Genomic DNA, 72,089 nt, shown 5'->3' on the forward strand with positions numbered 1-72,089 from the left:
AGATGCATGACAACGATAACAACACACGGAGACAAAGACCCGAACCCGAGAAAATAAAATAACTTAAAGCCGGAAACGGCAAGAGTTGGAGTACAAATTGGGTAAGTTACATCCGGGGTGTTACAACACTCCACCACTACGAAAGGATCTCATCCCGAGATCTAGGACTGAAAGAACGCCGGGTACTCAGAACGGAGGTGATCCTCGCGTTCCCAGGTAGCTTCACGGTCGGAATGGTGTGACCACTTGACTTTGAGGAATTTGATTGACTTGTTGCGAGTCTTGCGTTCAGTCTCTTCAAGAATAGCAACTGGGTGCTCACGATAGAGAGATCTTCTTGGAGCTCAATGTCCTCGAAGTTGACGGTGCGGTCAGGAGTCTTGAAGCACTTTCGAAGCTGAGAGACATGGAACACATCATGAACATTTGCAAAGTTTGAAGGAAGCTCGAGTTGATAGGCGAGATCGCCTCTCTTGCTGACAATCTTGAAAGGTCCCACGTATCTGGGGGCAAGCTTCCCTTTGATACCGAAGCGACGAGTACCTTTCATAGGAGAGACGCGGAGGTAAACATGATCTCCGATCTCGAAAGCCAAATCACGGTGCTTACTATCATAGTAGCTCTTCTGGCGGGATTGGGCTGCTTTGAGGTTATCTCGAATGACTTTGCACATTTCCTCTGCCTCTGTGATTAAGTCATTTCCCAAAAGCTGACGTTCACCGGTTTCAGACCAGTTGAGAGGGGTACGACACTTCCTGCCATACAGAATTTCAAATGGGGCCTTGCCCGAACTTGCTTGAAAACTGTTGTTGTAGGAGAATTCAGCATAAGGAAGACAATCCTCCCACTTCATGCCGAAGGAGATCACACAAGCCCTGAGCATATCTTCAAGAATCTGGTTGACACGCTCGACTTGACCGCTAGTTTGAGGATGGAAAGCTGTGCTGAAGCGGATGTTGGTGCCCATGGCCTTCTGAAAAGAATCCCAAAACTTGGAGGTAAAGATGCTGCCACGGTCTGAAGAGATCACTTGTGGAATACCGTGCAGAGAGACAATTCGAGAGGTATAGAGTTCCGCCAATTGAGCTGCAGTGATTGACTCTTTGATAGGCAGAAAGTGAGCCACTTTGGTGAGTTTGTCGATGACAACGAATATAGCATCATTGCCACGCTTGGACTTTGGAAACCCAGTCACGAAGTCCATCTCAATGTGGTCAAACTTCCATTCTGGAATGGCAAGAGGTTGGAGGAGACCAGCTGGCCTTTGGTGTTCTGCCTTCACTCTTCTGCAGACATCACATTCATTCACGAATTGAGCAATCTCGCGCTTCATTCGAGTCCACCAATAAGCCTGCTTGAGGTCCTGATACATCTTCGTGCTCCCAGGGTGGATGGAGAGGAGAGAATTGTGAGCCTCGTTCATGATCACTTTACGAAGGTCACCTTTGGGCACAACAATACGATCCTCGAAGAAGAGAGTGTCCTTGTCATCAAGGCGGTAGCACTTGTACTTGGGTTGACTCTTGGCAATCCCAATCTTCACCTTTTTCACCATAGCATCAAGAAGCTGGGCTTGGCGAATCTGGTCTTCCAAGGTAGGAGAGACTTGAAGGTTGGCGAGGAAACCTTGAGGAACAACTTGCAGATTAAGTTTGCGGAAAGCTTCACAAAGCTCGGGTTGATAAGGCTTGAGAATCAGACTGTTGCAATAAGCCTTCCTGCTCAATGCGTCAGCAATCACATTGGCCTTGCCTGGAGTATACTCGATACTCGGATTATACTCTTGAATCATTTCGACCCATCGAGTTTGCCTGAGGTTGAGATTAGGCTGAGTGAAGATGTACTTGAGACTCTTGTGATCAGTGAAAATGTCCACTTTTCTTCCCAATAAGAGATGTCTCCAAGTCAAAAGAGCATGCACAACTGCCGCCAACTCGAGATCATGAGTGGGGTAGTTCTTCTCATTGGGCTTCAACTGGCGAGAGGTATAAGCAACAACTTTCTTCTCTTGCATCAATACTGCGCCAAGACCTTGGAGAGAGGCATCACAAAAGACCTCGTACGGCTTGGATTCATCAGGCGGAGTCAGAACTGGAGCAGTGATCAATTTCTCTTTCAAAGTGTTGAAAGCAATGTCACACTCCGGAGACCAAACGTACTTGACGTGCTTCTGGAGAAGATTTGAGAGAGGCTTCGCGATCTTAGAAAAGTTTTCAACGAATCTTCGACAGTAGCTTGCGAGACCGAGGAAGCTACGGAGTTGCTTCACGTTCTGAGGAGGTTCCCAATTCACAATTGCAGACACCTTCTCAGGATTCACCGCAATGCCCTTGGCAGAGATGATATGACCAAGATAAAGAACCTGATCGAGCCAAAATTCACACTTGGAGAACTTGGCGTAGAACTGGTGTTCCCTGAGCTTATCGAGTACCAAACGCAAGTGCTTGGCATGATCTTCCTTGTTCTTCGAGAAAACCAGAATGTCGTCGAGATAGACCAAAACGAAGTCATTGGTGTAGGCGTTGAAGATGAAGTTCATCATGCGAGAGAAAGTCGGAGGAGCGTTGACGAGGCCAAAAGACATGACAGTGTATTCATATGAACCATAGCTTGTCCTGAAAGCCGTCTTGGGAATATCTTGCTCACGGATTCGAATCTGATGATAACCCATACGGAGATCAAGCTTGGAGAATACTTGGGCACCTTTGAGTTGTTCGAACAGCTCATTGATGTTGGGAAGTGGGTATTTGTTCTTGATGGTCTTCTTGTTCAATGGACGGTAATCAACACAAAGTCGGTCCGTTCCATCCTTCTTCTTCACAAAAAGAACACCACAACCCCACGGAGAAGAACTAGGCCGGATGAGACCCATTCTCTCTTGAATATCGAGTTGCTTCTTCAGCTCCTTCAATTCTTTAGGTCCGAGCTTGTAAGGACGCTTGCACACTGGTTCCGTGCCGGGCTCAAGATCAATAACGAATTCAACTGGCCGGTGCGGAGGCATTCCTGGAAGCTCTTCTGGAAAGACGTCTTGATATTCGCAAACGACTGGAATTTGTGAGATAGCATCCAGTTCACCCTTCTCATTGAGAGAAAACAGACGGATGGTATCATCACGAGCGGCAAAGACAATTACATCCTCAGACGAATGAGTCAATTGAATCTGCCTGGCTGCACAGTCAAGATGTGCCTTGTGCTTAGAAAGCCAATCCATTCCGAGAATAAGATCAATATCCGAATCACCCAGAACAATAGGAGAAGCTAGAAATTTGTAGTCGCCCAACGTGATAGTAATATCCGGGACGCAGAAATTAGCTGTCATTTGCTTGCCCGGTGACACGATTTGCAAAGAATTTTGCAGATACTGATAGTCGCACTCATACTTCGATGCAAAAGGTTTGGAAATGAAACAATGCGATGCACCAGTGTCAAAAAGAACTTTTGCAGGAATATCGTTAACTGGAAGGTTACCCATGATGACATCTGACGAGTCCTCTGCCTGAGCTGCATTCATCAAGTTGACCTTGGCGTGCTTGGGGTTATGCTTGACCACAGCTGTACTTGCCGATCTCACAGGAGGAGGAGGAGGAAGACGCCTCTGATTGAGACACTTGTTGGCATAGTGACCCTTCTGTTGGCACTTGTTGCACGTGACCTCTGAAAGCGGACGGTGATACGGAGCACTCGATCTTGGAGCTTGAGACGAAGTCTTGTTCTGAAAGCCAGGGTTGGGTGGGTGGGAAGATCCACTGCCACCTTTGCTCTTCTGCTGATACGGCTGACGGAACGGAGGAGGAGGAAGCCAATACTTCTGCTGCTTGGCCACTTGAGTAGAGGAAGAAGGAGTAACATCTCTGACTCGCTTCTTGGAAGCATCACACCTCAATTGAGCAGCCTCTTGCTTCAATGCCATGTTGTAGAACTCATCGTACCTCAAGGGCTCAAAGAGAACAAGAGCTAGCTGAATTTCTTCTCTGAGACCACCCCTGAACTGGTATATCATGCTCTTCTCATCAGGGACGTCCTGCTTAGCAAAGCGGGCGAGCTTCTGAAACAACTTGTTGTAGTCATAGACAGACAAAGAGCCTTGCTTCAGGTTGCGGAATTCCTCACGCTTGCTTTCAACCACGCTCTGAGGGATATGGTGAGCTCTGAAATCTTGACGGAATTCATCCCAAGTGATAACACGTCCACCTCTGGAATCCTTGTACTGCTGGAACCATTCTGCAGCTTGATCTTTGAGTTGGAAGGAAGCGAACTTGACAAAGTCCTCAGGCCTGACGTTACTGCACTCGAAATGCTTGCACAGCTCCACGAGCCAATCGTCATCATCGGTTGCCTCAACACAATTGCTGAAAGTCTTTGGCCCGTTAGCAAGGAACTGGTTGAGTGTAGCAGAGTGATTCTGATTGTTGCCTTGGTTCCCTTGGTTGCCTTGGTTGCGCTCTTGGAGAATTTGCATGATCAACTGTGTGTTTGCATTGGTTGCGGCCATCACAGCTTGCCATGCCTCCGGAGGAGGTGGAGGTGGTGGCGGATCAGGATTCGGAGTCGTGCGCGTTGGAGGAGCCATCCTGAAGAGGTTGACCACATAGACAGATAAAATGAAGCCGAATCCAACGGAATGAAAATTGCAACATATAGTCTTCACATCCGAACAAAATGAACGAATGCATTCCTCTTGAAATGGTCATATATCCATAAATTGAGAAGCCACTTAGAATTTAGGTAGAGAAATAAATCAACAAGGTACGGATCAAGAACGAATAATCGGTAAGAAATCCCAATCTCAAACCAACTATCCGTGGAAGAAGAACTAGAGCTACTAGAATTCCCACCTATGAAACTCCCGAACCTTTCCGGTTATGCAATCAGGTGTTGGGGATACAGGGGAAGCATAATATCTCACCCAATCTAGCAAATCCTACATCCAGCTGTATCCATCCTTCAACACATAACCGAGAAAAACTTCGGAAACCATCTACCTCAACCTTCGAAAAGCATCCGTTATACAAGTTATGGCGATACTCCCGAACTCCCGCCCCAGTACTGGGTGGCGTCGAGGTTATCTCACCAACGAACTGCATAAAAGAGATTTTCGATGTCGGCGTACTAAACTCAGGTATTCCAGAACTGCAACGATAAAATTATGACGACAACACCTCAGAGCTCAACTCCCCGGGACACTTCCACAAAACCCCTGACAGGAGGCACTAAGACAATGTTCTCGTCATAAAACCATCGGAACGATTCCAAGATACCCGCGTGATCCTAAAATTTTTTTAGTGAAATTTGAGAAGACAAGAGTCAAAACTCTACGTCAGGATGCCTTACCAGAGCGATGAGGAGACTGGGAAGTAAAAAGAATTCCTAAACTCTCCGATATATAATTCCTAAATGACTCAAAACATTTTTCTAGACACAACTCGGCTGCTAAAAACGATCAAGCAATGGGGCTCCTAAGGTCGGGGAAGGCTCTGATTACCAACTTGTAACACCCTCGATGCGACTATAGCTCCCACGTGTCGAGGCACGACTTAGAGACATAATCGCATTGAAGGCATATGTCGCCAGTTAGACAGTCTTCACAACATCCCATGTAATATATAGATAATAAAAGGGGAGATAACATAGTTGGCTTACACTCGCCACGTCAATCAAGTACATAAATAACATTACATCATCCAAACACTCATGGCCCGACTACGGCGCCAAAATAAAAGATAACCCAACATGCGACACGGTCCCGATCACCCCCAACTGGGCACCACTACTGATCATCAGGAAAGGAAACATAGTATCGTTGAGAGTCCTCGTCGAACTCCCACTTGAGCTCGAGCGCGTCACCTGGAGCGGAATCATCAGGCCCTGCATCTGGTGTAATAGTAATCTGTGAGCCACAGGGACTCAGCAATCTCGCACCCTCGCGATCAAGACTATTTAAGCTTATAGGTAAGGCAAGGTAAAATATATGTGGAGCTGCAGCAAGCGACTAGCAAATATGGTGGCTATCCTGTTCGCAAAAGAGAGCGAGAAGAGGAGGCAAAGCGCGAGCGAGAAACTAGAGAGCAACCTGCGCAAACATTACTCCAACACCGTGTCCACTTCCCGGACTCCGCCGAGAAGAGGCCATCACGGTAACTCACACGGTTGATTCATTTTAGTTAAGTTAAGGTTCAAGTTATCTACAACCGGACATTAACAAATTCCCATCTGCCCATAACCGCGGGCACGGCTTTCGAAAGTTCAAATCCCTGCAGGGGAGTCCCAACTTAGCCCATGACAAGCTCTCACGGTCAACGAAGGAATAGACCTCCTCCCGAGACGTTCCGATCAGACTCGGTACCTCGGTTCTTCAAGACACTTCGACAGGTTAAAACAAGACCAACAACACCGCCCGAATGTGCCGACAAATCCCGATAGGAGCTGCACATATCTCGTTCTCAGGGCACACTCAGATGAGCTCTCCATACAACTAAAACCAAACCTCGAATTTCCCCGAGGGGGCGCTGCACAGGACTCTAGTTTGGACCAACACTCAGAGGAGCACTGGCCCAGGGGGGGGGCTAAAATAAGATGACCCTCGGGCTCCGGAAACCCAAGGGAAAGAGGCTAGGTGGCAAATGGTAAAACCAAGGTTGGGCATTGCTGGAAAAGCTTTAATCAAGGCGAACTATCAAGGGGTTCCCATTATAACCCAACCGCGTAAGGAACGCAAAATCCGGGAACATAACACCGATATGACGGAAACTAGGGCGGCAAGAGTGGAACAAAACACTAGGCGAGAGGCCGAGCCTTCCACCCTTTACCAAGTATATAGATGCATTAAGATAACATGGCAATATAATGATATCCCAACAAGTAAATAAATGTTCCAACAAGGAACGGCCTCCAATCTTCACCTGCAACTAGCAACGCTATAAGAGGGGCTGAGCAAAGCGGTAACATAGCCAATCAACGGTTTGCTAGGACATGGTGGGTTAGAGGTTTGACATGGCTATTTGGGAGGCTTGAAAGCAAGTGGTAGGCATCGTAGCATTGGCATAGCAAAAGAGCGAGCATCTAGCAAAGCAAAGATAGTAGTGATTTCGAGGGTATGATCATCTTGCCTGCAAAGTTGTCAGAGTTGACTGGATCCTCGAAAGCAAACTCAACGGGCTCCTCGTTAGCGAACTCGTCTCCCGGCTCTACCCAAACAATCAAACGGAACACAATCAACCACGTGCAAAGCTCAAACAATATGATGCAAAGATGATATGCTATGCGGGATGCGATGCGGGATGCATATGCAAGATGTGACAAGGAATGCATGAACCTGGCCTCAACTTGGGAATCCAAGTGTGCCACTGGAAAGATGAGATGAAATCGCTTGAAAACGATATAAAGAACGCCGGAATCGGAGTTACGGTTTGGAAATGGCAAGCAAATAAAATATGACACCAGTCTGCGATTTACAGCAAGTAGCCATCTAAATGCAACAAGATGAGCATGCTACAACACCCAAACATGGCAACAAAATACATGGCAGGGATGTATTCAAGATGCTTAACAAAAGTCTAGCACTGAGCTACGGCCAATTCATCCATTAACAGGTTCAAACAAGCATGGCAAAAATGCATATGGCAAACAGATTTCAGACTTAGTGAAATTAACACTTGTCTGGAATTTCAGATCAGGTAGCACTCTTCGGAGCAACAAAACTACATGCTATAGGACCTGAACATGGCAAAGTGAAGAATGGCATGGAGCTACTCAAAGAGCTTAACAAAAGTCCCTTAGTGACCTTGAGCCAAAAGGGATCAGAAAATACAATTGCAAGCATGTGAACATGGCAAAAACATAATCAGTTCTCAGACTTAGTGAAAACTGGAGCATGCTGAAAACAGATATCAAGTAGGCATGTTTACGAGCTCGATGCACTCACTACGGAGCAAGTCATGACAATCTAAGCATACACCCATCAAGAATACACAAAATGCAAGCTAGACATGGCAAGAACAATAGCATAGCATGCACGGATCAACTACAACATCCTCGGCAAAATCGCTAACAAGTAGACAATCTGCCCAGATTCACGAAGTAGCAAAAGTAGAGCTCGATTGACTCAAGCTAGGGTGCTCCATAATTGCAAACAAAGACATGGATGGATAGAGCACTACAAGATTAACAAAACATCCTTACTGATCATCCTCAAAAGAGGCACGGATCACTAGGAAACAACATGAACATATGGCCATATGAGATAAACAGGTCAAGGACTTAGTGGAAATGCTAAGTCCCTGAAATCAGCATTACCAAGTGCCTCACTTTGCAAGCTTGTGCTAGTCACCACACACATCACAAAAATACATGGGTTGCACCTCTGGAAAGATGGCAAAACCCTTAACAAAACATATGTAGAGCTCATGGGCATATCATGCACACAATAATCATGGCAAAAATGACAAATATCTAAATGGAGTAGCAGATCTGACAATTATCTCAAGTAGCACTCTTCTAACAGCATTTCGGGCATCAAGATGAACTCAAATGAAAATGATGCAATGGAATGAAATGATTTACTCTCTGAGGCAAACATTTTGATATGCTATATGCCAAAAACGGAGTTACGGATGCAAAGTTACGATGCGATGAACATGAGCATATGAGCTAGGGTTTTGTGCAAAAAATCAACCGTCGGGATCCAGATCCAGATCCGGGGCACGCGGTTTGAGGTTCGTCGGCCGTAGTTAGCTCGAGCTCGCCGGAGCAGGGGCTTGCCGGAGAGGGGCCTTGAGAGGAGGAGGAGCCGGCCGGGGAGGCACCGGCGACGAGGTCGGCGGGGTCGGCGGTGGCCGGGCGCGCGGTGGCCGGCGAGGCGGGCGACGGGCGAGGCGGCGCGATGGCCGGCGAGGCGACCGACGGGCGAGGCGGCGCGACGGCCGATGTCGAGTGGCGGGGCGGCGCCGGCGGACTTGGGCGGCGCGCGGAGGAGAGGAGCGGCGCGGGCCGGGGTGGAGGCGCGGCCCGGGAGGCGGTGGAGGAGGGCCGGCCGCGGGGTTCCGCGGGCCGCGGCGGCGGCGGGCGCCGGGGTGCCACATGGCACGCTGTGGCTGGCTGGGCACGGCGGGTGGACGCGTCCAATCGCGGCGGGACGTGTCCGATGACGGCGGAGCTGAATTTTTAGGGTTAGGGGGGAGAGGAGATCCGGATTTCGGGGAAGGGGTCTATATATAGGCATAGAGGGAGCTAGGAGTGTCCAAATGAGGTGCGGTTTTCGGCCACGCGATCGTGATCGAACGCTCTAGATGATGGAGAGGGTTTAGGTGGGTTTTGGGCCAAAATGGAGGGGTGTTGGGCTGTAACACACACGAGGCCTTTTCGGTCCCTCGGTTAACCGTTGGAGCATCAAACGAAGTCCAAATGGTACGAAACTTGATAGGCGGTCTACCGGTAGTAAACCAAGGCAGCTTGGAAAGTCTCGGTCCAAATCCGGAAATGTTTAATCCCCACACACGAAAGAAAGCTAGAATGACCACCAGAGGAGAACGGAGCGCCGGAATGCAAAACGGACAACGGGGAAAATGCTCGAATGCATGAGATGAACAAGTATGCAAATGCAATGCACATGAAGACATGATATGAGATGCATGACAACGATAACCACACACGGAGACAAAGACCCGAACCCGAGAAAATAAAATAACTTAAAGCCGGAAACGACAAGAGTTGGAGTACAAATTGGGTAAGTTACATCCGGGGTGTTACAACACTCCACCACTACGAAAGGATCTCATCCCGAGATCTATGACTGAAAGAACGCCGGGTACTCGGAACGGAGGTGATCCTCGCGTTCCCAGGTAGCTTCATGGTCGGAATGGTGTGACCACTGGACTTTGAAGAATTTGATTGACTTGTTGTGAGTCTTACGTTCAGTCTCTTCAAGAATAGCAACGGGGTGCTCACGATAAGAGAGATCTTCTTGGAGCTCAATGTCCTTGAAGTTGACGGTGCGGTCAGGAGTCTTGAAGCACTTTCGAAGCTGAGAGACATGGAACACATCATGAACATTTGCAAAGTTTGAAGGAAGCTCGAGTTGATAGGCGAGATCGCCTCTCTTGCTGACAATCTTGAAAGGTCCCACGTATCTGGGGGCAAGCTTCCCTTTGATACCGAAGCGACGAGTACCTTTCATAGGAGAGACGCGGAGGTAAACATGATCTCCGATCTCGAAAGCCAAATCACGGTGCTTACTATCATAGTAGCTCTTCTGGCGGGATTGGGCTGCTTTGAGGTTATCTCGAATGACTTTGCACATTTCCTCTGCCTCTGTGATTAAGTCATTTCCGAGAAGCTGACGTTCACCGGTTTCAGACCAGTTGAGAGGGGTACGACACTTCCTGCCATACAGAATTTCAAATGGGGCCTTGCCCGAACTTGCTTGAAAACTGTTGTTGTAGGAGAATTCAGCATAAGGAAGACAATCCTCCCACTTCATGCCAAAGGAGATCACACAAGCCCTCAGCATATCTTCAAGAATCTGATTGACACGCTTGACTTGACCGCTAGTTTGAGGATGGAAAGCTGTGCTGAAGCGGATGTTGGTGCCCATGGCCTTCTGAAAAGAATCCCAAAACTTGGAGGTAAAGATGCTGCCACAGTTTGAAGAGATCACTTGTGGAATACCGTGCAGAGAGACAATTTGAGAGGTATAGAGCTCTGCCAATTGAGCTGCAGTGATTGACTCTTTGATAGGCAGAAAATGAGCCACTTTGGTGAGTTTGTCGATGACAACGAATATAGCATCATTGCCACGCTTGGACTTTGGAAACCCAGTCACGAAGTCCATCTCAATGTGGTCAAACTTCCATTCTGGAATGGCAAGAGGTTGGAGGAGACCAGCTGGCCTTTGGTGTTCTGCCTTCACTCTTCTGCAGACATCACATTCATTCACGAATTGAGCAATCTCTCACTTCATTCGAGTCCACCAATAAGCCTGCTTGAGGTCCTGATACATCTTCGTGCTCCCAGGGTGGATGGAGAGGAGAGAATTGTGAGCCTCGTTCATGATCACTTTACGAAGGTCACCTTTGGGCACAACAATACGATCCTCGAAGAAGAGAGTGTCCTTGTCGTCAAGGCGGTAGCACTTGTACTTGGGTTGACTCTTGGCAATCCCAATCTTCACCTTTTTCACCATAGCATCAAGAAGCTGGGCTTGGCGAATCTGGTCTTCCAAGGTAGGAGAGACTTGAAGGTTGGCGAGGAAACCTTGAGGAACAACTTGCAGATTAAGTTTGCGGAAAGCTTCACAAAGCTCGGGTTGATAAGGCTTGAGAATCAGACTGTTGCAATAAGCCTTCCTGCTCAATGCGTCAGCAATCACATTGGCCTTGCCTGGAGTATACTCGATACTCGGATTATACTCTTGAATCATTTCGACCCATCGAGTTTGCCTGAGGTTGAGATTAGGCTGAGTGAAGATGTACTTGAGACTCTTGTGGTCAGTGAAAATGTCCACTTTTCTTCCCAATAAGAGATGTCTCCAAGTCAAAAGAGCATGCACAACTGCCGCCAACTCGAGATCATGAGTGGGGTAGTTCTTCTCATTGGGCTTCAATTGGCGAGAGGTATAAGCAACAACTTTCTTCTCTTGCATCAATACTGCGCCAAGACCTTGGAGAGAGGCATCACAAAAGACCTCGTACGGCTTGGATTCATCAGGCGGAGTCAGAACTGGAGCAGTGATCAATTTCTCTTTCAAAGTGTTGAAAGCAATGTCACACTCTGGAGACCAAACGTACTTGACGTGCTTCTGGAGAAGGTTAGAGAGAGGCTTCGCGATCTTAGAAAAGTTTTCAATGAATCTTCGATAGTAGCTTGCGAGACCGAGGAAGCTACGGAGTTGCTTCACGTTCTGAGGAGGTTCCCAATTCACAATTGCAGACACCTTCTCAGGATTCACCGCAATGCCCTTGGCAGAGATGATATGACCAAGATAAAGAACCTCATCGAGCCAAAATTCACACTTGGAGAACTTGGCGTAGAACTGGTGTTCCCTGAGCTTATCAAGAACCAAACGCAAGTGCTTGGCATGATCTTCCTTGTTCTTCGAGAAAACCAGAATGTCGTCGAGATAGACCAAAACGAAGTCATTGGTGTAGGCGTTGAAGATGAAGTTCATCATGCGAGAGAAAGTCGGAGGAGCATTGACGAGGCCAAAAGACATGACAGTGTATTCGTATGAACCATAGCTTGTCCTGAAAGCCGTCTTGGGAATATCTTGCTCACGGATTCGAATCTGATGATAACCCATACGGAGATCAAGCTTGGAGAATACTTGGGCACCTTTGAGTTGTTCGAACAGCTCATTGATGTTGGGAAGTGGGTATTTGTTCTTGATGGTCTTCTTGTTCAATGGACGGTAATCAACACAAAGTCGGTCCGTTCCATCCTTCTTCTTCACAAAAAGAACACCACAACCCCACGGAGAAGAACTAGGCCGGATGAGACCCATTCTCTCTTGAATATCGAGTTGCTTCTTCAGCTCCTTCAACTCTTCTGGTCCGAGCTTGTAAGGATGCTTGCACACTGGTTCCGTGCCGGGCTCAAGATCAATAACGAATTCAACTGGCCGGTGCGGAGGCATTCCTGGAAGCTCTTCTGGAAAGACGTCTTGATATTCGCAAACGACTGGAATTTGCGAGATAGCATCCAGTTCACCCTTCTCATTGAGAGAAAACAGACGGATAGTATCATCACGAGCGGCAAAGACAATTACATCCTCAGACGAATGAGTCAATTGAATCTGCCTGGCTGCACAGTCAAGATGTGCCTTGTGCTTAGAAAGCCAATCCATTCCGAGAATAAGATCAATATCTGAATCACCCAAAACAATAGGAGAAGATAGAAATTTGTAGTCGCCCAACGTGATAGTATATCCGGGACGCAGAAATTAGCTGCCATTTGCTTGCCCGGTGACACGATTTGCAAAGAATTTTGTAGATACTGATAGTCGCACTCATACTTCGATGCAAAAGGTTTGGAAATGTAACAATGCGATGCACCAGTGTCAAAAAGAACTTTTGCAGGAATATCGTTAACTGGAAGGTTACCCATGATGACATCTGACGAGTCCTCTGCCTGAGATGCATTCATCAAGTTGACCTTGGCGTGCTTGGGGTTATGCTTGACCATCACTGTACTTGCCGACCTCACAGCAGGAGGAGGAGGAAGACGCCTCTGATTGAGACACTTGTTGGCATAGTGACCCTTCTGTTGGCACTTGTTGCACGTGACGTCTGAAAGCGGACGGTGATACGGAGCACTCGATCTTGGAGCTTGAGACGAAGTCTTGTTCTGAAAGCCAGGGTTGGGTGGGTGGGAAGATCCACTGCCACCTTTGCTCTTCTGCTGATATGGCTAATGGAATGGAGGAGGAGGAAGCCAATACTTCTGCTGCTTGGACACTTGAGTAGAGGAAGAAGGAGTAACATCTCTGACTTGCTTCTTGGAAGCATCACAACTCAATTGAGCAGCCTCTTGCTTCAATGCCATGTTGTAGAACTCATCGTACCTCAAGGGCTCAAAGAGAACAAGAGCTAGCTGAATTTCTTCTCTGAGACCACCCCTGAACTGGTATATCATGCTCTTCTCATCAGGGACGTCCTGCTTAGCAAAGCGGGCAAGCTTCTGAAACAACTTGTTGTAGTCATAGAGAGACAAAGAGCCTTGCTTCAGGTTGCGGAATTCCTCATGCTTGCTTTCAACCACGCTCTGAGGGATATGATGAGCTCTGAAATCTTGACGGAATTCATCCCAAGTGATAACACGTCCACCTCTGGAATCCTTGTACTGCTGGAACCATTCTGCAGCTTCATCTTTGAGTTGGAAGGAAGCGAACTTAACGAAGTCCTCAGGCCTGACGTTACTGCACTCGAAATGCTTGCACAGATCCACGAGCCAATCGTCAGCATCGGTTGCCTCAACACAATTGCTGAAAGTCTTTGGCCCGTTAGCAAGGAACTGGTTGAGTGTAGCAGAGTGATTCTGATTGTTGCCTTGGTTCCCTTGGTTGCCTTGATTGCGCTCTTGGAGAATTTGCATGATCAACTGTGTGATTGCATTGGTTGCGGCCATCACAGCTTGCCATGCCTCCGGAGGAGGTGGAGGTGGTGGTGGATCAGGATTTGGAGTCGTGCGCGTTGGAGGAGCCATCCTGAAGAGGTTGACCACCGTTAGCACATAGACAGATAAAATGAAGCTGAATCCAACGGAATGAAAATTGCAACATATAGTCTTCACATCCGAACAACATGAACGAATGCATTCCTCTTGAAATGGTCACATATCCATAAATTGAGAAGCCACTTAGAATTTAGGTAGAGAAATAAATCAACAAGGTACGGATCAAGAACGAATAATCGGTAAGAAATCCCAATCTCAAACCAACTATCCGTGGAAGAAGAACTAGAGCTACTAGAATTCCCACCTATGAAACTCCCAAACCTTTCCGGTTATGCAATCAGGTGTTGGGGATACAGGGGAAGCATAATATCTCACCCAATTCTAGCAAATCCTACATCCAGCTGTATCCATCCTTCAACACATAACCGAGAAAAACTTCGGAAACCATCTACCTCAACCTTCGAAAAGCATCCGTTATACAAGTTATGGCGATACTCCCGAACTCCCGCCCCAGTACTGGGTGGCGTAGAGGTTATCTCAGCAACGAACTGCATAAAAGAGATTTTCGATGTCGGCGTACTAAACTCAGGTATTCCAGAACTGCAACGATGAAATTATGATGACAACACCTCAGAGCTCAACTCCCCGGGACACTTCCACAAAACCCCTGACAGGAGGCACCAAGACAATGTTCTCGTCATAAAACCATCGGAACGATTCCAAGATACCCGCGTGATCCTAAATTTTTTTAGTGAAATTTGAGAAGAGAAGAGTCAAAACTCTACGTCAGGATGCCTTACCAGAGCGATGAGGAGACTGGGAAGTAAAAAGAATTCGTAAACTCTCCGATATATAATTCCTAAATGACTCAAAAACATTTTTCTAGACACAACTCGGCTGCTAAAAACGATCAAGCAATGGGGCTCCTAAGGTCGGGGAAGGCTCTGATTACCAACTTGTAACACCCTCGATGCGACTATAGCTCCCACGTGTCGAGGCACGACTTAGAGACATAATTGCATTGAAGGCATATGTCGCAAGTTAGGCAATCTTCACAACATCCCATGTAATATATAGATAATAAAAGGGGAGATAACATAGTTGGCTTACACTCGCCACGTCAATCAAGTACATAAATAACATTACATCATCCAAACACTCATGGCCCGACTACGGCGCCAAAATAAAAGATAACCCAACATGCGACACGGTCCCGATCACCCCCAACTGGGCACCACTACTGATCATCAGGAAAGGAAATGTAGTATCATTGAGAGTCCTTGTCGAACTCCCACTTGAGCTCGAGCGCGTCACCTGGAGCGGAATCATTAGGCCCTGCATCTGGTGTAATAGTAATCTGTGAGCCACAGGGACTCAGCAATCTCGCACCCTCGCGATCAAGACTATTTAAGCTTATAGGTAAGGCAAGGTAAAAATATATGTGGGTCTGCAGCAAGCGACTAGCAAATATGGTGGCTATCCTGTTCGCAAAAGAGAGCGAGAAGAGGAGGCAAAGCGCGAGCGAGAAACTAGAGAGCAACCTGCACAAACATTACTCCAACACCGTGTCCACTTCCCGGACTCCGCCGAGAAGAGGCCATCATGGTAACTCACACGGTTGATTCATTTTAGTTAAGTTAAGGTTCAAGTTATCTACAATTGGACATTAACAAATTCCCATCTGCCCATAACCACGGGCACGACTTTCGAAAGTTCAAAACCCTGCAGGGGAGTCTCAACTTAGCCCATGACAAGCTCTCACGGTCAACGAAGGAATAGACCTCCTCCCGAGACGTTCCGATCAGGCTCGGTACCTCGGTTTCTCAAGACACTTCGACAAATACCGGTAGGAGCTGCACATATCTCGTTCTCAGGGCACACTCAGATGAGCTCTCCATACAACTAAAACCAAACCTCGAGTTTCCCCGAGGGGACGCCGCACAGGACTCTAGTTTGGACCAACACTCAGAGGAGCACTGGCCCAGGGGGGGGGGCTAAAATAAGATGACCCTCGGGCTCCGAAAACCCAAGGGAAAAAGAGGCTAGGTGGCAAATGGTAAAACCAAGGTTGGGCATTGCTGGAAAAGCTTTAATCAAGGCAAACTATCAAGGGGTTCCCATTATAACCCAACCGCGTAAGGAACACAAAATCCGGGAACATAACACCGATATGACGGAAACTAGGGCAGCAAGAGTGGAACAAAACACTAGGCGAGAGGCCGAGCCTTCCACCCTTTACCAAGTATATAGATGCATTAAGATAACATGGCAATATAATGGTATCCCAACAAGTAAATAAATGTTCCAACAAGGAACGGCCTCCAATCATCACCTCCAACTAGCAACGCTATAAGAGGGGCTGAGCAAAGCGGTAACATAGCCAATCAACGGTTTGCTAGGACATGGTGGGTTAGAGGTTTGACATGGCTATTTGGGAGGATTGAAAGCAAGTGGTAGGCATCGTAGCATTGGCATAGCAAAAGAGCGAGCATCTAGCAAAGCAAAGATAGTAGTGATTTCGAGGGTATGATCATCTTGCCTGCAAAGTTGTCAGAGTTGACTGGATCCTCGAAAACAAACTCAACGGGCTCCTCGTTAGCGAAATCGTCTCCCGGCTCTACCCAAACAAGACAAACAATCAACCGGAACACAATCAACCACGTGCAAAGCTTAAACAATATGATGCAAAGATGATATGCTATGCGGGATGCGATGCGGGATGCATATGCAAGATGTGACAAGGAATGCATGAACCTGGCCTCAACTTGGGTGTCCAAGTGTGCCACTGGAAAGATGAGATGAAATCGCTTGAAAACAATATAAAGAACGCCGGAATCGGAGTTACGGTTTGGAAATGGCAAGCAAATCAAATATGACACCGGTCTGCGATTTACAGCAAGTAGCCATCTAAATGCAACAAGATGAACATGCTACAGCACCCAAACATGGCAACAAAATACATGGCAGGGATGCATTCAAGATGCTTAACAAAAGTCTAGCACTGAGCTACGGCCAAATTCATCCATTAACAGGTTCAAACAAGCATGGCAAAAATGCATATGGCAAACAGATTTCAGACTTAGTGAAATTAACACTTGTCTGGAATTTCAGATCAGGTAGCACTCTTCGGAGCAACAAAACTACATGCTATAGGACCTGAAAATGGCAAAGTAAAGCATGGCATGGAGCTACTCAAAGAGCTTAACAAAAGTCCCTTAGTAACCTTGAGCCAAAAGGGATCACAAAATACAATTGCAAGCATGTGAACATGGCAAAAACATAATCAGTTCTCAGACTTAGTGAAAAATGGAGCATGCTGAAAACAGATATCAAGTAGGCGTGTTTACGAGCTCGATGCACTCACTACGGAGCAAGTCATGACAATCTAAGCATACACCCGTCAAGAATACACAAAATGCAAGCTAGACATGGCAAAAACAATAGCATAGCATGCACAGATCAACTACAACATCCTCGGCAAAATCGCTAACAAGTAGACAATCTGTCCAGATTCACGAAGTAGCAAAAGTAGAGCTCGATTGACTCAAGCTAGGGTGCTCCATATTTGCAACCAAAGACATGAATGGATAGAGCACTACAAGATTAACAAAACATCCTTACTGATCATCCTCAAAAGAGGCACGGATCACTAGGAAACAACATGAACATATGGCCATATAAAATAAACAGGTCAAGGACTTAGTGGAAATGCCAAGTCCCTGAAATCAGCATTACCAAGTGCCTCACTTTGCAAGCTTGTGCTAGTCACCACACACATCACAAAAATACACGGGTTGCACCTATGGAAAGATGGCAAAACCCTTAACAAAACATATGTAGAGCTCATGGGCATATCATGCACACAATAATCATGGCAAAAAATGACAAATATCTAAATGGAGTAGCAGATCTGATAATTATCTCAAGTAACACTCTTCTAACAGCATTTCAGGCATCAAGATGAACTCAAATGAAAATGATGCAATGGAATGAAATGATGTACTCTCTAAGACGAACATTTTGATATGCTATATGCCAAAAACAGAGTTACGGATGCAGTGTTACGATGCGATGAACAAGAGCATATGAGCTAGGGTTTCAGGCAAAAATCAACCGTCGGGATCCAGATCCAGATCCGGGGCACGCGGTTCGAGGTTCATCGGCCGGAGTTCGCTCGAGCTCGCCGGAGCAGGGGCTTGCCGGAGAGGGGCCTTGAGAGGAGGAGGGGCCGGCCGGGGAGGCGCCGGCGATGAGGTCGGCGGGGTCGGTGGCGGCCGGGCGCGCGGTGGCCGGCGAGGCGGCCGACGGGCGAGGCGGCGCGGCGGCCGGCGTCGAGTGGCGGAGCGGCGCCGGCGGACTCGGGCGGCGCGCGGAGGAGAGGAGCGGCGCGGGGCGCGGTGGAGGCGCGGCCCGGGAGGCGGTGGAGGAGGGCCGGCCGCGGGGTTCCGCGGGCCGCGGCGGCGGCGGGCGCCGGGCTGCCACGTGGCACGCTGTGGCTGGCTGGGCGCGGCGGGTGGACGCGTCCGGTCGCGGCCGGACGTGTCCGATGACGGCAGAGCTGAATTTTTAGGGTTAGAGGGGAGAGGAGATCCGGATTTCGGGGAAGGGGTCTATATATAGGCATAGAGGGATCTAGGAGTGTCCAAATGAGGTGCGGTTTTTGGCCACGCGATCGTGATCGAACGCTCTAGATGATGGAGAGGGTTTAGGTGGGTTTTAGGACAAAATGGAGGGGTGTTGGGCTGCAACACACACGAGGCCTTTTTGGTCCCTCGGTTAACCGTTGGAGCATCAAACGAAGTCCAAATGGTACAAAACTTGACAGGCGGTCTACCGGTAGTAAACCAAGGCCGCTTGGCAAGTCTCGGTCCAATCCGGAAATGTTTAATCCCCACACACGAAAGAAAGCTAGAAATGACCACCGGAGGAGAACGGAGCGCCGAATGCAAAACGGACAACGGGGAAAATGCTCGAATGCATGAGATGAACACGTATGCAAATGCAATGCACATGAAGACATGATATGAGATGCATGACAACGATAACAACACACGGAGACAAAGACCCAAACCCGAGAAAATAAAATAACTTAAAGCCGGAAATGGAAAGAGTTGGAGTACAAATTGGGTAAGTTACATCCGGGGTGTTACATGTCATCATGTGCATCTCATTTGCATTCGTGTTCGTCTCATGCATCCGGTCATTTTCCCTGTTGTCCATTTCGGAATCCGACACTGACATGCACCCATTGCACCCCTCAGATCTCGTTTCGTGAGCGGGAGAAAAACGTTCTCGGACTGTGCCGAGATTTGTCGAGTGGCCTTCGTACATCACTGGTAGGCCGCCTATCAAATTTTGTTCCATTTGGAGGTCGTTTGATGCCCCAACGGTTAACCGGTTAACCGTAAAGGCCCCTCTCTCATTGCAGCCCGAAACCCCTCCAAAACAGCCCACTAGCCCATCTAAAACCCCTCCATGCTCTCTGTCGTTGCATCACGATCGTGTGGGCGAAAACCGCACCTTATTTGGACTCTCCTAGCTCCCCATACCTATATATATGTCTCCCCCCATGAAATTTGCGAGAAAATCCTAGCCTCCTTCCACCTCGCGCCGCCGGATAAATCCTCCCACTGCCGGACGTGTCTGTGCCGCCGTCCCGATGAATCAGGGCACGACACGTCACCACTCTGCCGCCCACCACCGCACGGCCTGCGGGGCACAGATCCGGCCCATGCCCCTGCCGCCGTCTGCCGCCTGCACCCGCGCATCGCGCCGCCCGCCTCCGCCGCAACCCACCATCGCCGGCTGCCGGCCGCCATCGCCGGCCCGTGCCGGAGCCCAACGCCTCAACTCCGCCGCCTTCCGCCATCCCGTCGCCCGACCCCGTCGTCGTCGGTCGCCGCTCCACCGCGCCGCAGCGCCACCCCACCTCATCGGATCCGCTCGCGCTGGCCACCACCTGCCTCGCCAGACCCATCTCCGACCTCCTCGCGTCCTTCTCCAGCAAGATATGCCGCCACATCGAAGTCCGCGCCATGTCAAACCCTAGATCCAGGGTAAAATCCTTCTAAGTCCCGAAATATTTCTATATCATGTGCTCATGTTTAACATGTCATATCTCCATGCATATAACTCCGATTTGCGCATATGATATATCGAAATGTTCGTCTCGAGATGCTATACATTTTAGTGTCATTTGCATGTATGTTATTGTCCATAATGATGCCTTAATATTCGTTGCAAAAGTGCTATATGATGTTATCTGCTGGATTTCATCATAACTTGCTAATTTGTCATTTTCATTGCATTTTATGTGTGCATCCTTTGAGCATCATGTCTACATGTTTTAGGAGAATTTTCATGCCATATTTACAGTGGTGCAATCCTTGTATTTTTATGAGCCTCGTGGTTACTAGCACAAGCATGCAAAGTAGGCCACATGATGTTACTGATTTCAGACACTTAGTATTTTTGCTAAGTCCTTTCCTGTTACATTTTGTTGCTATGTTGACTTGTTGACACAAGTAGATCCATGCCTATTTTGATCATATTCAGTAAGAGTGTTTTTAAGATATTGTAATTCTGTATCCATACATGCCTCTGGTTGTACTTATGGAGTAGTGTCGCTTGTCATTACAATGCTATACTTTTGCTAAATATTGTTGCCAGCAGATTGTTAACATGAAGTGCATTTTTGCCATGTGTTTTGCTAGTGATCCATGCACCCTATGAACTTGCTCTTGAAATGTTTAGCTTCATAAATGTCTCTTCTTACTGTTGGTTACCTTGTGATGCCATGAAATGCTTTGTGGTGAGTGGCATGAGCTTGCAAAGTTGCTATCATGAATCTGTTTATGCCAAGCTATGTTTTTCTACTGTCTGAAACTGTCCATATCACTTGCCATGTTTGCATTGATGCTACCATCTTTTCTGTGCATCTTTGGCTAAAGTTCAGTAAGGGAGTTTTTTTCCTTGCCTTTAGTACTAGCATGAAAAGCCTTTGTTTTCCATGATAAGTTCCTATAGCATGTTGTTTGCTAGCTCTAAACATTGCTACCTGATGCTGTTTATACCATGTTTAGTATTTTCACCAAGTCTATGAAGCTATTATCATTTGCATTTGTTGCCATGTTGTAGTGATGTAGCATAGTTTCGTGATGCATCTTAAGTTCAATGATGTTGTTAAGCGCAGTTTTGCATCGTTCTTGTTTTGCTCGTCATTTGCAAACCGTGCATCCGTTTTCGGTGATCCTTATATCGATTTCGACCGAAATCACACCATCTTTCTAGTAGCATGCTTGGTTTTCCAAGTTGATGCCATGATCATCCTTTTTCTTCCAGAGTACCCATATGCATTGCACATCATACCTTGCATTCCATGCCATGTCTTGCATCATGTTGCTTGTGCATTGCACCGTGATTGATTGTTGTTCCGTTGTTTCTGTTCTTGTTTTTGGTAGATCCGAGAGACGAGTTCGTGAACGAGGATCCTGTTGAGTATGTTCACGAGGAGTAGGCTTTCGACAACCCTGAGAACTTTGCAGGTAAGATGATTATTACCCCCGATATCACTCCTATCTTTGCTTGCTAGTTGTTTGCTCTATCGCTATGTCGCGCTACCTACCACTTGTTTATCATGCCTCCCATATTGCCAGGTGAAGCCTCTAACCCACCTTCTAGCAAACCGTTGTCTGGCTATGTTACCGCTTTTGCTAAGCCCATCTTATAGCGTTGCTAGTTGTAGGTGCCTTGCAGGTTGTTCCATGTTGGAACATGGCTATGTTGGGATATCACAATATCTCTAATTTAATTAATGCATATATATACTTGGAAAAGGGTGGAAGGCTTGTCCTTTTGCTCGGTGTTTTGTTCCATGCTTGCCGCCCTAGCCTCTGTCATACTGGTTTTTTGTTCCTTGATTTTGCGTTCCTTATGAGGTTGGGGTTATGGGACTCCCTTCATAGTTCGCTTTGAATAAAACTCCTCCAGCAAGGCCCAACCATGGTTTTACCATTTGCTTAATAACAACTAATACTTGCCTAGGGACTTTCCGGACCCCGAGGATTTTCTTAATTCAACCCCCGAGCCAATGCTCCTCTGAGTGTTGGTCCAAACCGGGCAGCCTGCGGGGCCACCTCGGGGAAACTCGAGGGTTGGTTTTACTCATAGCTTGTCCCATCTGGTGTGCCCTGAGAATGAGATATGTGCAGCTCCTATCGGGATTTATCAACGCATCGGGCGGTCTTGGTGGTCTTGTTTTACCATTGTCGAAATGTCTTGTAACCGAGATTCTGAGACTGATCGGGCTATTCCAGGAGAAGGAATATCATTTGTTGATCGTTAGAGATTGTGATGGGCTAAGTGGGACACCCCTGTAGGGTATAAACTTTCAAGAGCCATGCCCGCGGTTATGTGGCAGATGGGAATTTGTTAATATCCGGTTGTAGAGAACTTGACACTTGACTTAATTAAAATACAACAACTGTGTGTGTAACTGTTATGATGTCTTTTCGGCGGAGTCCGGGAAGTGAACACCGTTGGGTTATGTTTGAACGTAAGTAGTTCTGGATCACTTATTGATGGCTTCTAGCTTATGACTGTTGTGTAGTTTCTCATCTTACCCTTGTACTCGTATGTTAGCCACCATATTTTCATAGCGCTTGCCACAGCTCCACCTCATAACCACATCCTACCCATAAGCTTAAATAGTCTTGATCTCGCGGGTTTTGAGATTGATGAGTCCTCGTGGCTCATAGATACTACCAAAACAGTTGTTGGTGCCGATGATACCAGTGCAGGTGATGCTACCAAACTCAAGTGGGAGTTCGACGGGGACCTTGGCTGTTACTATGTGTCTTTTCCGGATGATCAGTAGTGGTGCCCAGTTGGGATGATCGGGATTTAGCATTTGGGGTTATCTTCTTTTCATTTGGATTTGTCTGTAGTAGGACTATGTGTGTACTCTGAATGATGTATGAATTATTTGATCATTGTGTGATGTGGTGATTGTAAGCCAACTATTTATGTATCCTTGTTTCATTACAAGGGATTGTGTGAAGATGACCCTTCTCGCGACAAAAACCAAAATGCAGTTATGCCTCTAAGTCGCCTCGACATGTGGGAGATATAGCCGCATCTTGGGCGTTACAGTCCCGGCAGGGCTGGCTGGCGTTGATGGTACTTTCACTATCAGTGCCACCCTCGATGACAAATAGGAAAGCGTGCTTGCTGCCTTCCTTCGGGCAAATACCGGTGCGTTTGTCTAGCAACCATCTGTTATCCCTGGTGTTCCCAGGGAGGTAATCAAGCACCACCTTGTTGTATGCCCACACACCCGACCTGTCAAGCAGAAAGTCTGGAAGCAGGCCTTGGAGAGGCAGCCGTTCATTGTGGAAGAGATCAAGAAACTTGAAGCAACTGGTTTGGTCAGAGGAGTGCTGCACCCCACATGGTTCGCAAATCCTGTGGTAGTACGGAAGGCTAACGGGAAGTGGAGGCTTTGCATAGATTTCATATATCTCAACAAAGCTTGCCAGAAAGACCAGTTTCCCTTGCTGCGCATCGATCAGATCATGGATTCCACTTCAGGTTGTGATTTGCTCTCCTTTCTGGATGCATATTCTGGGTATCATCAGATCTTCATGTCCAAGGAAGATGAAAGAAGATGTCGTTTATCACTCCATGTGGTACCTACTGTTTTGTCCACATGCCGTTCGGATTAAAGAGTGTCGGGTCCACTTTTGCAAGGGCATCCCAGATTGGTTTTGAGCCACAACTACATAGAAACATAGAAGCTTATATGGATGATATTGTGGTTAAGACCAAGAATGGAGCCACCCTTATTAAGGATTTGGAGGAGACATTTGCTAATCTATGCAAGATCAACTTGAGGCTCAACCCGGAGAAGTGTGTGTTTGGTGTTCCCTCCAGCAAGCTGCTTGGGTTCTTTCTGTCCCATCGGGGGATCGAGGCCAACCCCGACAAGATTAAAGCTATCGAGTAGATCCAGGAGCCAAGGACAATGAAGGATGTGAGGCGCCTAAAAGGATGCATTGTCGCGCTAAGAAGATTCATCTCCAAGTCTGCCGAGCGCGCCCTGTCGTTCTTCAAAATTTTGAAGAAGGTAGGGCCCATGAAGTGGACTCGAGAAGCAGATGCAGCTTTGCAAGAGTTGAAGACCTACTTGTCCTCTGTGCCTACCCTGGTTGCTCCCAAACCACAGGAGCCATTGTTGCTATACTTAGCGGCAACCAACCAAGTGGTTAGTGCAGCTTTGGTGGTGCAGCGGGAAGTGTATGGGGCAGAGAGCGAACAAGGACCGACAGAGCTAGAGAGGAATCAAGGCAGTAATGAGCACGGCAGCGAGAGCAGCCCCAAGGACATGACAAGGAAGAAAGTGGTACAACACCTAGTGTACTTCGTCCGCTCCTTCTTACAGGGGGCTAGATCAAGGTACTCTGGGGTGCAAAAGTTGTTTTTTGGTCTAATCATGCCCTCACGGAAATTGTGCCACTACTTCCAAGCCCATGAGATCACGATTGTCACTCGTTCCCTGTTGCAAAGGATACTCCGAAAGCCTGATGCTACTGGCAGGATAGTGGAGTGGGCTTTGGAGTTATCGAATTTTGGTTTGAAGTTTGAGAGCACATCAACTATTCAGAGCAGGGCATTGGCAGAGTTTATTGCAGAATGGACGCCAACCCCTGATGAGGAAGTGACAGAGACAACTATCCTCGGCAAGGAATGACCCCAATAATGGATTATGTATTTCGGTGGTGCCTTTTTCCTGCAAGGTGCAGGGGTTGGCGTGCTTCTTGTTGCCCCGTCCTGGGAGCACTTGAAGTACGTCATCTAGATGCATTTTGCCCGAGAAGAGGCAACCAACAATACATCAGAGTATGAATGGCTCCTTGCTGGGCTCAGGATTGCTGAAAGAATTGGGAATTAAGAAGCTGATCATTCAAGGAGATTCACAACTTGTGGTGAGACAAGTCAACAAAGCTTACCAAAGACCATTGATGGAGGCATACGTTGAGGAAGTGAGGAGATTAGAGGAATGCTTTGATGGATTGCAAACAGAGCACGTACCCCATGCGGAAAACAGCATAGATGATCATATGTCAAAGTGTTTTGCGTAGAAGCTTCCTATGGAACCAGGGACTTTTGTTCTCCATCTTACTCAGCCCTCCGTATCCCCAGCAGCAATGGCCCCGAAAAGGAGGAAATTGGACTCCAGTAAGCGTCTCACGGCAGAGCCGTCCGTTCCTAGTAGAGACCCTACCGAAAACAACTCCTCGCCACCTGCCGGACCGCACCCTCTAGCCAGGCCCATGGACCCGCGAACGAGGCATGTGCTCCCGCAGTAGAGGAGGTGATGCTATTCCTTGTTGACGAGCCCCAGGCTCCAACTTGGGCAAGGCACATAGTCCACTTCCTTCAATCCGGAGAGCTTCCCAGCGACCAATATGAAGCTGAAAGAGTTGCTCGGAGGGCCGGTATGTATTAGTTTGTTGATGACACTCTATACAGAAGGAGGCCCAACGGTGTGAAATTGAAGTGCATCTGCCGGGAAGAAGGAAAGGAACTGCGGGTTGAGATACACAAAGGCATGTGTGGCTCCCACCTTGGATCAAGGGCACTAGTTGGGAAAACATTCTGGCAAGGATTCTATTGGCCCACAGCCCTCCAAGATGCGGTCGAGCTTGTCACCAAATGTGAAGCCTGTGTAACACCCCAGATGTAACTTTCCCAATTTGTACTCCAACTCTTGCCGTTTCCGGCGTTAAGTTATATTTATTTCCTCGGATTCGGGTTTTTGTCTCCGTGTGTTGTTGTCGTTGTCATGCATCTCATATCATGTCATCATGTGCATTGCATCTGCATACGTGTTCGTCTCATGCATTCGAGCATTTTCCCTGTTGTCCGTTTTGCATTCCAGCTTCGTTCTCCTCCGGTGGTCATTTCTAGCTTTCTTTCGTGTGTGCGGATTAAACATTTCCGGATTGGACTGAGACTTGCCAAGCGGCCTTGGTTTACTACCGGTAGACCGCCTGTCAAGTTTCGTATCATTTGGACTTCGTTTGATACTCCAACGGTTAACCGAGGGACCGGAAAGGCCTCGTGTGTGTTGCAGCCCAACACCCCTCCAATTTGGCCCAAAATCCACCTAACTCTGCTCCATCATCTAGAGCGTTCGATCATGATCGCGTGGCCGAAAACCGCACCTCATTTGGACTCTCCTGGCTCCCTGTATGCCTATTTAAAGCCCCCCCCCCCCGATTTTCGGATCTCCTCCTACCTCCGAAACCCTAAAAATCATCTCCGCGCGCCGGACATTGTCCAACCCAGCCGGACATAGCCGCCGCCCCACTCCGAAGCCGCCAGGTGGCGCCCGCCGCTTGCCGCCGCCCGAGGCCCGCGAGGCCCGCTCAGGGCCCTCGCGAGCCCATCTGCCGCCGCCGCACCTCCCAGCCGACCCCGCGCCGCCTTCGCCCTTCTTCCACGACGCGGCGGGCTGTGCCGCCACTCCTCGACGCCGGCCGGCTCCTCGCAACGCCGCCCCGCCGCGCCTTCGCCGCCCGGCCACCGCGGTCGTCGCCGCCCCGCCGCGAGGTCGTCGCCGCCACCACTGCGACCGGCCCGAGCCGGCGCCGCCACCGCCATCGCCATCGCCGGCCCCGGCCATCTCCCCCTCCGGCCGCCGCCCTGCCCGTCTTCGGTGAACAGTGCCCGCACCTCCACTACAGTGTTTCGCCCGATCCAGATCTGGTGACCCTAGGTCGTTTTTTTTTCTGTAAGTCCCGGAGATTTTCAGTCCAAGTGCTCATGTTCGTGGCTCCGTAACTTTGCATCCGTAGCCCCGATTCATGCATATAGCATATCAAAATGTTCACCTCAGAGAGTACATCATTTGATTCCATTGCATCATTTTCATTTGAGTTCATCTTGATGCCCGAAATGCTGTTAGAAGAGGGCTACTTGAGGTAATTGTCAGATCTGCTACTCCATTTAGCTTTTTGTCATTTTTGCCATGATTAATGTGTGCATGCTATGCCCTGATGCTCCACATATGTTTTGCTAAGGGTTTTGTCATCTTTCCAGAGGTGCAACACATGTATTTTTGTGATGTGTGTGGTGACTAGTGCAAGCTTGCAAAGTGGTGCACTTGCTAATTCTGTTTTCAGGGACTTAGTAATTTCACTAAGTCCTGGATCTGTTTATCTCATATGGCCGTATGTTCATGTTGTTTCCTATTGATCCGTGCCTCTTTTGAGGATTTTAAGTAAGGATGTTTTGTTAATATTGTAGTTCTCTATCCATCCATGTCTTTGTTTGCAATTATGGAGCACCCTAGCTTGAGTCAATCGACCTCTACTTTTGCTACTTTGCGAATCTGGGCAGATTGTCAACTTGTTTGCAATTTTGCCGGTGATGTTGTAGTTGATCCGTGCATGCTATGCTATTGTTCTTGCCATTTCTAGCTTGCATTTTGTGCCTTCTTGATGGATGTATGCTTGTCTTGCCCTGACTTGCACCATAGTGAGTGCATCGAGCTCGTAAACATGCCTACTTGAGTTATGTTTCAGCATGTGTCAGTTTTCACTGAGTCTGAAAACTGATTATGTTTTTGCTATGTTCACATGCTTGCAATTGTATTTTCTGATCCCTTTTGGCTCAAGGGAACTAAGGGACTTTTGTTAAGCTCTTTGAGTAGCTCCATGCCATGCTTTAATTTGCCATGTTCAGGTCCTGTAGCAGGTAGTTTTGTTGCTCCGAAGAGGGCCACCTGATCTGAAATTCCAGACAAGTGTTAATTTCACCAAGTCTGAGATCTGTTTGTCATATGCATTTTTGCCATGCTTGTTTGCACCTGTTAATGGATGAATTGGCCGTAGCTCATAGCTAGACTTTTGTTAAGCATCTTGTGTGCATCCTTGCCATGTATTTTGTTGTCATGTTTGGGTGCTGTAGCATGTTCATCTCATTGCATTTAGATGGCTACTTGCTGTAAATCGCAGACCGATGTCATTTTTGAATCGCTTGCCTTTTCCAAACCGTAACTCCGATTCCGGCGCTCTTTATATCGTTTTCAAGCGATTTCATCTCATCTTTCTAGTGGCATACTTGGATTTCCAAGTTGAGGCCAGGTTCATGCATTTCCTGTCACATCTTGCATTTTGCATCCCGCATCGCATCCCGCATAGTATATCATCTTTGCATTGCGTTGTTTGAGTTTGCACGTGGTTGATTGTTCCCTTGTTGCTTGTTTGTCTTGTTTGGGTAGAGCCGGGAGATGAGTTTGCTAACGGGGATCCCGTTGAGTTTGCTTTCGAGGATCCAGTCAACTCTGACAACTGTGCAGGCAAGATGATCATACCCTTGAAATCACTACTATCTTTGCAATGCTAGTTTGCTTGCTCTTTTGCTATGCCTTTGCTATGATGCCTACCACTTGCTTTCAAGCCTCCCAAATTTCCATGTCAAACCTCTAACCCACCATGCCCTAGCAAACCGTTGATTGGCTATGTTACCGCTGTGCTCAGCCCCTCTTATAGCGTTGCTAGTTGCAGATGAAGATTGAAGGCCGTTCCTTGTTGGAACATTATTTATGTACTTGTTGGGATATCATAATATTGCCATGTTATCTTAATGCATCTATATACTTGGTAAAGGGTGGAAGGCTCGGCCTCTCGCCTAGTGTTTTTTCCACTCTTGCCGCCCTAGTTTCCGTCATATCGGTGTTATGTTCCCGGATTTTGCGTTCCTTACGCGGTTGGGTTATAATGGGAACCCCTTGATAGTTCGCCTTGATTAAAGCCTTTCCAGCAATGCCCAACCTTGGTTTTACCATTTGCCACCTAGCCTTTTCTTTCCCTTGGGTTCTGCAGACTCAAGGTTTTTTTTATTTAAACCCCCCCGGGCACGTGCTCCTCTGACTGTTGGTCCAAATAGAGCCACTTGCAGCGCCACCTCGGGGCAACTTGAGGGTTGGTTTTAGTTGTACGTAGTATTCATCTGAGTGTGCCCTGAGAAAGAGATATGTGCAGCTCCTATCGGGATTTGTCGGCACATTCGGGCGGTGTTGCTGGAATTGTTTTAACCTGGTCGAAGTGTCTTGAATTACCGAGATACCGAGTCTGATCGGAACGTCTTGGGAGGAGGTCTATTCCTTCGTTGACCGTGAGAGCTTGTCATGGGCTAAGTTGGGACTCCCCTTCAGGGATTTGAACTTTCGAAAGCCGTGCCCGCAGTTATGGGCAGATGGGAATTTGTTAATGTCCGGTTGTAGATAACTTGAACCGTAATTAATTAAAATGGATCAACTGAGTTTGTTACCGTGATGGCCTCTTCTCGGCGGAGTCCGGGAAGTGGACACGGTATTGGAGTAATGTTTGCGCAGGTTGCTCTCTAGTTTCTCGCTCGCGCTTTGCCTCCTCTTCTCGCTCTCTTTTGCGAATAAATTAGCCACCTTATTTTGCTAGTCGCTTGCTGCAGCTCCACTCATAATTACCTTGCCTTACCTATAAGCTTAAATAGTCTTGATCGCGAGGGTGCGAGATTGTTGAGTCCCTGTGGCTCACAGATTACTATTACACCAGATGCAGGGCCTGATGATTCCGCTCCAGGTGACGCGCTCGAGCTCAAGTGGGAGTTCGACAAGGACTCTCAACGATACTATGTTTCCTTTCCTGATGATCAGTAGTGGTGCCCAGTTGGGGGTGATCGGGACCGTGTCGCATGTTGGGTTATCTTCTATTTTGGCGCCGTAGTCGGGCCATGAATGTTTGGATGATGTAATGTTGTTTATGTACTTGATTGACGTGGCGAGTGTAAGCCAACTATGTTACCTCCCCTTTATGATTTATATTACATGGGATGTTGTGAAGATTGCCTAACTTGCGACATATGCCTTCAATGCGATTATGCCTCTAAGTTGTGCCTCGACACGTGGGAGATATAGTCGCATCGAGGGTGTTACAAGTTGGTAATCAGAGCCTTCCCCGACCTTAGGAGCCCCATTGCTTGATCGTTTTTAGCGGCCGAGTTGTGTCTAGAAAATGTTTTGAGTCATTTAGGAATTATATATCAGAGAGTTTAGGAATTCTTTTTACTTCCCAGTCTCCTCATCGCTCTGGTAAGGCATCCTGACATAGAGTTTTGACTCTTCTCTTCTCAAATTTCACTAAAAAAAATTTTAGGATCACGCGGGTATCTTGGAATCGTTCCGATGGTTTTATGATGAGAACATTGTCTTGGTGCCTCCTGTCAGGGGTTTAGTGGAAGTGTCCCGGGGAGTTGAGCTCTGAGGTGTTGTCATCATAATGTTATCGTTGCAGTTCTGGAATACCTGAGTCTAGTACGCCGACATCGAAAATCTCTTTTATGCAGTTCATTGGTGAGATAACCTCGACGCCACCCAGTACTGGGGCGGGAGTTCGGGAGTATCGCCATAACTTGTATAACGGATGTTTTTCGAAGGTTGAGGTAGATGGTTTCCGAAGGTTTCTTGGTTATGTGTTGAAGGATGGATACAACTGGATGTCGGATTTGCTAGTTTGGGTGAGATATTATGCTTCCCCTGTATCCCCAACACCTGATTACATAACCAGAAAGGTTCGGGAGTTTCATAGGTGGGAATTCTAGTAGCTCTAGTTCTTCTTCCACGGATATTTGGTTTGAGATGGGGATTTCTTACCGATTATTCGTTCTTGATCCGTACCTTGTTGATTTATTTCTCTACCTTAATTCTACGTGGCTTCTCAATTTATGGATATGTGACCATTTCAAGAGGAATGCATTCGTTCATTTTGTTCGGATGTGAAGACTATATGTTGCAATTTTCATTCCGTTGGATTCAGCTTCAATATTTGTCTGTCAATGTGCTAATGGTGGTCAACCTCTTCAGGATGGCTCCTCCAACGCGCACGACTCCGAATCCTGAACTGCCACCACCTCCCCCTCCTCCGGAGGCATGGCAAGCTATGATGGCCGCAACCAATGCAAACACACAGTTGATCATGCAAATTCTTCAAGAGCGCAATCAAGGTAACCAAGGGAATCAAGGCAACAATCAGAATCATTTTGCTACACTCAACCAGTTCCTTGCTAACGGGCCAAAGACTTTTAGCAATTGTGTTGAGGAAACTGATGCTGACGATTGGCTAGTGCATCTGTACAAGCATTTCGAGTGCAGTAACGTCAGGCCTGGGGACTTTGTTAAGTTCGCTTCCTTCCAACTCAAAGATCAAGCTGCAGAATGGTTCCAGCAGTACAAGGATTCCAGAGGTGGACGTGTTATCACTTGGGATGATTTCCGTCGAGATTTCCGAGCTCATCATATTCCTCAGAGCATGGTTGAAAGCAAGCATGAGGAATTCTGCAACCTGAAGGAAGGCTCTTTGTCTGTCTATGACTACAACAAGTTGTTCCAGAAGCTCGCCCGCTTTGCCAAGCAGGACGTCCCTGATGAGAAGAGCATGATATATCAGTTCAGGGGTGGTCTCAGAGAAGAAATTCAGCTAGCTCTTGTTCTCTTTGAGCCCTTGAGATACGATGAGTTCTACAACATGGCACTGAAGCAAGAGGCTGCTCAGTAGAGGTGTGATGCTTCTAAGAAGCGAGCCAGAGATGTTACTCCTTCTTCCTCTACTCAAGTGGCCAAGCAGCAGAAGTATTGGCTTCCTCCTCCTCCGTTCCGTCAGCCGTATCAGTAGAAGAGCAAAGGTGGTAGTGGTTCTTCCCACCCACCCAACCCTGGCTTTCAGAACAAGACTTCGTCTCAAGCTCCAAGATTGAGTGCTCCGTATCACCATCCGCTTTCAGAGGTCACGTGCAACAAGTGCCAACAGAAGGGTCACTATGCCAACAAGTGTTTCAACCAGAGGCGTCTTCCTCCTCCTCCTCCTGTCAGATTGGCAAGTACAGCTGTGGTCAAGCATAACCCCAAGCACACCAAGGTCAATTTGCTGAATGCAGCTCAGGCAGAGGACTCACCAGATGTGATCATGGGTAACCTTCCTGTTAACGATGTTCCTGCAAAAGTTCTTTTGGACACTGGTGCATCGCTTTCTTTTATTTCAACTCCATTTGTGGCGAAGCATGATTTTGTGACCGAAAGGTTTCTTGTTCCATTGAAGATTGTGTCTCCGGGCAAGCAAATGACTTCTAACAATTGCGTCCCGGATGTCTCTATTACGTTGGGTGACAACAAGTTTCTCTCTTCTCCGGTGGTTCTTGGTAACTCAGATATTGATCTTATTCTCAGAATGGATTGGCTTTCTAAGCACAAGGCAAAGCTTGATTGTGCTGCAAGGCAGATTCAATTGGCTCATTCGTCTGAGGATGCAATTGTCTTTGCCGCTCGTGATGATACTATCCGTCTGTTTTCTCTCAATGAGAAGGGTGAATTGGATGCTATCTCGCAAATTCCAGTCGTCTGCGAATATCAAGACGTCTTTCCAGAAGAGCTTCCAGGAATGCCTCCGCACTGGCCAGTTGAATTCGTTATTGATCTTGAGCCTGGCACGGAACCTGTGTGCAAACGTCCTTACAAGCTCGGACCTGAAGAGTTGAAGGAGCTGAAGAAGCAACTCGATATTCAAGAGAAAATGGGTCTCATCCGGCCTAGTTCTTCTCCGTGGGGTTGTGGTGTTCTTTTTGTGAAGAAGAAGGATGGAAAGGACCGACTTTGTGTTGAATACCGTCCAGTGAACAAGAAGACCATCAAGAACAAATACCCACTTCCCAACATCAATGAGCTGTTCGAACAACTCAAAGGTGCTCAAGTATTCTCCAAGCTTGATCTCCGTATGGGTTATCATCAGATTCGAATCCATGAGCAAGATATTCCCAAGACGGCTTTCAGGACAAGCTTTGGTTCAAATGAATACACTGTCATGTCTTTTGGCCTCGTCAACGCTCCTCTAACGTTCTCTCGCATGATGAACTTCATCTTCAATGCCTACACCAATGACTTTGTTTTGGTCTATCTCGACGACATTCTGGTTTTCTCGAAGAACAAGGAAGCTCATGACAAGCACTTGCGTTTGGTTCTTGATAAGCTCAGGGAACACAAGTTCTACACCAAGTTCTCCAAGTGTGAATTTTGGCTCGATGAGGTTCTTTATCTTGGTCATATCATCTCTGCCAAGGGCATTGCCGTGAATCCTGAGAAGGTGTCTGCAATTGTGAATTGGGAACCTCCTCAGAACGTGAAGCAACTCCACAGTTTTCTCGGTCTCGCAAGCTATTGCCGAAGATTCGTTGAAAACTTTTCTAACATCGCGAAGCCTCTCTCTAATCTTCTCCAGAAGCACGTCAAGTACGTTTGGTCTCCGGAGTGTGATATTGCTTTCAACACTTTGAAAGAGAAATTGATCACTGCTCTAGTTCTGACTCCGCCTGATGAATCCAAGCCATACGAGGTCTTTTGTGATGCCTCTCTCCAAGGTCTTGGCGCAGTATTGATGCAAGAGAAGAAAGTCGTTGCTTATACCTCCCGCCAGTTGAAGCCTAATGAGAAGAACTACCCCACTCATGATTTGGAGTTGGCGGCAGTTGTGCATGCTCTTTTGACTTGGAGACATCTTCTATTGGGAAGAAAAGTGGACATTTTCACTGATCACAAGAGTCTCAAGTACATCTTCACTCAGCCTAATCTCAACCTCAGGCAAACTCGATGGGTCGAAATGATTCAAGAGTATAATCCGAGTATTGATTATACTCCAGGCAAGGCCAATGTGATTGCTGACGCTTTGAGCAGGAAAGCTTACTGCAACAGTCTGATTCTGAAGCCTTATCAACCCGAGCTTTGTGAAGCCTTCCGCAAACTTAACCTACAAGTTGTTCCTCAAGGTTTCCTCGCCAACCTTCAAGTCTCTCCTACCTTAGAAGACCAGATTCGCCAAGCCCAACTTCTTGATGCTATGGTGAAAAAGGTGAAGATTGGGATTGCCAAGAGCGAGTCCAAGTACAAGTGCTGCCGCCTTGATGACAAGGACACTCTCTTCTTCGAGGATCGTATTGTTGTACCCAAAGGTGACCTCCGTAAAGTGATCATGAACGAGGCTCACAATTCTCTCCTCTCCATCCACCCTAGGAGCACGAAGATGTATCAGGACCTCAAGCAGGCTTATTGGTGGACTCGAATGAAGCACATGATTGCTCAATTCGCGAATGAATGTGATGTCTGCAGAAGAGTGAAGGCAGAATACCAAAGGCCAGCATGTCTCCTCCAACCTCTTGCCATTCCAGAATGGAAGTTTGACCACATTCGAGATGGACTTCGTGACTGGGTTTCCAAAGTCCAAGCGTGGCAATGATGCTATATTCGTTGTCATCGACAAACTCACCAAAGTGGCTCATTTTCTGCCTATCAAAGAGTCGATCATCGTAGCTCAATTGGCGGAACTCTATACCTCTCGTATTGTCTCTCTGCACGGTATTCCACAAGTGATCTCTTCAGACCGTGGCAGCATCTTTACATCCAAGTTTTGGGATTCTTTTCAGAGGGCCACGGGCACCAACATCTGCTTCAGCACAGCTTTCCATCCTCAAACTAGCGGTCAAGTCGAGCGTGTCAACCAGATTCTTGAAGATATGCTCAGGACTTGTGTGATCTCCTTCGGCATGAAGTGGGAGGATTGTCTTCCTTATGCTGAATTCTCCTACAATAACAGTTTTCAAGCAAGTTCGGGCAAGGCCCCATTTGAAATTCTGTATGGCAGGAAGTGCCGTACCCCTCTCAACTGGTCTGAAACCGGTGAACGTTAGCTTTTGGGTAATGACTTAATCACATAGGCAGAGGAAATGTGGAAAGTCATTCGTGATAACCTCAAAGCGGCCCAATCCCGTCAGAAGAGCTACTATGATAGTAAGCACCGTGATTTGGCTTTCGAGATCGGAGATCATGTTTACCTCCGCGTCTCTCCTATGAAAGGTACTCGTCGCTTCGGTATCAAAGGGAAGCTTGCCCCGAGATACGTGGGACCTTTCAAGATTGTCAGCAAGAGAGGCGACCTCGCCTATCAACTCGAGCTTCCTTCAAACTTTGCAAATGTTCATGACGTGTTCCATGTCTCTCAGCTTCGAAAGTGCTCCAAGACTTCTGACCACACCATCAACTTCAAGGACATTGAGCTCCAAGAAGATCTCTCTTATTGTGAGCACCCAATTGCTATTCTTGAAGAGACTGATCGCAAGACTCGCAACAAGTCAATCAAATTTCTCAAAGTCAAGTGGTCACACCATTCCGACCGTGAAGCTACCTGGGAACACGAGGATCACCTCCATTCTGAGTACCTGGCGTTCTTTCAGTCCTAGATCTCGGGACAAGATCCTTTCATAGTGGTGGAGTGTTGTAACACCCCGGATGTAACTTTCCCAATTTGTACTCCAACTCTTGCCATTTCCGGCGTTAAGTTATATTTATTTCCTCGGGTTCGGTTTTTGTCTCTGTGTGTTGTTGTCATTGTCATGCATCTCATATCATGTCATCATGTGCATTGCATCTGCATATGTGTTCGTCTCATGCATTCGAGCATTTTCCTCGTTGTCCGTTTTGCATTCCGGCGCTTCGTTCTCCTCCGGTGGTCATTTCTAGCTTTCTTTCGTGTGTGGGGATTAAACATTTCCGGATTGGACCGAGACTTGCCAAGCAGCCTTGGTTTACTACCGGTAGACCGCCTGTCAAATTCCGTATCATTTTGGACTTCGTTTGATACTCCAACGGTTAACCGAGGGACCGGAAAGGCCTCATGTGTGTTGTAGCCCAACACCCCTCCAATTTGGCCCAAAACCCACCTAACTCTGCTCCATCATCTAGAGCGTTCGATCACGATCGCGTGGCCAAAAACTGCACCTCATTTGGACTCTCCTAGCTCCCTCTATGCCTATTTGAAGGCCCCCCCGATTTTTGGATCTCCTCCTACCTTCGAAACCCTAAAACTCATCTCCGCGCGCCGGACATTGTCCAACCCAGCCAGACATAGCCGCCGCCCCACTCCGAAGCCGCCACGTGGCGCCCGCCGCCTGCCGCCGCCCGAGGCCAGAGAGTCCCGCTCGGGGCCCCCGCGAGCCCAGCCGCCGCCGCCGCGCCTCCCAGCCGACCCCGCGCCGCCTTCGCCCTTCTTCCCCGACGCCGGCGGGCTGTGCCGCCACTCCTCGATGCCGGCCGGCGCCCCGCAACGCTGCCCCACCGCGCCTTCGCCGTCCGGCCACCGCGGTCGTCGCCGCCCCGCCGCGAGGTTGTCGCCGCCACCACCGCGGCCGGCCCGAGCCGGCGCCGCCACCGCCATCGCCATCGCCATCGCCGGCCCCGGCCATCTCCCCCTCCGACCGCCGCCCTGCCCGTCTCCGGTGAACAGTGCCCGCGCCGCCGCTACAGTGTTTCGCCCGATCCAGATCTGGAGACCCTAGGTCGTTTTTTTTCTCTAAGTCCCGGAGATTTTCAGTCCAAGTGCTCATGTTCGTGGCTCCGTAACTTTGCATCCGTAGCCCCGATTCATGCATATAGCATATCAAAATGTTCATCTCAGAGAGTACATCATTTCATTCCATTGCATCATTTTCATTTGAGTTCATCTTGATGCCCGAAATTCTGTTAGAAGAGGGCTACTTGAGTTAATTGTCAGATCTGCTACTCCATTTAGCTTTTTGTCATTTTTGCCATGATTAATGTGTGCATGCTATGCCCTGATGCTCTACATATGTTTTGTTAAGGGTTTTGTCATCTTTCCAAAGGTGCAACCCATGTATTTTTGTGATGTGTGTGGTGAATAGTGCAAGCTTGCAAAGTGGTGCACTTGCTAATTCTGTTTTCAGGGACTTAGTAATTTCACTAAGTCCTGGATCTGTTTATCTCATATGGCCATATGTTCATGTTGTTTCCTATTGATCCGTGCCTCTTTTGAGGATTTTCAGTAAGGATGTTTTGTTAATATTGTAGTCCTCTATCCATCCATGTCTTTGTTTGCAATTATGGAGCACCCTAGCTTGAGTCAATCGAGCTCTACTTTTGCTACTTTGCGAATCTGGGCAGATTGTTAACTTGTTTGCAATTTTGGCGGTGATGTTGTAGTTGATCCGTGCATGCTATGCTATTGTTCTTGCCATTTCTAGCTTGAATTTGTATGCTTGTCTTTCCATGACTTGCACCGTAGTGAGTGCATCGAGCTCGTAAACATGCCTACTTGAGTTATGTTTCCGCATGTGTCAGTTTTCACTGAGTCTGGAAACTGATTATGTTTTTGCTGTGTTCACATGGTTGCAATTGTATTTTTTGATCCCTTTTGTCTTAAGGGCACTAAGGGACTTTTGTTAAGCTCTTTGAGTAGCTCCATGCCAAGCTTTACTGCCATGTTCAGGTCCTGTAGCATGTAGTTTTGTTGCTCCGAAGAGGGCCACCTGATCTGAAATTCCAGACAAGTGTTAATTTCACCAAGTCTGAGATCTGTTTGTCATATGCATTTTTGCCATGCTTATTTGCACCTGTTAATGGATGAATTGGCCGTAGCTCAGTGCTAGACTTTTGTTAAGCATCTTGTGTGAATCCCTGCCATGTATTTTGTTGTCATGTTTGGGTGCTGTAGCATGTTCATCTCATTGCATTTAGATGGCTACTTGCTGTAAATCGCAGGCCGATGTCATTTTTGAATCGCTTGCCTTTTCCAAACCGTAACTCCGATTCCGGCGTTCTTTATATCGTTTTCAAGCGATTTCATCTCATCTTTCCAGTGGCACACTTGGATTTCCAAGTTGAGGCCAGGTTCATGCATTTCCTGTCTTATCTTGCATTTTGCATCCCGCATCGCATCCCGCATAGTATATCATCTTTGCATTGCGTTGTTTGAGTTTGCACGTGGTTGATTGTGCCCTTGTTGCTTGTTTGTATTGTTTGGGTAGAGCCGGGAGACGAGTTCGCTAATGAGGAGCCCGTTGAGTTTGCTTTCGAGGATCCAGTCAACTCTAACAACTATGCAGGCAAGATGATCATACCCTCGAAATCACTACTATCTTTGCTATGCTAGTTTGCTCGCTCTTTTGCTATGCCTTTGCTACGATGCCTACCACTTGCTTTCAAGCCTCCCAAATTGCCATGCCAAACCTCTAACCCACCATGTCCTAGTGAACCGTTGATTGGCTATGTTACCGCTGTGCTCAGCCCCTCTTATAGCGTTGCTAGTTGCAGGTGAAGATTGAAGGTCGTTCCTTGTTGGAACAGTATTTATGTACTTGTTGGGATATCATTTTATTGCCATGTTATCTTAATGCATCTATATACTTGGTAAAGGGTGGAAGGCTCGGCCTCTCGCCTAGTGTTTTGTTCCACTCTTGCCGCCCTAGTTTCCGTCATACCGGTGTTATGTTCCTGGATTTTGTGTTCCTTATGCGGTTGGGTTATAATGGGAACCCCTTGATAGTTCGCCTTGATTAAAGCCTTTCCAGCAATGCCCAACCTTGGTTTTACCATTTTCCACCTAGCCTTTTCTTTCCCTTGGGTTCTGCAGACTCAAGGGTCATCTTATTTAAAACCCCCCGGGCCAGTGCTCCTCTGAGTGTTGGTCCAAATAGAGCCACTTGCAGCGCCACCTCGGGGCAACTTGAGGGTTGGCTTTAGTTGTACGTAGTGTTCATCTGAGTGTTCCCTGAGAAAGAGATATGTGCAGCTCCTATCGGGATTTGTCGGCACATTCGGGCGATGTTGCTGGACTTGTTTTAACCTGGTCGAAGTGTCTTGAATTACCGAGATACCGAGTCTGATCGGAACGTCTTGGGAGGAGGTCTATTCCTTCGTTGACCGTGAGAGCTTGTCATGGGCTAAGTTGGGACTCCCCTGCAGGGATTTGAACTTTCGAAAGCCGTGGCCATGGTTATGGGCAGATGGGAATTTGTTAATGTCCGGTTGTAGATAACTTGAACCTTAATTAATTAAAATTGATCAACTGAGTTTGTTACCGTGATGGCCTCTTCTCGGCGGAGTCCAGGAAGTGGACACGGTGTTGGAGTAATGTTTGCGCAGGTTGCTCTCTAGTTTCTCGCTCGCGCTTTGCCTCCTCTTCTCGCTCTCTTTTGCGAATAAGTTAGCCACCTTATTTTGCTAGTCGCTTGCTGCAGCTCCACTCATATTTACCTTGCCTTACCTATAAGCTTAAATAGTCTTGATCGCGAGGGTGCGAGATTGCTGAGTCCCTGTGGCTCACAGATTACTATTACACCAGATGCAGGGCCTGATGATTCCGCGCCAGGAGACGCGTTTGAGCTCAAGTGGGAGTTCGACGAAGACTATCAACGTTACTATGTTTCCTTTCCCGATGATCAGTAGTGGTGCCCAGTTGGGGGTGGTTGGGACCGTTGTCACATGTTGGGTTCTCTTTTATTTTGGCGCCGTAGTCGGGCCATGAGTGTTTGGATGATGTAATGTTGTTTATGTACTTGATTGACGTGGCGAGTGTAAGCCAACTATGTTACCTCCCCTTTATGATTTATATTACATGGGATGTTGTGAAGATTGCCTAACTTGCGACATATACCTTCAATGCGATTATGCCTCTAAGTCGTGCCTCGACACGTGGGAGATATAGTCGCATCGAGGGTGTTACAGCCTGCCAGTTCCATTCCAGGAAGATACACCTGCCTACCCAAGCTCTTCAGACAATCGCTTTATCATGGCCATTTTCGGTCTAGGGGCCCGATATCCTCAGCCCTTTCCCCCGAGCACTCGGGGGCTTTGAATTCTTGTTCGTTGCCATTGACAAGTTTACAAAGTGGCCGGAAGTGACCGCCGTGAGAAAGGTGACTACTTAGTCAGCTATCAAGTTCTTGAAAGAATTGGTGTGTTGTTTTGGAGTTCCGGCAAGGATCATTACCGACAACGGCACCAAGTTCATGAACCGCACCTTCATGCAATATGTTCATGCCCTAGGATGCAAGATCTCACTTGCCTCTGTGGCACACCCCCGGGGCAATGGACAAGCTGAGAGGGCGAACACTGAAGTGCTACGGGGACTCAGGACAAGAACCTTTGATACACTGCAAAAGCATGGCAGGAAGTATATCGAGGAGCTGCCGATAGTTCTCTGGTCCCTCAGAATGACACCAAATCAAGCTGCCGGGCACACTCCCTTCTCCCTGGTTTATAGGGCAGAAGCAGTTATCCCCACGGAACTCATTTATGGGTCATGTCAAGTGCTTGCCTACGATCAAGTAGCGCAAGATCAGCACCAGCGTGACGACGTTGTGCTACTCAAGGAGAACCGTCTCCGGGCTGCTACGCGTGCTGCACGCTATCAGCAAGCCCTATGTCACTATCATAGCCATAGGGTTCATGCCCAGTGTTTTGAGGAAGGCGACCTTGTCTTAGGCACGTTCAGTCCGCCAAGGGTACAAACAAGTTGACCCTGAAGTGGGAAGGCCCTTACCGGGTAGTATGAGTGACAAGACCTGGCGCAGTCTGTCTGGAGAACGGAGATGGCATTCAATTGCAAAACTCATGGAATATTGAGCATCTCCGCAAGTTCTACCCATAAGGCGCGGCTGTCGGGCCTTACCCAGCAGCCACTGTACAGTCCTTGCCTCAGCTATATGTAACCCCTTGTACAAAGCCAGGGCGATGACCCTGTGCAAGAGAAAAATAAACGAAGCACTGCCCCCCCCCCCCCCCCGACCAAGATTGCATGCATGCATGAGCATTCCAACATCACTTCATAAGCATTTGCATATGCATATAGATAGGATCGCATCCTGCATTCATTCTCATCTGCATGAAGCTGCAGGTTCCTGTCGTGAACTTGGCTTCAACAAGGAGTTGAGAAGATGGCCTGGCACTGCGATCCCTGGCAAGCCAAATAGATAAGTTCTACCTCTTGTATATTAGTGTTCTGTAAGCTATAACTTGTGCATGAGAAAACCTCGCCACTCTTTTGAGACTTAGGTGCTCCCATCCTTGACTTGAACATTGCTTCAGTCAGAATGGTCGCAGTGACCTTTGGTAAAAGGAAGTTGGCGGGGGCTTGTCCTTTTGTATTTTTCCCGGTAGACATAGCTCCCCGGCAAGTAAAAGGGTACCGGCAGGGTGGCCTGCCGGGGAAAACTCGTTTATTTACATTAAGGAGGCATCTCACCTCTGCATGGACATATACATGCATGGGTTCCCGGCAAGGTTCATCTTTTCCATTAACATGCTGACACAAGTACAAGCATTACATAACACAAACATGGAATCGAGAGATTACATTATTTGAATTAAAATTTGGCAAGTGCCTAGAGGTTTAAGATTGAAAAAAGATAAGTGCCCCGTAATCTCCTTTTTCGTTTTCCCTCCTACCAGGCACTGTGGTGGAAGGAGGAAAAGACGAGAAAGGCACCCAAGCAGGATCCCACCCCGGTCCGGTCGCGGCCCACTAGGCGCGATCTGACAAGATCGGGAGTGGCGGGGCTGTGAAGGAGGGGCACGAAGGTCGAGGCGGCATCCTCTGGTCGCCACCGCCAGGGCCAGCAGGAAGCCCCGGCTTGGGCGTCGATGGAGTCATCCACCAAAGCTCAGCCGGAAGACTGCTGGAGGAGAGGTGAAGGCGCCAAGAGAACATCCCTCCCCAGCTACCACCCTAGGAGGCTGGTTATGAGGATGCCGGGGAGGGAGGGGAAGGGTGGAAAGATGAGGCAGCAGGTTACCGGTCGGAGGAGAAGGCATCCACGCCATCGTACTCTGACCTGACCCCCCGCCACCCGCCTTCTCCATCTTCCCTCATTTTTCCTCACCACCACCGCTCCCGAGAAGCGCCAAGACTCCAGTCTGGCACCATCTCCAAAGAGACAACAAGCAACCAAGACAGCCAGGGGGCTCGAGGCGCACCGCTCCCCACCTTGACGGGCAGGAAGGCGCGCCTCTTCTCGAAATCATCCCCAAGTCCTCCGGGAGGGGCAGTGCTGGGAATACCAATGATCTCCAGCCTTGCCTCCCGGGCGAGCCCCGAAGACGCCAAGAGATTCACCATAGCAAGGACCAGGATCACTCCCCGAGCACCAAGACAAACATTTGGCAACACCAGCCTCAACCAAGAGCCCGGGGGATGGCCCCAGGCTCTTCCCTTCGACATAACCAGTGAGAAGCAGAAAGCAGAAGAGGGGGAGCGCGAGGATGAATGACTCCACCCTCTCTTTGCCTCTCCTTTTATAGGCGAGCCGGGGAGGGGAGCTGCTCCCTCGACGAGCGACCGCCGTACTCGTCCGCCAATTCAAGAAGACCGAGCCCTCGCCTTGATGTTGTGCCGCGCCAGGCGCCTCTGTTACCTAACCCGCGCGATGCATGCCGCGTACGTGGCTAAGTATAAGGGCATGGGGGGAGTGAATTGGCAGTTTCTACCCCGTGCGTTAAAGTCATTCACGGGCCATTACTAGGGCAGCCCCACCACTATTGGCTCTACACAGCATGCGAGGAAACTGGCCCCGAATTGAGATTGATGAAGAAGCAATGAAGACCTCTAGAGGCCAACCTCTTCAGCACCCCTGCCTGTGCACTTATTAGGCCCTACCCCCGACGATGCTCGCCAGCGCATTCGGTGCAGGCCCGTTGGATTCTGTCGGTGCAACAAACCCTGGGTCCATTGCCCAGACTGTGCATAGGTACAGGAACAAGATTGAGACACCAACCCAAGTCAGAGAACAAGAGACCAAGAACTTCGAAGGACCAACATGCAGATCATGAGGACCAAAGTCAAGCCAGAGAAGCAAGATACCACCAAGAGAAAAGCCCCCTTGCCGGGCAGGCGAGCTCGACAAGGACGTGCCCATCCCCAGAAGATGATGTCCAAGGCATCCCGGCAGGGTCTGCCAGGACCTGCGAGGGATGAACCACCTCACCCAACCACTCCGCCATGACCCACATCGTCAATTAGTGCGGTGTCAAGTCGCAAAGTGACTAAGTGGCAGCCATTCGCCACATGGCGGCCTCTTTCTATAGGAAATGCGTACAAATGACACATGTCCCACGACGTGTCAAGCAACCAGGCATGGAGCTGGCGAGATAGCCCGGCAAGGCTTGCCAGGCAACCAACGACGTGATGTTAAGCGGTGCATTTAATGCACCCTGCTAGTTTGCAGAGTTAGGTATGATAGCATTGTTTGCTATCTTATCAATGCATAATGACTAATTTGCCATCGTGGTAACCCCTTAATCTATAAAAGGAGGCCCATGGCAACCGTAGAAAGGGCTAGAAGGTTGGATAACCCACTCCCCCATATGCATGTAGCCACTGCTGGCCCTGCCGGGGATGTGTCCTACGCTCCACCACCACTCTTCCACCATCAATCCACCAAAGCAGGAGTAGGGTTTTACGCCTTGCGGCGGCCTGAACCTGGGTAAATTGCCTGCGTGATCTCTGCCATGCTGCCCGATGCTCGTCTGCACTTTGTGCAACGCGATGTCCCCCTGTCGAACCAGCAAGGGGCCCTCTGGTCCCATACGGGGCCTTGGTTTGCCGCAACAAAGTGCAAAGAGCATTCTATAAATAAACTAAGGACTATCTCATACCAGCATGGTGCATAAACAAAAAGTGAAAAATAAACACAAAAGACGCTCCAAGAATTTATTCATATCATGTGAATAAAACAAAAACCTGAAACATATCGATACTTGTTGGAGAAAGATGGGATGCCATCCAGGGCATCCCCAAGCTTAGATGCTTGAGTCTCCTTGAATATTTACTTGGGGTGCCTTGGGCATCCACAAGCTTTAACTCTTGCATCTCCTTCTTCTCCTCATATCGATACCTCCTCAATCTTCGAACACTTCATCCACACAAAACTTAACCGAACCTTCGTGAGATCCGTTAGTATAATAAAGCAAATCACTACTTTAAGTGTTGTTTCAAACCCATTCATATTTTATTATTGCATTATACCCACTATATTCTAATTTCACCATGGCTTATTCCCCCCGATACAATCGATAGATTCATTAAAACAAGCAAACAACGCAACAAAAACAAAATATGTCAAAAATAGAACAGTCTGAACAATTCGAACAATGACCACACTTCTAGAAATCAAAAATTTATGAACAATTAGGACATAATAAATAATTTTCATAGTAGTACTTTGAAAAAAATTCAGATTTTTTCCATATTCTAGTAAAAAATGTAAATTCACGCACTACAACAAAAGTTTCTGTCTTTGCACCGCACATACGAAGCAAGAAATTTAAACACCCTAAAGATAAATCTTGGCATATTATTCTTAGAATACACTGGATCTGTACAAGGAGATAATTATTTTTGTTGAAAAGTTTTTGTAATTCAAGATTCACAGAGTTTTCAAGGCATGCTCCCGCTTCCACGGTGCTTGTCTTTCTCACTTTCACTTTTCTTTTTGTAAAGTTTTAGGTTCCCCTATATTTTTTTGTTTTTAAACATTTAAAAGCACATAATAGAAATAAATGACTGTTTAAAACTTCCGGTTTTCTCCCTGGTAATGCTTTCCTTAAAGCCATTAAGCTAGGCATAAAGTGCTCAAGTAATTGATCCACCCGGATCCACGGTATATTATATCTATCAAAATCATTGCAAGTAGGAGTAGCAAGCGCATGCATATTATATCTATCAAAATCATCATGTGCATTGGTAAAACGCAACCCATCAATATAATCCTTAAGGACCGCAAACTTCTCCGATATAGTGTAGTTGGGAGAGTTCAAAAAGATAATAGGACTATCATGTGTGGATGCAATAGCAACAATTTCATTCTTAACATAAGGCACTATAGCAAGTTCACCTCCATAAGAATAATTCTTATTCGCATCATGGCCACAAGCACAGAAAGCATCAAGTTCATCAAAAAGGGATATTTCAAATGAATCTAAGGGATCATAGCAATCATCATAGAATTCATCCTTTGGTAAGTACGAAGGGAAATTAAAAAATGTATGATGAGTTGAAGAGTTACTCTCATTAGAAGGTTAGCACGGGTAGCTAATCCACTCTTTCTCCTTTTGTTCTTCACTCTCCTCGTCATCTTTTTCATTCAGTGAGCTCATAGTTTCAACAATTACTTCTTCCATATATTATTGCAAAATATTAGTCTCTTCTTGGACAGCGGGGACTTTCTTAATAAATACATCAATATCGGAATTGTATTTATAATTCTCATAGAATATTTAAGTATAGCAAAAATTTCAGGTCTATAAACAGGATCATCATAATCTTCATACTTCTCAAACAAAGATTCAATTTCATAAGCACCCTTAAAAGCAACAAATTCTTCTATTCATTCCACATCATAGTAATCATATCTACCATTAGTATAAGAAGACAAGGTTTCATTATCATTGAGTCCACATAAAAAGGGAAGATGTTTAGCCTTCATCCTAGAGCAACAAGTATAATAATATCTCAAGCATAGATCGCAAGCATACCATTGCAAATAATTAATTTGATCCTATAAGAGTTTCCCTTCTTGCATCAAGTGATAATCCTTAAAGTATTCATGTTGATCTAACATGTCTCCCATTACCAAGTTGAATGGGGTTTTCTTAGGATTATCAAAGTAGTGTTTAATATTTTCCACATAACGACCATCGAGGGTTTTAGGAGGTTCCCCATATCTGTGAGTAGCAAGTGCAACTATTTTTTGGATTTCATGTTCCATGTACATAAAGATAGATAATAACTTAGAACATAAAATAAAACTATTTAGTGATAAAGAAAACAAGCACACATGAGAATATTTACCCCACACTATTGCTCCCTGGCAACAGTGCTACAAAAGGTCCTGATAACCCCCAAGTATAGGGGATCAACTGTAGCTTTTTCGGTAAATAAGAGTGTTTAAAGCACAAGTGCTCCCTGAGGGAGTCCTGGATTAGGTGGTCCTCGGACAGCCGGACTATATACTTTGGCCGGACTGTTGGACTATGAAGATACAATATTGAAGACTTCATCACATGTCCGGGTGGGACTCTCCTTTGCATGGAAGGCAAGCTTGTCAATTCGGATATGTAGATCTCCTCCCTTGTAACCGACTCTGTGTAACCCTAGACCCCTCCGGTGTCTATATAAACCGGAGGGTTTAGTCCGTAGGACAACAACAATCGTAATCATAGGCTAGTTTCTATGGTTAGCCTCTACGATCTTGTGGTAGATCAACTCTTGTAATACTCATATCATCAAGATCAATCAAGTAGGAAGTAGGGTATTACCTCCATTGAGAGGGCCCGAACCTGGGTAAACATTGTGTCCCCCGCCTCCTGTTACCATTAGCCTTAGACGCATAGTTTCAGGACCCCCTACCCAAGATCCGCCGGTTTTGACACCGACATTGGTGCTTTCATTGAGAGTTCCACTGTGCCTTCATGATAAAGACTTGAGGCTCTTTCGATCATCGGTAACGATGCAATCCAGGGTGAGGTTTTTCTCCCCGGATAGATCTTCGTATTCGGCGGCTTCATACTGCGGGCCAACTCGCTTGGCCATCTAGAGCAGATCGATAGCTACGCCCTTGGCCATCAGGTCAGATTTGGAAGCTTGAACTACACTACCGATATCTGCGGAGACTTGATCTTCGACGGATTCGAGCTCATGTCAGGTGCACCGCACAGTCACGACAAGCATGACTTAGCTCTGCCATCGGATGGTGTTTGGGAGATCGCACCTACGGTTACTTCGGCCCTCAATCCGAAGCAAATCATGCCATCCGAGGACGGGTGGATGGACCCCGCCACGGAGGCCGCACACTCAGCGGTGATAGAGTCGAATACTGACTTCACCTCCTGAGAGACCCGTGTTATCGGACCCTTGGATTCGTCCCCGGCCATAGGCTCCGAACCGCCTGTGTCCGTGCCTATCCAACCTGATTGGGCACCGATCATGGAGTTTACCTCCGCGGATATTTTTCAGCACTCGCCCTTGGGCGATGTGCTAGATTCATTGAGGTCTCTCTCCTTCTCAGGAGACCCTCGGCCGAACTATGTCCGGCTCGAGGGGGAAGCGGATAATGAAGGAATTCGTTCCCCACCCACCACCCACTTAATAGCCACCATTGATGACTTAACCGACATGCTTGATTTCGACTCCGAAGACATCGACGGTATGGACGACGATGCAGGAGTGGAACAGGAACGACCGCCCACAGGGCGCTGGACAGCCACTTCATCACACGTTATATACATGGTGGATACACCCAAAGAAAACAACGATGAGGAATGGAAGGATGCAGCGAAGGATAGTCCCCTCGAGAAGCAACCAAGGCAACAATGTAGGCGCCGCTCCAAATCCCATCTCAGCAAAAACAACGATAGCATCGCAAGAAAGAATAATAGCCCGGTCGACTCCAAAGGAAACGACGACCATATGGACCCAGCGATGGAGCAGGATGAGCCAGCAAACGGTGAACATAGTACGGAGCCGCTATCCGATCACGGTGATGCCGAGGGTAAAGCTCATCAACCTGTCTCCGGGGAGGAGAACAGTCCAGACGACGATGCACACATCATCCTAGAAAGGCACTTGGAACAAGAGAACCTCCATAGAAGGCTTATTGCCACTGCGAGGAGCCTGAAGAAGCAGAAGCAAAGGCTTAAGGCCGCGCAGAATACGCTCAACAGCAGATGGAATAAAGTGCTTGACACTGAAGAAAAGTACAGCGGCAGTCGCCACACAAAGAGCTATCCAAAGCACAAGCTGCTGCTTGAATTCGACGACGAGGCTTTAGAGCCCATTCAGCCGAAAAATAAAACGGCCGATCAACCGGATCGACCACCCCGTGGCCGCGACAGGGCGGCTAATGACGTCACACACAATTCAGCGCACAATTTATGTGAAGACCTGCACAAAAAAGCCGGCATGGCCAGGTCCATCTATCGATCCAGGAAGCGCGCTCCAGCACAGAATCATGGCCGCCCAAATGAAGATACTGACGGAATAACCGCTCGGTATCAAAACAAAACGCTACAAACGTCCGAAGAATGCCATGACACATCCAAATACAGGGGTGCCGTGCACCCCCTATGCTTCACCGATGAGGTGCTGGATCATGAATTTTCAGAGGGATTCAAATCAGTGAACATAGAGGCATATAACGGAACATCAGACACTGGGGTCTGGATTGAGGACTTTATCCTTCACATCCACATGGCTCGTGGAGATGATCTCCACGCCATCAAATACCTGCCCCTAAAGTTGAAAGTACCAGCTCAACACTGGCTGAAATGCCTCCCGGAAAACTCAATTGGAAGCTGGGAAGAGCTTGAGGATGCTTTTAGGGGCAATTTTCAAGGGACCTATGTCCGACCACCGGATGCAGACGATTTAAGTCACATAATTCAACAGCCCGGAGAGTCAGCCTGAAACCTTTGAAACAGATTTCTCACGAAGAAGAATCAAATCATCGACTGCCCGGATGCCGAAGCCTTAGCGGCTTTCAAGCACAGTGTCCAGGACGAATGTCTCGCCAGACACCTCGGCCAGGAAAAACCAAGGACAATGACAACCCTAACAAGCCTGATGACCTGCTTTTGCACGGGCGAAGACAGTTGGCTGGCCCGTAGTGGCACCAGCAACCCAGGAACATCCGAAGTCAGGGATGGCAATAGGAAACGGTGACGCAATAAAAGCAAGCATCAAAACAACGAAGACAGCCCAGACAACACGGTGGTAAACGTCGGATTCAGGGGCTCTCGACCCGGTCAACGGAAAAAGCCATTTAAAGGCAGTAGAGATGGACCGTCTAGCCTAAACCTGCAAATCACACCAACAGAGAATGCTGGGTCTTCAAGCAGGCCGGCAAGCTAAACGCCGAACACAAGGGGAGGGAGACACCAAGCGAAGACGAGGATGAGCCTTGCCAGCCGAACACTGGGGAACAGAAAAAATTCCCACGAGAGGTCAAAACAGTGAACATGATTTACGCAACTCACATACTGAAAAGGAGGCACCAGCGCGCACCCCGAGACGTATACGCCGTGGAGCCAGTCACCCCCAAGTTCAACTCTTGGTCGGCCTGCCCGATCACTTTTGATCGCAGGGATCACCCAACTAGTATCCGGCATGGAGGATTGGCTGCCTTGGTGCTAGACCCAATAATTGACGGATACCATCTCACCCTAGTCCTTATGGACGGCGGCAGTAGTCTTAATCTGATATATCAGGACACCATCCGCAAAATGGGGATAGACCCGACAAGAATGAGCCAAAGCAATACTACCTTTAAACGAGTAATACCATGCCCAGAGGCCCGCTGCACGGGGTCTCTAGTACTAGAGGTTGTATTTGGTTCTCCCGACAACTTCCGAAGCAAAGAATTAACCTTCGACATCACTCCATTCGGAAGCGGCCATCACGCACTACTCGGAAGAATGGCCTCCGCTCTTTTTAATGAAGTACCGCATTAGGCTTATCTTAAGCTTAAGATGCCCGGTCCATGTGGTATCATCATAGTTAGCGGAAACACAGAGTGTTCCTCACGTATGGAGGAATATGTGGCGGCTCTAGCAGCCAATCACTGAACGGACTCTCCAACCAGAATAAATGATCGGTCGTCAAGACCGCGGACACGGTTAGACAAGTCCGACGCACCACTAGTAGTAACAACTCGGATAAACTTGAGATTGGGTCGATGGATATACCCCCATAGGTGGTGCTAGGGGCTTCCCGCATGTAAAAATGGCTACAATTCGGCTTGACCCTATTTAGATTGCATTTTAATGGTTCATTAAGAATAAACAATTTTTCGCATGAAGACTTTCACCTGGGTTTTTCTCTTTTACAGATGATCATCGTGCTACACCCTTCCAGGATAGGGCACACCGGAGAGACATGCATAGACGTGCGGCAGGGCCCCGCTCAAAGGCTTCTTTTTAGATTAAGACCCTGTGTAAACCTTTTTTACTATCTCTTGTTGCTTCACTCCCTCCGGATACTCAACACAACCAAAAGGGATGCTGACGTTATTGGCATTTCTTCATGTCAGACTAATGCAAGTGCTTGGAAATTCAGGGCTCATTATCGAGGGCATTACTCGGCCCAGTATATGTTGTAAAGTCCGAATACCTTAGGGAGTGTTCAGCATCGCGAGTTTGGCCTTATATGCATCAGGTCCGAATCATGTCTTTGGTCAATAGTTGGGTTTGCCCGGCTCCCGTGTTTTGCTACCTTATGTTCCGCTCTATCGGCTAAGGTGGCACCGGCAGAACTACTGCGATTGTGCCCTGGTTCATCTAGATGAGCACCTCAGTAGAGAAAGCCGAAAACTGACTGTCATGATAAAGCGGGAGACTGGTCAACCACTCGATGACTTAGCGGAATCTTCGTGATTCCTCCGCATTAACGAAGGACCGGTTTCCTGGTCATGTATGTATGCGCACCATATTCGGAAGTAGCAGGGGCTATATAGTAGCCTCACCATCAAACTCCTATGGCTAAGTGAAAGTGTTAAAGCCATATAGTCCAATTTCCTTGTTCGCCGCGCTATCACCTCCTTAATGGACCAAGACGTTGGGTCAAGTGTGAATACGCGCTTTTTTGAACACCACCGCATTATATGCGTGCGGGCTGAAGCCGATGACTGCAAACTTTCAGGTTATATACATACATAAACGGTCACACAGGAGGCATCATAATACTTTCAGGCAAAAGTGTAAACACATCCTTTATAATCCAAATAGCATTGTTTTTACAATTGGGTTACATGTCACTTAAACATGATAATCTTCGAGCACTGAGCCTCTATTAAACGAGCGCCTTCTAGGACTTCTTCAAAATAGTACTCAGCCGAGACCTGGCCTACGACCGGATCCTAGGTTGCAATAGCGGTGGCCTCCATCTCTGCCCAATATGTGTTAACAAGGGCAAGAGCCATCCGTGCACCCTCTATGCACGCTGATCTCTTTACAACATCGATATGCAGCACATCACCAAGGAATTGTTGCACTAAACCAAAATAACTATTCGTCCTTGGTCCCTTCGGCCAAAGATGATCCACGACAGACCTCATGGAAAGTCCGGACAACCTATGTAGCTCGGTCCACTCGGCCATTTGTTCATTTAACAGCAGCGGATGCGTTGGAGCACTGAACTACGACCAGAACAACCTTTCCACTTCATGATCTTTCTAATCTTTGAAAAACTTAGTCTCATCAGCAGCACTCATTGCCAAGTCCAAGTACGCGTCTGCAGCACTCCATAATTGATCCAGAGGGGCATACTTCGGATCTCCAAACTTCGTCCACAACAAAAGGGCTTCCTAGCCATGATATCTCCGGCTTGACGAAGCTCCTCCTTCGCCACTCTGATTTTAGAGTGGGCTTCCTTGGCTGCTTCCACGGCTTTCTTCAGGTCAGCCGCTCTCGCTTGGCTTTCCTTTTCAAGAAGCTCATATCAGCTGGCGGCATCTTTTAGCTCAACACCCATCTTGGCTATTTTATCTTCACTCTGGCGATGAGCAGCCTGTTCGGCTCTTAACTCTTCGGCCGCCTTTAGGCAGCCGCATCGCTTCTACTGGCTTGTTCCTTGGCTCGGGCAAGTTCCGCCCGAAGGGTCTCCATGGCGACAGCTCCATCTGCAGTCACAACATATTATAGATACTAGCATCATGCTCCTCTTAATATTTGTTGACCACCCGAAAATACATACCTTGTGCCTCGTCAAGCCGCTTGTTCACAAGCGCAATGTCGGCATCTGCCGCGTCAAGTTGCCGCCTCAGTCCGGCAAATTCAGCAGTTCGGCCAGCCACCGGACCCTCAGCCGCCTGCACATGAAAGCAACGCGATCATTACCTGGGACTATGATCCTCTGTTTGCCGCCTATGGACAACAAACAGAGTCTCAGGGGCTAATATATGTATAGAGCAGACCAAGCGTGTGCGGTACCGTCCAAAAACTTATATATTACTTTGCATACCTCAAAGCCTCTTAGCAGGCTCGCAGTACAACAACAACCCCCCTAAAGCAACGTTTGTTTAGCAACAAAGATGACATGATGTGTTGTTTCCCACCTCCCTCACCTATCCCCCACTTAGCGCTAACCTCCCCGTTGGCTAAAAAAAAGCTAACCCCCTCGGCGTACCCATCTCCACTACTCTATCCGCCATCTTTCTCCTTGGATTCCTCTCTCACCCGAAAACTACGCCGCCATCGCCTGTTCCGGCTAGCTCCGGTGCCCTCCCGACCGCACTGTCTGTCACCACCCGGATCCTCTCAGTTCTACCCTCGGATCGTCTGCTGCCGCGGCATCCTCCGCGCCCCTGCATATGCTCCCACAACAACCCTGGTCGACATGGGCCGCACGGCCACTGCGCCTCCTCTGGTTCGTAGACCGACTACCTCCATGCCTCCGCATATGTTGCTGCCGTATAGACCTTGACGGTGTTGTTCGCCTCGACTACCTTGCCTCCCACACTAATGGTACGAGAATAATCTGTATGTGTGTTAGGCACCTAAATTGTTTACAGGTGATCTTCATAGCCCCCTTGGACATTACAGCAATGATGTAAGTTACTCCATCACTAGTTTAATTGTCCCGATCTATACTTTTATATGTAGCTGAGTATTTTTTTCATCTAGGTTTATGCACTGAAGAGAAGGTTCAGACCAAGTGTACCATCCCCACAAAGAGATGAATCCGAGACAAATGGTATGGCCCGATTATCTGCAGAAGTGAATTCTAGTAGGGGACCCATATTGGGGTCCAATCTTTGCTTTCTAATATCCATTACACCACAATAACCATCCAAGATCCCTTCACTAAATAACTTTAAATGACCCGAGTTCTTGGCATCAATGCATCATGCACTGAATTCCTCATGTATCACTATATTTTCCCAGTGCGTTAAGTTGTACAGGTTGCATTTTATACACTGGCACTTAGTGGTTTCTGTATGCAAATTTAAAAGGCCAAACCACGTCCTGTCATGTGGTAGGCTTTCATAAACCACTCTTAATACTGGTCTTGCCCAAGGTACATTCCTTTCATTCCCTGTTTTCGATATTGCAGGTGGAGTTTTATAGGTTAAGTGATATCCAGAAGCAATTGAAATACTCGAGCAAAATCATTTGGACTTGAAGATTTACGGTAGTGTAACTTTAAAATCAGATTCCTTTTCAATAATATTCTTCAGCATTTTCTTGATTCTTCATATTATAAAAGGAGTGGACATAAGGTTATATCTCAAGGGCAAACAGGCTACTTTTGAGGGTTAAATTGGAGTGGATAGAGTGATGCATACAAGACATGCTATCTGTTTCAATTATAATTTAAGATCGCGGGCTAAACCATTTCACGGCTGGCTCATGCAAACGCTACAACCACTATAGCCGGCGATCGTGGCCACTAACGCAGTTCACGCGAACAGTGCATGTATATCCCACATCCACACTATACATGTCCATATTTTTCTCAGAAAACATTGGATTTTAAGCAGAAAACAAAGGATTTCTAGTATAAATTCGAACATAACAAGTGTAATAGAGATCTGCACCAGTTCAATAGATAAATATCAATATAAATTCAAGATCTCGAGGTCTGCAGCAAGCATAACATCACCAATTCAACACTTAAGAACTACAGTACTTCCTGACGATGTGCCTGTGTTGAATCAACAAACGAATAAAGGATGGATGGAATAGGAGGACTCCTGTACCACTACTACCTGGTGATGTGCTGGGACCGAGTGTTGGAACTGTATGAGACTAACATGCCATTGTGGCCGCAGAGGCATCGTCGTGCAGATGCCCCTAATCGCCGGTAGTAGTCGGCCAGCCCACGGCACCTGGGAAGAACTACGCAGCCGCCGCAACTTTTTCTGTCGTGGGGAAAGAAGGGAATGGGGTAGACGGTGCTAGGTTTCCCTAGAAGCTGATATATATCTATAGGAGGAATTTGGGCCGAGCTCTATTTAGCCAATTTGGGCCTCTGTTCCAGTCATTCGGCCAACGAAAGTGCAGCAAAAGCGAAGGCAAATCATGTCGTTTTCGCGCGCGATCGCGTGTTTTGCTCTAAATCATGTTTTTTTGAAGGATTGCTTCACGGGGAGGCTTCCAGCCAGTGATCGTGCAACTTTCTCCTGTGATTTAAAAGTTTGATTTCCATTACATGGTGCATGTTATGCATCTATGCCTGCTAGATGTGTCCTATTGTTAATGAGTGGCAGAATGGTGTACACTTCTATATTCATAATAGCAGAGAAGTAATCTGATCAGTCTAGTGTACACTTGTTAATTTTTATGATGTTTCATCTAAATTACCCATGTTGACTTATTCTGCACAAAACTTTGTTAATACATACCTCTTGTAGGGTTGGAACAACTTTGTGTAATATTGGACAATAGTATCACATTCAGAACAGGTTTGATCCATCTCAGACCTGTTATGAGGTACATGTCGTTACCTCATGTAAATCTTTTCAAGTTCAATTTTTTGTAGTTCTGTTATTATATACATTTCGAAAAGTGTTTAAGTGATTAATAAAATTGGATATTTGATCTAAAGAAATGTGTTTAAGAGAACTAGCATACAATAGCTCCATTGGACTCTGCCCTACTATTTTGAGGGAAAATGTAACAGCTAGCAGGCAATAGGTTGTACGGACTGAATATATCAGAACAGTACCACTTTCTGTTGCTTACCCTTAATATGAAGTTCATTTGCTTTGCCTAGAGCAATGATGGAACCATTGTTCATTTATCTTTGCAAACCTGAATAATGTTCACAATCCTATTTGAACTTTGATATTTAATGAACATTCCCTAGAGCCAAGAAAATTAAAGGTAGAAATGAAATGTTCCGTTAAGAAATATAACATCATTATATGTCTTACAATTCCGACAGAAACATTGTAAATGTTCACATGTTGACTCATATATGTTGTATGAAAGCTTTAGCACAGTAGACGTTTTTTATCTTGCTGTTATGATTCACCAATTTAAGCATTTCTACTTGTTTGAGTTTTCATCTGGCCATGTAAAGCATAAATGCCAGAGAGACTAGTTGGGGATAGAATCTTGAAAGGATTTTTTCTGCCTTTGAATTTTTCAATAGATTTATTTAATTAGTTTTTCTATGATTTCTGCGAGTTCTCTTCAATTTAGCTTGTTTCTTGTATGTCAGACATGATTTTCTTTCAAGGGTACCTAATTTTTAACTTGGTATTTTCATTTTGAGGTTTATGTTAACTCAACTAACATACAACAGGTTTGTTCATAAGTAAACAATGATTAGGAATTTTTCTTAGATGTAGTACTCTCCTTTACTGCCTATAGTGCTACAAATGTCAGTCTTGAACCATTCTATGGTGCTCCTCCTTCAAATTTACTTGTCTATTAACATGATTCTCTCTACTGTAAGTTAATCATACCATTTTGTTGTTGTTGTGGATTGCCAAGATAAACTGATGATGCATGGCTCAACTCAATTTTGATTGCAAGGATACAAATGGGGCTACTACAATATAATTAGAATGTCATTTTTACAGTCAATGTTTCAAACATTATATTTCATTGCAGGCTCGAGAATTGGGCTACTAGTAGATAGTTTCACATCTTGTAATCTTTGGATGATTGTCTTTGTAATGAAACATAGTTTATTTAATAAATGAGATATTTTTGTTTATTATATTGTGTCTTCCATGCACTATCCCAATATTTCTGGACGACAGCGTGTAAAATATCATTAATTGTTCATACTATCTAGCAAAGCTTATACGCGTTGCAATGGTTTCTTATGTACATTTGGAAATCCTATTTTGCAGACCAACAATGCATACGATCCGTTGTTGGCCTCTAACTCTATATGTTGCTATCTAACAACGCTTCTACACATCATTTACCAACGCATGTATATATGTTGTTGTAGACCCTTGCAACGCCACCAACGGCAATGCATACTAATCCGTTGGTGTAGACCATAGCAACACATAAATGAATGTACAACAATGAATCAATGTGTTGCTGAAGGGGGGTTTCTGTTGTAGTGTCGTAAAAGCCTCATGCAACCCACTTTTGGCGGATGAAATCCTCTCAACCACCATACCCATTAAAGTACGATGTGCCTCTGAGATAGCCGCTTGCTCCAAAAGACCCATCAGTGCGTCCGGCTATGCACCGGATAATCCCAGACTCTTTCTGTTGCTCTCATTAGGAGCCGAATACTCCAGACTTCGGGTGGCCGAAGGGTTACCTTCTAGCCTTGGCGGATTAGGAGAAATCCTCCATGATGACACCACAGGGTCATCCTCCCCAGGAGGCGGGAAGACAAGGGGAGGCGTTTCGCTCTCCATCATCTCCGAAAGAAGATCCCCTGAAGACGAACTCCGTCGAGAAGGGCTATGAGCCGGACTGCAAGATATATGTCTCGGTTATTTTCCTCGGAGATAAAGCAGGATATATTTACCAAAAGTACTCTTGTTCACTTACAGCTCGGTGGAGGGCTGGCCCCCTTGCGGGCGCCATGCGGTAAGGACGCCCTCCGGGGCAGGGCCCCCTAGCACAGGTTTCTTCCCTCGTTTGGAAACCTTCATTTCCAAGTCTTCAGAGGCGGTCCTTTTCCTTCCTTGGGGAGAGGGGATTCTAGATTCTTCTCCCCGATTATCCTCCTTTGCAGAGACACTAATTCCCCCAGTTTGGATGAGTAATGTGTGAAGCCCGCTTTCGGCTTCTTTATTCCTCCCTTTATCTTCCCCTGATGGCACTTGATAAGGTGCGTGCTCAAGCATCCTGGCTACTACAGGATCCGGTGAGTTTTCGGGAAGGGGGGCCGAACACCTGATCCTCTTCGCCTTTCTTATCCAGTCCTAGCCGAGAGTGATTTTTTCAGAATGATGTTATGACAAATAAAAAGACAGCATGTTCGGCCGCAGAATTATTTACGTGGGTATCTAGACGGTTGCAGTTGAGACCCGCATCCTCGATGGTGTCCGGACACTTTATTCGTGATCCGAAGAACAATCCATGCATCTTTTCGAGCGTCACACCGAATAATTGCCGAAAAGTCCGCGGTCCTTCTGGGTTGAACTCCCACATACGGAGAGATCGACGTTGGCATGGCATGACCGGACGAACTAGCATAACTTGCATTACCCTGACAATACTGGCATCCCTCTTGAGGAGATCTGGATGCGACTTTGCAATGTCAGCACGTCATTAATTGGCCCCCAGTCCATCCCCTTGTTGACCCATGATGCCAGTTGCGGCGGGGGACCCGAGCGAAAGGCGGGGGCAGCTGCCCACATTGTACCTCGGGGAGCTGCGATGTAAAACCACTCCCGCTGCCATAAGTTGGACACCTCTGGGAAGGAACCCTTTGGCCATAGAGCATCGGCACCTTTGCTTATTATGGCACCTTCGCATTCTGCGTGTCGCCCATCGATCATCTTCGGCTTCATATTGAAGGTCTTGAGCCATAAGCCGAAGTGTGGGGTGATGCGGAGGAAGGCCTCAGACACGACGATAAACGACGAGATGTGAAGGATGGAATCTGGAGCTAGATCAAGACTAAAGCCTAGCCCTCAGAGGAAGTGGGAAACAAATACGACACTCTTGTTGGGTTCGGGAGTGGGGATGACCTGCCCTTGAGCAGGCAGCCTGTGCGGGATTTCGGCGGTCAGATACCTGGCTTCCCTTAGCTTCTTGATGTCCTCCTCTGTAGCAGAGGAGGCCATCCACCAAGCTTGAAGGTTGGATCCAGACATGGTTGAAGGTGCGAAGCGCTTAGCCTGAGCCTTGGGTGTTGGATCTCGAGGTGTGGGAAGGGAAGGATCGAGCGTGAGAAGAAAAGGACATGCCTTGGCCCTTTATAAAGAGGGTGAATATCAAGCGTCCTCCGCGTGGCCGTTTGGAACTTGCCTAAAATCGAGGAGTCATACTAACAAGCACGATTGGGTTACCCACACATGTATTGATGATAATCCCGTGATAAGGGAACACGATCTCTACTTTGAAAAGACGTGCCAATAAAACCGCCTCGCAACACGTGAAGTGGCAGGCTGGGAAAAACAGTTCGTAATGACTGGACCACGGCAGATGTCATGTTATGAAAAGTTGTCAGCAGATTAGATTTTTGGAATATTATACTCTCTACGGTGGTATGTGGAATTTTGTTTACAGAGCCGGACACAATCCTTGTGTTCAAAATCTTCTATGGAATATTCGGAGAAAGAACCCGCCTTGCAATGCCGAAGACAATCTGGGCGCCGGACTCATCGTCATTGAAGCCTGGTTAGAGACTACTGAGGGAGTCCTACATTAGGGGGTCCTCAGACAGCCAGACTATATACTTTGGCCGGACTGTTGGACTATGAACATACTAGATTGAAGACTTCGTCACGTGTCTGGGTGGGACTCTCCTTTGCGTGGAAGGCAAGCTTGGCAATTCGGATATGTAGATCTCCTCCCTTGTAACTGACTCTGTGTAACCCTAGACCCCTCTGGTGTCTATATAAACCGGAGGGTTTAGTCTATAGGACAACAACAATCATAATCATATGCTAGCTTCTAGGGTTAGCCTCTACGATCTCGTGGTAGATCAACTCTTGTAATACTTATATCATCAAGATCAATCAAGCAGGAAGTATGGTATTACCTCCATCGAGAGGGCCCGAACCTGGGTAAACATTGTGTCCCCCGCCTCCTATTACCATCAGCCTTAGACGCACAGTTCGGGACCCCCTGCCCGAGATCCGTCAATTTTGACACCTGTGATTTTGGTAATTAATGTCAACATATCTTTTGTTGGACTAACATATTTTTATAGCATGTTTCACATGTTCAACAATGGAGTGGCCAGTACAAGAGGATGTGGAACCCCTTCAAAATGATAAGGACAAAGATTGGCAAAAGCCTAAGACTCTTCATTTCTATTTTAGTGATACAAGATCACATTGAGTCCAGAGGAAACCAATACTATTAATAAGGGATGAGGTGTTTCTTAATGGTGTACTTGCTCAAATGCTTAGTGATATTTCTCTAAAACCCTGAGCCACTTTCTCCATCCAAATTTGTCAAAACCCTAAATCCAAACTTGGCCCCACCAATTCTTTCTATCCGGAGCCACCGAGTTCATATGACATAGCCACTGCTAGAAACCCAAATAGTTTGGTCTCATCGGTATGGATCTTGATCCCACTGAGATGGCCTTGCTAGCGCTTTGTGATCTATTACATTCGCTTCGGTCTCACCGGTTGGTTTGACATATTCTTTGTTTCTTATTAATTCACTTCAATCCCACTGACTTGATGCAATCGGCACCACCAAGATATGTTTTCCCTAAGCCCTAGCACATCAGTCCCACTGAGTTGTTCCAGTCGGTCCCACTGAGTTCCTAACGTTCACATTTTTGAACTAATCAGTGCCACCAAGTTTAACTGTTCGGTCCCACCGAGACGAGTCAAATGTGTGTAACAGTTGGATTTTGTGCAGTCCCTCCCCCATCTCCATTTGTGAGAAATCCACCAGAACATACCTACACTTCGACCATCCATTTTCCGAGAGAGAACCACCTACTCATGTGTTGAGATCAAGAGATCCCAATCCAACCATTTGAATCTTGATTTCTAGCCTTCCCCAAGTTGTTTCCCACTCAAATCCCTCTTCCACCATATCCAAATCTAAGAGAGAGAGAGTTGAGTGTTGAGAAGACTATCATTTGAATCACAAGAGCAAGGAGTTCCTCATCTACACACCATCTATTACCTTTTGGAGAGTGGTGTCTCCTAGATTGGTTAGGTGTCGCTTGGGAGCCCCCGTCATGATGTGGAGTTGAACCAATAATTATGCAAGGGCAAGGAGATCGCCTACTTCATGAAGATCTACCCGAGTGAGGCAAGTCCATCGTGGGCGATGGCCATGGTGCGATAGACAAGGTTGCTTCTTCGTGGACCCTTCTTGGAATCGCGCAACCATTACCCTTCGTGGATTGAAGTCTCCATCAACGTGGACATATGATAGCACCACCTATCAAAACCACGCCAAAAATTCTCCACGTCTCCATTGCATTTGCACACTCCAATCCCATCCCTTAATTTCTTGCAAATTGTATACTCTTGTCATGCTTGTTTGAAATGTATTGTATGTGGTTTACCTTGTGATAAACTCCACTTTACATGCAGAAATTAAAAACTGCCAATTTTGCTTGTTAAGGGTCTAATCCCCCCTCTAGACCCCTCTTCTCGATCCTTTCAAGTGTCGAACCCAACAAGGAGCTAAATTTAGGATTTATATTCTCTTCAAGTTCTATCGACCACCCATACAACTCTACGCACACTTAACGTTTGCTTTACCTAGAACGAGTATGACACTATTTTGCAGGTGTGATGCTAGAACGTTTTGCAAGAATAAAACTAGGAGTACTCTGCGAGAATAAAACTATGAGTAATTTTCAATATAATATAAGTTAGTTGTTTAGTATAAATATTTTTTTAACATAAGAGAAAGATTTGTCCCTAGGCAACCAATAACTAGACCAACAATCATTATTGCATTTTTATATGAGGGAGAGGCATGATCTAACACACTTTCCGTAATTGGATCATATGCACTTATTATTGGAAGTCTAGCAAGCATTCCTAAGTACTAAAGATCATTAAGGTAAAACCCAACCATAGCATTACGTAACAAGTCCTCTTTACTCCCATATGCAACAGCCCTCTTACTCAGGTATAAGCTTCTGTCACTCTCACCACCCACTATAAGCGAATCATAAACTTATTGCAACACCCTATAATGGGAATCCCTCATGCTTGCGCGACACAGACAACACCATAGGACAACACCAAATAAAAATATGCAACTCAATCCAATCACGATCACCAATCAACCCATATGACAAAATGAATCTACTAAAAATCATAGGACGACAACACATCATTGGATAATAATATGTAGCATTAAGCACCATGTTTAAGTAGACATTACATCGGGTTGAATAGGTGTTACACTACTGCTTAGAGGGGGAGAGAGTTGGTGATGACGGCGGCAAAGTTGTTGGTGTAGACCATCATCACGACGATTGCCCCGGCGGCATTTTGGCGCCACCGGGAGAGAGGGGGAGAGCCCCCCTTCTTCTTCTTCTTCTTCCTAGTCTCCACCCTAGATTGGAGGAAAGTTTACCCTCTGGTCCATGGCCTCCATGGAGGAAGAGGGGCAAGTGCCCCTCCGAGATTGGATCTCTCTCTCTCTCTCAGTTTCTCTTCAGTTTCACGTTCCTGTTTTCTGGTTGAAACCCATTTCTTAAATATCTGGAGATCCGTAACTCCGATTGTGCTAAAATTTTAGCATGATTTTTTCTGGATATTATCTTTATTGCGGCGAAAGAAGTGTTGCAACCACCTTATGAGGGGCTCACGAGCCACCATGGCGCGCCCTACTGAAAGTGCAACTAATCCCTAGGTGGTTTTGATAATTCATAACATATAGCTCATTGAACTAATATCCATTGAAGATAAATATTTCAAGATGTTCAATGATTTGCATGGCATGGACTAGAGATGTGGACCCCTGAAAATGATAAGGACAAAGATTACCAAAAGCTCAAGACTCTTCATTTCTATTTAAGTGATCAAAGATAACATTGAGTCCATAGGAATGCCAATACTATTAAAAGGGGATGATGTGTTGCTTAATGCTCTACTTGCTCAAGTGCTTAGTGATATTGCTCCAAAACCCTCAGCCACCTTCTCCATCCAAATATGTCCAAACCCTAATTCCAAACTCAGCCCCACCAATTCTTTCTATGTGGATCCACCGAGTTCATTTGACATAGCCACTGCCAGAAACCCTAATGATGCGCTCACACCGATATGGATCTTGGTCACACCAAGATGGCCTTGCCAGCGCTCTATGATCTATTGCATTCGCTTCCGTCTCACCGAGTTTATGCAATCGGTCTCACCGAGTTGGCTTGACAAATTCTCTGTTGCTAATTGCTTCACTTCGGTCCCACCGAGTTGATGTTTGCCCTAAGCCCTAGCACATTGGTCCCACCAAGTTGTTCAAGTCGGTCCCACCGAGATTCCAAACGTTCATATTTTTGAACAGATCGATGACACCGAGTTTGTTAATTGGTGCGACCGAGATGAGTCAGAAGTGTGAAACAGTTGGATTTTGTGTGGAGGCTATATATACCCCTCCACCCCCTTCTCTAGTTGTGAGAGAGCCATCAGAACATGCCTACACTTCCACCGTCCATTTTCTGTGACAGAACCACCTACTCATGTGTTGAGATCAAGAGATTCCATTCCAACCTTTTGAACCTTTATTTCTAGCCTTCCACAAGTTGCTTTCCACTCAAATCCCTCTTCCACCATAGCCAAATTTGAGAGAGAGAGAGTTGAGTGTTGGGAAGACTATCATTTGAAGCACAAGATCAAGGAGTTCATCATCTACACACCACCTATTTACTTTTGGAGAGAAGTGTCTCCTAGATTGGTAGGTGTCTCTTCGGTGCCCCCGTCATGATGTGGAGTTGAACCAAGAAGTTTGCAAGGGCAAGGAGATCGCCTAGTTCGTGAACATCTACCTGTGTGAGGCAAGTCCTTCATGGGCGATGGCCATGGTGAGATAGACAATATTGGTTCTTCATGGACCCTTCATGGGTGGAACCCTCCATGGAGTCACGAAACCATTACCCTTCGTGGGTTGAAATCTCCATCAACATGGACATACGATAGCACCACCTATCGGAACGACGCCAAAAATCTCCGTGTCTCGATTGCATTTGCCTTCTCCAAACCCTTCCCTTTACCCTCATATGTAATGCTTTACATTCCGCTGCTATACTATTAGAACTAGTAGAATGCCCGTGCATTGCCACGGGCTTTTGAAATATGTTGCTGAAGTTATATATACATAATGCATATTAAATTTCTCGTGTAGAGAATAGATAGAACGGACAAGATCAAGTAATAATTGAAGTCCACTTAACTTGCAATGTAATTTAATAACAAAAAACAAATTTGATGATGCATACATATAGAGCGACTATCCAACTAAAAATCTGTTAACAAATTAAGATCTACTTGATGCGCTTAAGAAAGTCTCGCATAATGTTAGTAATGTTGACTTTAGCTTCATTATGATAAAAAATTCTACCTCAGCTCATACCCATTCTACACAAGCAATATATGTAGTTAGCATAAATACTTAACATCAATTCTAAGATAATGTTTAACAGAGAATACTCTCTATGGAAGCCGGAAAAACGAATTCTTTACCATTCCATTAGAGCATAAAATAAAATAAAAATCATGTGCGTTGCCACGGGCCAACACATGGATCTATCATGAGGCCCTCAATTTTAGCACTTCGGTCATTGTGTTATTGCTTCGCTAAGTTGTCACCCCGCTCCAAATCTGTCTAGTGTTTTCTCTTAGTCTATCAAATTGTTGTAGTCAGTCTGATCATCCCTAATCCACATACTATGAACTGAATACTCCCTTCCCCGATTTAAATGGCCCAATTCAAAAATATAGTTAAACAAGGCAAATGATGAGTGATGGAATGATTTTTCTAGTTTGCAATACTAACCCAATTAAACAGATGCATTAATTTGTGTTAATTACAACATATGCATTTGTGGCCACTAAATGAGTAGGAACGTTCCATGCATTGGTGAGTTATTTGTTAATCCTTGCATGCAGAGATTTAGTATGCTTTGGAGTCTAAGCATAGGGCCTTTAAACCGGAAAAAAGAAAAAGCATATTATGATGGACTCTCATGCTCATGTCATGGGCATTGTGGAATGAGAGAAATGACCGAGTCTTTCACAAGAAATCCACATTGACGTCCATAGCCTTCGAGCATATTAGGGCAGATGCAATATTGTGGGTGACCGCCGGTGCTAGGCACCTGGGTTCCATTAGGATAGGGAGAGGAGTCAGATCGGCGCGTATATTTTTTCCTCGTGCAGTTTTTTATTGGGATGAAAACCGGGTGGGGACATTAGGAGTAGAGATTGGTTCTTAGGGGTTGTTTGGATAGCTAGTTTTTAGAGAGCCAGTTGGTTATAAACGTGTTTCAGCATCTAACTAACTAAATGAATACTCTGCTGCCTCGGGTCAATTGGTGAGTGAAGCAAAGTGATCAATATATTTCAGTCCCAATACTAATGTGGAGGTGAAGGTGGATGTGTGCCAAATTCTGAATATAATGACTGGACCTTTCTCAGATAAATACTTGGGTCTCCCTTCTATGATTGGAGTGGATCGAGTAGATTGCTTTAAACATCTCATAGAGAGGATTGAGATAATTGTCAATGGTTGGAAAGAGAGGACACTATCTTATGGACGAAAAGAAGCTCTGATAAAAGCGGTTGCCCAAGCCATTCCAACTTATGCGATGAGTGTGTTTAAATTCCAGAAGAAAATTTGCAAGGGGATCACTGACGCAATGTCGCAGTATTGGTGGGGTGATGATGAGAACCAACGCCGGATGCACTGGTTTACGTGGTGGAAAATGTGTGTGCCAAAAAACAGGGGAGTAATGGGTTTTCGGGACACCCATAGTTTCAACTTAGCTATGCTCACAAAGCAATGTTGGAGACTGATTGAAAATTATGATTCTCTCTATGCCAGGGTATTGATATCAAGATACTATCCCTCAGGTGATATACTAAATTGTGAATTGAAGAAGGGCTCATCCTATGTCTGGCAGAGTATATGGGCGGGAATTCAAACGTTCAAGAAGGGAAGTATATGGAGAGTTGGAGATGGAGCGAAAATAAACATCAAGGAAAGTAGTGACAGTACGTGGTAACCAAGTTCTCACAAGAGTTAACGAACTAATTGACCCAATATTCGGGGAATGGGATGAAATGCGTATACATGAGAACTTCTGGCCTATAGATCATGACCGGATTCTCCAAATACCTATTCATTATCAGGACACAGAAGATTATATGGCATGGCACTTAATGAAGAATGGCGTCTTTACGGTTCGATCGGCATATTACAAACAGCGAGAAGAGTATTAGGCATCCGATCTAGTGTTATTCAGTATGGCGGATCATCTACACACCCGGTTTGAAAAAAAACTATGGACTCTCAAGCTAACTAGGAAGATCAAAAAATTTATGTGGCGGTGTTTGCACAATGCTATTCCATGTCTATGCATTCTTGCAAATCGCCACATTGGCAGTAATTTCCAGTGCCCCATTTGCTCAGCGGGTGCAGAAGATATTATGCATTCCCTTTTTAGATGTCCCCGTGCAAGGCTAATATGGGAGGCTCTTGGATTAGCAAAGGAAGTGGCTGATGCCTCGCCAGTGGACCGAGCTGGATCGGCTGTGATTGATTTCCTGCTATGTGACCAATCTGTCCAGCGACTATATTTGGACACTGTTGAAGTACCAGAACTATTTTCAGCGGCATGTTGGTATATCTAGTGGCAACGCAGAGAACTGGGCCGTGGTGAACAATCCTGGATGTACAACTCTAGCAATATATGATATAGAACTAAACTTTGTATGGGCAAAAGGGAAGATGACCCAAGTGAGGGAGTCCTGGATTAAGGGGCCCTCGGGTGTTCAGACTGTATGATATGGGACGGACTGATGGGCCGTGAAGATACAAGGTAGAAGGCCTTCCCCCGTGTCCGGATAGGCCTCTCGTTTGCGTGGATGGCAAGATTGGCGTCCAGATGTATAGTTTCCTTACTCTATAAACCGACTCTGTACAACCCTAGACCCTTCCGTGTCTATATAAACTGGAGGGGTTAGTCCGTAGAGGCCATGAGAATTCACATAGACTAGACATCTAGGGTTTAGCCATTACGGTCTCCAGGTAGATCAACTCTTGTAACCCAAATATTCATCAAAGTCAATCAAGCAGGAAGTAGGGTTTTACCTCCATTAAGAGGGCCCGATCCTGGGTAAAACATCGTGTCCCCTTTGTCTCCTATTACCTTCGATCCTAAGACGCACAGTTCGGGACCCCCTACCTGAGATCGGCCGGTTTTTACACCGTCGCCAAGTTCCACGCATGAATGGATGGGCTCCTAGTCTAGTGGGACATCATATTTTGAATGTTGATGCATCCTTTTCAGATGATGATTTCACAGGAGCTTGTGGAGCTGTGATACGCGACAATCGAGGAGGCTCTATCAGAGTTGCCATGGCTCGACTTGACCATGTTCTAAATGTGGTTTCAGCGGAAGCGACGACACGGTTGGAAGGGCTTCAATTAGCACAAGGTACTAGATGCAACAATCTCCTAGTACGTATGGACAATCTGATAGTCGTGGAAGAATTGCAGAATAATGAAGGATACTCAATGGTGGTGGCCCCTATCATTCAAGATTCTTGAGAGTTGATGAGAGAGTTCGGGAAGGCTGTCATAGAACATTGTAATAGAGAGTCTAATATGGTTGCGCATGAGCTAGCTCATTATGGTAGTGCTAACAACCCTACTCTCTGGGTAGAAACGCTGTCTGTTTTCCTGTTAAAGTTTTTAGCGGATGATGTAAGTGTTATTTGAATTTTATTAAAGCTAGCCATAAAGGCCTCCCTGCCAAAAACTAAAACCAAAACTTTGTTTACTCCTAAAAAACTAAAACTTTGTTTGGTTAATCTAACTAATTCTTGGATAAGGAAAAGTTGGTTCTCGTAATACTGAGATTTTTCATTTTTGGAAAAAAAAAAACCCGGCTCCGAGACGTCTTCGCGCAAATGCGTTTAAGAAAAATGGGTCTTCGCTGCCAGCCGTACGTGGCGTGGAGCTCCATGAATAAGAATGTCTTCCTCCACCAAGAGGCTGACGCCATGCCAGTGCCAATGCTGGGGACGTGACCTATGGCAACCATGAGTCGACAATGAACAACGGTGAATCGACGAATCTGCTATGTATGGCCACGTTGACGACAACTTGTTGGTCCTCCTGGACGGCACAACGTTGCACGTCTCCCTCAAGAACCTGGAGTGTGATGCCGACGCTCATCGTCTAGCCTCGGCATCACGGCCGCTGTGTAGCTAACTGCAATGGAATGCATGACACCGCGGTGCTGGAGTTCTTCCGTGGCAACAAACTACAATAGCCTGGGGTAGAGTATTTGCAGGACCGACGACCATGGAGATGCCTTGCCTGTGCGCGGTCGCATGCAAAGTCCTGTTGGCCATGGAACATGAGCAGCAGCCAGTGGCATATTCTATGCTGGGGCGACAACCTCGGCAGCCAAGGGAAGGGCCCGACGCCTTCTACGGACTGGATCTTTGTGGGTGGAGGGGAGGGGACGCGAGCAACCGCGACGAACAAGCCCTGGTTAGGTTGAAGCTTGGAGGTTTCATTAATGGCAGCCAATCAGACAGAAGTAGGAAGTGGCCACCCTTGATATATAGGTTAATCGCTATCCAAACAAAGAATTATACAAAACCAACTTATTAATTTCCTAACCCAAACATAGATTTCCATACACTCGTTCTTGATAAACAATAATGTAAAACGAGTTTCGTTAAAACGGGCGAAAAACTGATTTCCTATATACCCGTGGCTAACCCTCGCTATCCAAACAATGACTTAGAAAAGGCAAAGATCGATGCATTAGAAAACTTAAGATTTGGAATTGATTGTAATGAAACTAAAATTTTATTGATCGTAACGTGCTATCAGTTCCTGCCCGTTTATAATGTGTCTAGTTAGGAAACTTTGGAAAGATTAGGAAAGTTTTTATTGTGAGGGTAAAAATATCAACATGAGGAGATATGGTGATGAGATGTGAGAGGAAAATAAATCGGACGAAAATAAACCAGATGAAAATAAACTGTGGACGCAATCCTACCAACTCAAACATTAGGAGTAGATATTGCATGTGTAGGTTGATTGCTTGACTTGTGCTAATTGCTAAAACCTGCCCACAAGTAAAATTTGGAAAATGATAGATTTTATTTGGTTAAGTAGTCCAATCACCACTTTTAGACATACTTTCGATCCTACAAGTGGTATCAGAGCATTGGTCTCTGCTAGCCTTAATTTCCATAGATTTGGTGATCATAGCCTTGGTTTCACAATGTAGGAGAGTATGGCGTCTAACGAGGGTAACTACCACCATAGAGGTCCTTATTTTGATGGTACACATTTTGCTAGTTGGAAGCATAAGATGAAAATGCATATTTTTGGTCATAACCCCGCCATTTGGGTTGTTGTGCGTGTTGGCTTACAAGGTGATTTCTTCGAAGATGGTAAAGAACCGGATCATGAAGCAAGCATGGAAGAATTGAAGATTTTGCTATACAATGCTCAAGCTTGTGATATTCTCTTCAATGGATTGTGTCCCGAAGAATTCAACAAAATCAGCCGCCTTGAGAATGCGAAGTAAATTTGGGATACTTTGGTTGATATGCACGAAGGTACCGAGCCCGTCAAGGAATCCAGGTTTGATGTGCTTCAAAGTCAACTTGACAAGTTCAAGATGAAGGATGGTGAAGGAGTCGCTGAAATGTACTCTAGGCTTCCTCTCATCACAAAGAGATTGTCGTCTTAGGAAGTGAAGAGATGATCGACAAATTCATCATCAAGAAGATCTTAGAGCCTTGGATGGAAAATATGATACCGTGTGTACCTTGATCCAAATGTTTCCCAATTACAAAGATCTCAAGCCCACGAAAGTCATTGGTGGAATTGTTGCTCATGAGATGTCACTCAAGGATAAGGAAGAGCTTCACAATAAGTCAAGTGGTGCTTACAAAGCTTCAAGTTATGCCCCTACAACATCAAGTGAGAAGAAAGTCTCCAATGAAGAATTGAGCTTAATGGTGAAGAATTTCAACAAATTCTACAAGAATAGAAGCAAAGAGAGAAGCTCCAAGTCAAGGTCTTACAATGACAAAAGATGTTCTAGTCGTGATCGTAATTGCTACAATTGTGGAAGACCCGGACACTACTCCAATGAGTGTACGGCTCCCTACAAGAAAAGAGAAGACTCACCAAAAAGAATAAGTAGAAGGGATGAATCACCTCCAAGAGAGAGAAGACATAGAAATGGTCGTTATGAATGAAGAGCTTCTTGTAGGAGCAAGGATTCGAAAAGGAAGGACAAGTCATCAAATAGCTACACAGGACGAATACATCAAGCTTGTCAGATTACGGGTTCCGGCAAACCCTTGAGGTTCGAATACTGGGATGCGCACAAAGATCTCTCCCCCCAGCGCACGCTCTCGCAACGATCTCAAAGCCTAACTCGCCGAACCTGAGGAACATGGGACGCAAGAGTTTATACTGGTTTGGGCCAATATTGTGGTCTAATACTCTACTCCAGTGTGGTGTGGTCGATTGCCTTGTAGGATGGGGATGAACAAGTACAAGGGAAGAACAACCTCCTGAGGAGAGGTGTTCTTGAGCCTCTCTCTCTCTCTAGATGATCCCCCTGGCTACGGTGGTGGCTAGCCTATTTATAGAGGCTCGGGTCCTCTTCGGAAATATTAGGCGGGAAGGGATCCCACAACGGCCAGTTTGAAGGGGGACAACGAGTACAAGTTATCCTGACAAAAGGTGGTCTTCTCCTACCAAAGGATCTCATGGTGACACCGTCGTGGGCTCCATGATGACCTCCATCTTGCCGTCCTGCTGGTCTTGGGCTCGTTGCACTGATATGGAAACCTTTGCCTGACGCCTCGGGACTCCTCGCCTGCGCTGCCTCTTTAGCATCAAAGAAGAAACTGGCACTCTGCGCCCGCTGGCGCCCGCCTGGCCTTGGTCGTCATGGCTCACGTCATGGAAACCTCACGAGGTGTCCCTTGCCTTGATCTCTCCGCTCCTCACAAGCCAGACTAGTGAGGCTGCCCTTGAGGAGGTCTTGTGTCGTCCGCCTCGCGAGGCTTGGCCCCTTGCGAGGGTCTTGTGCCTTCATTGATGAAGATGGGCCATACCAGGCCGCTGGTGGAGCCACGCCTTGGGCCGCAGGCACGCAGGTCTGGGTACCCCCATTCCCAAGACACCAACAGTAGCCCCCAGACCCAAGGCGCGCTCGTGCTTGGCTTTGCGGCGAAGCTAAGGGGCAAATGCGGAGCACCACGGGCCCTAACAGCCTACGGCCTCGATTGACGCGTGGCGCTTGACGGGTCGTGGGCGTCTCCGCTTCCCCATGCTGCCTCGGCAACTGCCCGACTTGACAAGTCCCTGTTGCATGCAGAAAAAGGTCATTATTACCTTAGATCATGGAGGCCGGTGGTTGGCCTCTCCCTGGTTATAAATGTGAAGGAGAGCGGAGCCCTCGTCACCCATCTCTTCCTCCATTCCTCTTGCTTCACCTTCTTCTTCCTTCCTTCGCTGCGTCACCCATGGCGCTGATACAGAGATTCTCCGCCGCCGAGAAGGGAAAAGCCACCCGCGAAGAGCTTGGGCCTCTCCCGCCAAAGAAGAGGCTGGCTCGCTCGCGTGATGCCATTGTGACGCCGGAGGTGACGAGGCCTTGGCACGAACGGCCACCCCGGGCTATCCGCGGCCTTTGTATGCCTAGGCAGAGGGCTCCGGAGTAGGTAGCAGGGACCAGCGCCTCCCGTGCTATGGCCGCAGTGGTAGTGTAGTGGCGGTGTTCGCTGCTGCCCCATGAACCCATGCCGAGGGCTCCTCACGTGAACTCGTGGTGTGGGCGGCGGTGCCGCCGAGCACGTCGATCCGGTTCCCGATGTTCTTCACTGACGTGATGCCACAAAGGGGGCCGCTGGAGCTATGGCTGCAGCATGCTGGGTGCGACACCCCGGCGACGGGGGCGGAGGTCGAGGTTGTCTCCCCCGGCAAGGTCTTCACGACCCGAGGATGGGGTGAAGTCACCCACGTCTGCCGTGCGGAGGGGGCGCTCGCCATCTGTTGGGGATATTACTACTGGAGGTAAACCAGCCTTATGTAGCTGGGTTAACTCCTTGACGATTAGAATCCCATGAAGATGCAAGGATGATGGCGCTTCACGAAGGCCCAAGGCCCAAAGGCGGGTTAAAGCCTGTAAATGTAAACCGACCTAGTCATGTAACTTGTATTATAAGATAGGAAGGATAGAGACCGAACTGGATACGTTTATGATCCGGCTTCCGGACTCTGTAGCCCGGCGGGCGTCAACCTATGTATATAAAGGGACGACCTGGCCACGGTTTAGGGACAGACAATAACTCGAGAGCCATACAAAGCGGATTCGCTCCCTGGCCTTCGAAACCCTAGCAATACCAATCACAACTAGACGTAGGCTTTTAACTCCCTTGAAGGGGCCGAACTAGTATAAAATCCCCGTGTCCCCTTGTCCGGTTTAACCCCTTTGAGCTAACCCGTAGCGATGGCTCCACGACTAAGTCCTTTCACAAGGACATCTGCCGTGACAAACCCACGACAGATGGCACCCACCATGGGGCTATCGCATGATGGTTTTGAGTTCTTGAAGGGCAGCTTTGATGGACTTAAGGGATACGCTGTGGGCTAGATGACGAAGAGTCGTCACGGCAAGCTCTACATCGATAATGCAGGATGCGGTCCCGAGGCCGATTCAATCGAGTACGGGTACCGGGTCCCCTTCAGTGGGATTCACGTCTTCATCGCAAGATTGGCGAACCGGCCCCTGAGCCGGACATCTGCACCGACATCATCGAAACGGCTCCGCGTGCAAGTTCTTCGCCAGTTCAGCCCGAGGAAAGGCATGTTTTCGTAGGTGTCATCCATGGATCAAGATACGAGGACGGGCCAGTGTCCGATGGAGAGACCGTGGTCTGTTCTGATGACAAGTCTTCTGGAGAGACCGAATCGCTTTATCAATTGCAGGGCGGCCGGATTGATGGAGGATCCGAGGGCAACAGTATTCCGCATTCCCCTGATCTGCCAAACCGGGCCGCCATCTTCATGGCTGGCACAAAATCAGCGCCTCATTCATCGACCGCCGCAGCAATACTCTCTGGTTCAACAACGACTACACCGGTAGGGGCAGGAAGCTCTGCGCTGCCTCTAGCCGAAGTCCTGTCTGATTTGTTCGACGCTTTGGCAACAT

The sequence above is a fragment of the Triticum aestivum genome, chromosome 4A (genome assembly GCF_018294505.1).
Source record: "Triticum aestivum cultivar Chinese Spring chromosome 4A, IWGSC CS RefSeq v2.1, whole genome shotgun sequence".
NCBI lineage: Eukaryota > Viridiplantae > Streptophyta > Magnoliopsida > Poales > Poaceae > Triticum > Triticum aestivum.